Genomic DNA, 72,089 nt, shown 5'->3' with positions numbered 1-72,089 from the left:
TTAGTCTTGCAGTTAATTTAATTTTTTTCTTTTTCATTTTTTCTCTTCTTCTGCTATATTTTTTTAACTTTTATCCTTTTTTTAACTTTTTTAACTAGTTTATCTAATATATATATATATTTTCTATTTTCTATTTTTCTTTATTCGTTTTCTTTTTTTAAATTCTTTTCTTTCTTTTTTCTTTTTTTTCTTTCTTTCTTTTTGAAACTCTTTTTATCCCCTTTCTCCCCCCACACGATTTGGGATCTCTTCTGATTTGGTTAAAGAATAATTTCCTGGGGTTGTTGCCACGCTTTTAGTATTTTACTTGCTCCTTCATATACTCTTATCTGGACAAAATGACAAGGGGGAAAAATTCACCACAAAAAAAAAAAAAAAAGAACAAGAGGCAGTACTGAAGGCTAGGGACCTAATCAATACAGACATTGGTAATATGTCAGATCTAGAGTTCAGAATGACAATTCTCAAGGTTCTAGCCGGGCTCGAAAAAGGCATGGAAGATATTAGAGAAACCCAATCGGGAGATATAAAAGCCCTTTCTGGAGAAATAAAAGAACAAAAATCTAACAAAGTTGAAATTAAAAAAGCTATTAATAAGGTGCAATCAAAAATGGAGGCTCTCACTGCTAGGATAAATGAGACAGAAGAAAGAATTTGTGATATAGAAGACCAAATGACAGAGAATAAAGAAACTAAGCAAAAGAGGGACAAACAGCTACTGGACCACAAGGGGAGAATTTGAGAGATAAGTAACACCATAAGATGAAACAACATTAGAATAATTGGGATTCCAGAAGAAGAAGAAAGAGAGAGGGGAGCAGAAGGTATACTGGAGAGAATTATTGGGGAGAATTTCCCCAATATGGCAAAGGGAATGAGCATCAAAATTCAGGAGGTTCAGAGAACACCCCTCAAAATCAATAAGAATAGGACCACACCCCGTTACCTAATGGTAAAATTTACAAATCTTAGTGACAAAGAGAAAATCCTGAAAGAAGTCCGGGAAAAGAAGTCTGTAACATACAATGGTAAAATATTAGATTGGCAGCTGACTTATCCACAGAGACCTGGCAGGCCAGAAAGAGCTGGCATGGTATTTTCAGAGCACTAAACGAGAAAAACATGCAGCCAAGAATACTATATCCAGCTAGGCTATCATTGAAAATAGAAGGGGAGAGTAAAAGCTTCCAGGACAAACAAAAACTGAAAGAATTTGCAAACACCAAACCAGCTCTACAGGAAATATTGAAAGGGGTCCTCTAAGCAAAGAGAGAGCCTACAAGTGGTAGATCAGTAAGGAACAGAGACAATATACAGTAACAGTCACCTTACAGGCAATACAATGGCACTAAATTCATATCTCTCAATAGTTACCTTGAATGTTAATGGGCTAAATGCCCCAATCAAAAGACACAGGGTATCAGAATGGATGAAAAAACAAAACCCATCTATATGTTGCCTCCAAGAAACGCATTTTAAGCCCGAAGACACCTCCAGATTTAAAGTGAGGTGGTGGAAAAGAACTTACCATGCTAATGGACATCAGAAGAAAGCAGGAGTGGCAATCCTTATATCAGATCAATTAGATTTTAAGACAAAGACTATAATAAGAGATGAGGAAGGACACTATATCATACTCAAAGGGTATGTTCAACAAGAAGATCTAACAATTTTAAATATCTATGCCCCCAACGTGGGAGCAGCCAACTATATAAACCAATTAATAACAAAATCAAAGAAACACATCAACAATAATGCAATAATAGTAGGGGACTTTAACACTCTGCCCACTGAAACGGATAGAACATCCAAGCAAAAGATCAGCAAGGAAATAAAGGCCTTAAATGACACCCTGGACCAGATAGACATCACAGATATATTCAGAACATTTCATCCCAAAGCAACAGAATACACATTCTTCTCTAGTGCACATGGAACATTCTCCAGAATAGATCACATCCTCGGTCCATTCAAACGGTATCAAAAGATTGGGATCATTCCCTGCATATTTTCAGACCACAATGCTCTAAAGCTAGAACTCAACCACAAGAGGAAGTTTGGAAAGAACCCAAATACATGGAGACTACACAGCATCCTTCTAAAGAATGAATGGGTCAACCGGGAAATAAAAGAATTGGAAAAAAATAATGGAAACAAATGATAATGAAAATACAACGTTTAAAAATCTGTGGGACAAAACAAAGGCAGTCCTGAGAGGAAAATATATAGCAGTACAAGCCTTTCTCAAGAAACAAGAAAGGTATCAGGTACACAACCTAACCTTACACCTAAAGGAGCTGGAGAAAGAACAAGAAAGAAACCCTAAGCCCAGCAGGAGAAGAGAAATCATAAAGATCAGAGCAGAAATCAATGAAATAGAAACCAAAAAACCAATAGAGCAAATCAACGAAACTAGGAGCTGGCTCTTTGAAAGAATTAATAAAATTGATAAACCCCTGGCCAGACTTATCAAAAAGAAAAGAGAAAGGACCCAAATAAATAAAATCATGAATGAAACAGGAGAGATCACATCTAACACCAAAGAAATACAAACTATTATAAGAACATAATATGAACAACTCTACGCCAACAAATTTGACAATCTGGAAGAAATGGATGCATTCCTAGAAACATATAAACTACCACAACTGAACCAGGAAGAAATAGAAAGCCTGAACAGACCCATAACCAGTAAGGAGATTGAAACAGTCATTAAAAATCTCCAAACAAAAGACAAGGGCCAGGCGGCTTCCCAGGGGAATTCTACCAAACATTTAAAGAAGAACTAATTCCTATTCTCCTGAAACTGTTCCAAAAAATAGAAATGGAAGGAAAACTTCCAAACTCATTTTATGAGGCCAGCATCACCTTGATCCCAAAACCAGACAAGGATCCCATCAAAAAAGGGAGCTATAGACCAATATCCTTGATGAACACAGATGCGAAAATTCTCACAAAATACTAGCCAATAGGATTCAACATTAAAAGGATTATTCACCACGACCAAGTGGGATTTATTCCAGGGCTGTAAGGTTGGTTCAACATCTGCAAATCCGTCAATGTGATACAACACATCAATAAAAGAAAGAACAATAACCATATGATACTCTCAATAGATGCTGAAAAAGCATTTGACAAAGTACAGCATCCCTTCCTGATCAAAATTCTTCAAAGTGTAGGGATAGAGGGCACATACCTCAATATCATCAAAGTCATCTATGAAAAACCCACCGCAAATATCATTCTCAATGGAGAAAAACTGAAAGCTATTCCGCTAAGGTCAGGAACATGGCAGGGATGTCCATTATCACCACTGCTATTCAACATAGTACTAGAAGTCCTAGCCTCAGCAATTAGACTACAAAAGGAAATTAAAGGCATCCAATTCAGCAAAGAAGAAGTCAAATCATCACTCTTCGCAGATGATAAGATACTATATGTGGAAAACCCAAAAGACTCCACTCCAAAATGGCTGAAACTTGTACAGGAATTCAGTAAACTGTCAGGATATAAAATCAATGCACAGAAATCAGTTGCACTTCTCTACACCAACAACAAGAGAAATTAAGGAGTCATTCCCATTTACAATTGCACCCCAAACCATAAGATACCTAGGAATAAACCTAACCAAAGAGGTACAGAATCTATACTCAGAAAACTATAAAGTACTCATGAAAGAAATTGAGGAAGACACAAATAAATGGAAAAATGTTCCATGCTCCTGGATTGGAAGAATAAATATTGTGAAAATGTCTATGCTACCTAAAGCAATCTACACATTTAATGCAATTCCTATCAAAGTACCATCCATCTTTTTCAAAGAAATGGAACAAATAATCCTAAAATTTATATGGAACCAGAAAAGACCTCGAATAGCCAAAGGGATATTGAAAAAGAAAGCCAAAGTTGGTGGCATCACAATTTCGGACTTCAAGCTCTATTACAAAGCTGTCATCATCAAGACAGCATGGTACTGGCACAAAAACAGACACATAGATCAATGGAACAGAATAGAGAGCCCAGAAATAGACCCTCAACTCTACAGTCAACTAATCTTCGACAAAGCAGGAAAGAATGTCCACTGGAAAAAAGACAGCCTCTTCAATAAATGGTGCTGAGAAAATTGGAAAGCCACATGCAGAAAAATGAAATTGGACCATTTCCTTACACCACACATGAAAATAGACTCAAAATGGATGAAAGACCTCAATGTGTGAGGTCAAAATTCTTGAGGAGAACACAGGTAGCAACCTCTTTGACCTCAGCCGCAGCAACATCTTCCTAGGAACATCGCCAAAGGCAAGGGAAGCAAGAGCAAAAATGAACTATTGGGATTTCATCAATATCAAAATCTTTTGCACAGCAAAGGAAACAGTTAACAAAATCGAAAGACAACTGACAGAATGGGAGAAGATATTTGCAAACGACATATCAGATAAAGGACTAGTATCCAGAATCTATAAAGAACTTAGCAAACTCAACACCCAAAGAACAAATAATCCAATCAATAAATGGGCAGAGGACATGAACAGACATTTCTGCAAAGAAGACATCCAGATGGCCAACAGACACATGAAAAAGTGCTCATCACTCGGCATCAGGGAAATACAAATCAAAACCACAATGCGATATCACCTCACACCAGTCAGAATGGCTAAAATCAACAAGTCAGGAAATGACAGATGCTGGCGAGGATGTGGAGAAAGGGGAACCCTCCTACACTGTTGGTGGGAATGCAATCTGGTGCAACCAATCTGGAAAACAGCATGGAGGTTCCTAAAAATGTTGAAAATAGAACTGCCCTATGACCCAGCAATTGCATTACTGGGTATTTACCCTAAAGTTACAAACGTAGTGATCCAAAGGGGCACGTGCACCTGAATGTTTATAGCAGCAATGTCCACAATACCAAACTATGGAAAGAACCTAGATGTCCATCAACAGATGAATGGATCAAGAAGATGTGGTATATATACACAATGGAATACTATGCAGTCATCAAAAGAAACGAAATCTTGCCATTTGCGACAACATGGATGGAACTAGAGCGTATCATGCTTCGCGAAATAAGTCAAGCGGAGAAAGACAACTATCATATGATCTCCCTGATATGAGGAAGTGGTGATGCAACATGGGGGCTTAATTGGGTAGGAGAAGAATCAATGAAACAAGATGGGATTGGGAGGGAGACAAACCATGAGTGACTCTTAATCTCACAAAACAAACTGAGGGTTGCTGGGGGAAGGGGGGTTGGGAGAAGGGGGGTGGGGTTATGGACATTGGGGAGGGTATGTGCTTTGGTGAGTGCTGTGAAGTGTGTAAACCTGGCGATTCACAGACATGTACCCCTGGGGATAAAAATATATGTTTAGAAAAATAAAAAAATTTAAAAAAAAAGAAAAATAAAGTAATAGGATCCTTTGTTGTTCTGAAATGTCTTCTTTTTCTCTTCATTGATTGGGTGTCTTTCCATTGTCCCTTCTCAAGACCTGGGAAAAGCAGCCTTTGAGGATTCGTTTGGGTACGGTCTAGCCCTTTCCATCCTTTTTCTTTCCACAAAATCTATACTAGCCTCTGCCTCCTTCTATGTAGTGTTTATTTTTCACTGACCTATTGAGGTCTTTTCTTTCAATAGAATTTCAGTCGTCCACTCTGAAGGTCATTGTTGAAATGTTAAAGTTGACGTCTACTACCTCGCTAGGCGTATTTTCTTTTTCCCGTCTATTCCTTCTTCCCTTTCCCTTTTGATCTGCCTTCCTTTCGATGACCTGAGTCCTTTGGAGGCTACTCTCTGAATTCTTTTACTGGCGGTCACACAGGTAGTGAGAGATTAGGAGGTAATTCTGACCCTTATTACAATTGTTCTCCTCCTTGTTTAGGGAATCTATAGAGTCAGCTTTCTTGGAGGGATCATTTCATCCCGCTTCGAACGCATGCTCCTTACTGCGTCTCTACTGAATATTCTGACTTAGCCAGAAGAACTCTTCCATCAATTGACCCCTAGCCTTGTAGGAGTTTTGGCAACCATCTTGTTCCATGCTTTGACTCGTTGTTAGAACCTGGAGCATTTTCTTAGACAAACACTGCTTCCTATGGAGCAAGGACTCAAGAGGATTCCAGTATGTATTTCCAAGAGCTTGTTTTCTACTTGACTTGCTTCTCTCTGGAACCCATGGCCTTTTCATCACTCCAGCCTTCCTGAATTCCAATCTCTCTTTCCTCACAGCAAGGAGACTCCCATCATTTCCCCCACACCCCTCCCCGCGTCCATGGTCGTGGTCCTCACTCCAGTCCCCCTTTCCCTGCCTCTGGCCCCTGAGGCCCCTCCAACACTGCCCCACCCTGCCAGCAGCCCCCCAAGCCCGGCTGAGGCCCGGGTGGGCCTCGAGCTGTGGAGGCGGAAAGGCAGGGTTGTGGCCGGCCATCCCTGAAGCAGGCCGCCCTTTTGGAGCCAGGGGCCCTCGACTGGGTGGCCAGGGGTCAGGGGGTCAGGGGCGTGAGGGGACTGAGCTCAGGGGCTGAGGCATTCAGGGACTGTTGGGAGGCCGTCGCGTTGGCCAGGGCGCCGAGCAGGGTGGCCAAGGGAGAGGGAGGGAGGCCGAAGGGGAAGAGAAAAGAGGAAGGCCAAAGACAAGCGTTTGAGGGTGAAAAAAAAAGCCTACAGCACCCCGTATTTCCAGGTGGCCTCCCATGCAAGTACTAACCAGGCCCGACCCTGCTTAGCTTCCGAGATCACACGAGATCGGGCGTGTTCAGGGTGGTATGGCAATAAACACCTATGGCGGCATCTGGCCACCCCAAGAGCCTGCTGCGCGCTTCCCGGGCCCCCGGCGCGCGCCGCGGCTCCCCCCTCTGCCTGCCCTGGGCCTGTCGCCTGCCTCCCAGCCCACCCGCCCACGGGCCAGACGCCTGTGGCACCAGGGCCTTGCCAAAGTCCGTCTGGGCACTCTCCCATCCCGGGACTCCCCAGCCCCACCACAACGGGCCTCCCCATGTGGCAACCAGGTGCATCTACGGGGCGCACCCGGGGTGTGTTCAGCACCCCCCAGCGCCCACCCAGCACCCTAGGCCTGGCCCAGCCAGCCACCTGGTCTTCTCTCCTCTCCTCTCCTCTGCTCTCTTCTGCTCTCCTCTGCTCTCCTCCAGACAGCTCTGCTCAGCTCTGCTCAGCTCCGTTCGGCTCCGCTTGGCTCAGCTCTCCCAGTCCACCCGAGGCCAGGAGGACACGGGCGACTCCACACACCAGCCCAGAAGTGGCAGCCCCGCCCCGTGGCCCTTCCTCCACCATGCTTCCCCTCACCACCCACCCGCACCAGGCCCTGACCGAGAGACACGACAGGCCGGCTCACCTACACGGACACACGCATACCCAGTGATACACAGGGACAGACACAGACAGAGGGACCTCTGCACAGACGGCAAGAACGCAGAGCCCCAGAGACAGACTCTCCAACCCGCAAACGCCCCTCAGACCCTCCACCCTCCCCCCAGCCCCCAGGACAGACGCGGTGACCCTGACTGGCATGCGGACAGGGACCTGGTCGGATACACGGATGCACGCAACGCTCACACACCCACTCACACGCACAGACACACACACACACACACTCGGACAAGACACCGCACACCCAGGAGGCTACGATGGCCTGGCACCTGTCCCGGGAGGGAGGGCCGGCGTGCTTGGGCCGGGCTTTGGCCTAGGTGGCGGCGCCCAGGAGCTGCCGGAGGAGCCCGGGGAGCCCGAGGACCTGCAGGCGAGGTGTCAGCAGTCCCGTTCCGCTCCCATTTCTGCCCAGCACCCCATCTGGCCTGGGGACCTGCGAGGGTTTCTATCTCTGGTCTAGTCCTCTGGTGTGGGGTGTGGCGGGGGGCCAGGGGGGCGTCTCTCTTCGCCCGGTGTGGGCCGCCGCTGGTCTTGCAGAGCGAGACAGCCTCGCGGTTGCCTTCGCTGTTCCCGGGAGTCGCAGCGTGGATCCGGGTGCCCACAGCGAGGGAAATCCAGGGCGGTCGGCCATCTCGCGACCTGGACACCTGAGCCCGGCTGCAGGGCCACAGGGGCGAAGGGGAGGTGGTCGGTGGGAGGGAAGGGAATGCCCTTCCAGCCTGAGTGGAGCCCAGGCCCGGTAGAGAGAAGGGGCAGGAGGGGCCCAGGTCACGGGGGCGCCGGGAGGGGTGGGGGGGTGGGCTTGGGAGGTGGGGGCAGCCTGAGGGCCTCGCTAGGGGATCCAGGGCCCAGGGCCTCAGGAGCACAGGCCCACGGAGAGGTTGCCCAAGCCCGGGGTCGACGCCCACTCCTGCCTCCTGCCCCCCACACCCCCGGCCCCGGCCCCCCCTCCCCGTCCTCCTCCCACATTCTGGCGGCCCCAACGCCCCTCCCCGCGTCCATGGCCGTGGTCCTCACCCCGGTCCCCTTTTCCCTGCCTCTGGCCCCAAAGCCCCCTCCAACACTGCCCCGCCCTGCCAGCAGCCCCCCAAGGCCGGGGGAGGCACTGGTGGGCCTCATGCCGTGGAGGCGGAAAGGCAGGGTTGTGGCCGACCACCCGTGCAGCGGGCCACCCTTTTGGAGCCAGGGGCCTGCGATGCTGGGGCTGGGGTGGCCAGGGGTCATAGGGTCAGGGGCATGAGGGGACCAGGCTCAGGGGCTGAGGCGTTCAGTGACTGTTGGGAGGCCGCCGCATTGGCCAGGGCGCTGAGCGGTGGTGGCCAAGGGAGAGGGAGGGAGGCCGAAGGGGGAGAGAAAAGAGGAAGGCCAAAGACAAGCATTTGGGGGCGAAAAAAAAGCTTACAGCACCTGGTATTCCCAGGCGGTCTCCCATCCAAGTACTAACCAGGCCCAACCCTGCTTAGCTTCCGAGATCAGAGGAGATCGGGCACGTTCAGGGTGGTATGGCAGTAGACGCCTGCCGCTTCAGCTGGCCGCCCCGCCCCAAGAGCCTGCTGCGTGCTTCCCAGCCCTGGCAAGTGGCTCGGCTCCCCCCTCCGCCTGCCCTGAGCCTGGAGCCTGCCTCCCAGCCCAGGGGCCCAGACGCCTGGGGCACTAGGGCCTCGCCAAAGTCCGTCAGGGCACTCTCCCATCCCGGGACTCCCCAGCCCCGCTGCAGCGTGCCTCCCCAGGTGCAACCGGGTGTGTCGTCGAAGTGCGCGCACGGTGTGCTCTGTGCCCCCCAGCACCCACCCAGCGCCTTAGGCCTGGCCCAGCCGGCCACCTGGCCTTCCCTCCTCTCCTCTGCTCTCCTCTCCTCTGCTCTCCTCTGCTCCCCTCTCCTCTGCTCTCCTCTGTTCTCTTTTCCTCTCCTTGTTCTGCTCTGCTCTGCTTGGCTCTCTCCTCCTCTCTAACCCGTCTGGCTTCCAGCCCACCGAGGAAGGGGCGTTGTCACATCCCAGTCCAGAAGCTGCAGCCCCACCCTTTAACCCCAAGGCAGTCTCCCTGGCTCTGAGCTAGTTTGGGAGAGAGGTGGGCCCTAGTGTCAAAAGACGCTCCTGGAGAGGAGTGCTCTACAGAACTGCTTCTTCAGAGCCCAGGGTGTGTTCCTTTCTGCATCCTGCACCAGGCACTTTGCCTAGCCCTCCAGCCAGCCTGGGAGGCGGTTGCTCGTGGAGGGATGCGTCCTTGACTGGATTCCTCCTCAAGGGTTCACACAGCGCACCTCCCAGATGCTATCACGCAGGCATCGCACCGGCTGTCCCTCTTCATGAGCTACTTGCGTGGAAACGGCTTTGCTAACAGGAAGGCGTCTTAGCGTTTCTTGCATAGGGCTCTTGGCATCGGCTTCTTAACCTAAGCTTGGAAGCCAGGGAGGGGGCTTGGTCTTAAGGCCCAGGGAGACACTGGAGTGAAGATTGGGGACCTTGAAGCAGCCTCTGTCCGCAAGACGCAGGTGTTGCCAAAGTGTGTGGGACAGCTCGGGGAACGTGTTTGGTGCTTCCCGGTGAGCGCGAAACACGTCTGTGGCGAAGGGGCCTTTTGGCTCTGACAGCAGCCACGAGAGATGGTGCAGCCGCACACATGGGCTTGCGCGGGAATACCCGTGTATCGCACAGTGCGTATGGGGCAAGAGGAAATTGGAAAGCACCTCACCTAGGACGCTGAGGTGTGTGCAGAAGGTTCCGTTCAATGAACGCCTGGTTGCCCCAGGATGGGCAGCACGCTGCCATGCACTCCACTCTTAGAAAGAACAGGGCGGGGAAAGCCACCATTCGTCTAGCATCGTTCTGGAAGCCAGAGCCCATGCCCGGTGCCGAAGAGGCCGGGGGCCCAAACCGTTGTGAGGGCTGGTCACCCTGAAAGAGCATCCTCCCAGGCAGAAGACAGCAGTGCTCTCCACAGGGTGTGTGGAGGCTTGAGGAATGTGCCAGGCCCTTCGCTGGGAGCGAGAAACAGGTCTGCTGAGAGGGCAGCCTTCCCCTCCAACAGCACTGTCGAGGAAAGGTGCGTCTGCAAACACATTCTTGCCAGAGAACACAGGTGCCTTTGGAAGCGTGTGTGAGACGACTGGGCACAGTGCAGCCATCTCACCTAGGAGGCTGGTGCTTGCGGCCTGCGTGCACCGCGAGAACCATGTTCCAGGAAGACAGACGTGATTTTCAAACGTACTTGAAGAAGCCTCAGCCAAAAGGCCCTATGGACGAGCGCTCAGAGGCCTTCCTGTCAGGAAAGCTGTTGGCGCCCCTATGGCTCGTCAAGAGGGAACCCCTCGCAAGTGTGGTGGGACAGCATTGGCAAGGTGCCGCACCCAGACCTGGTTAATTATATAATAAGGAGTCTGAAGAGTTCCCAAAATGACATGGAATTTGGGAATAGAAAGATGACCTATGAAGAATAAGAGGACACATGTTCCAAGCAGAGTAAAAATTCTAAAAAATCTCTACAAAACCAAAAAACCACTTAAACCTCCCTCAAATATACAGCTTTCAACATAGCCACTATGAAATTCTGTTCTGCTGTGATTCCCTTAGGTGATGCCTGCTTTGAAGGTCTTACTGGCTTGTTAAATTGCAATGAAGGCAAATGGTTTCCCCTTTTCACATTGACAGATGACCAATAGCCCCATAACACTATGTTAACAAGCACTACCAACCTCTACTGCTGCTCTACTGCTCCAAACCCCTCTGGGTGCCACACTGTGTTTGGGGCAGAGATGAGTCCAGCGAGAAAGTCATCACACCCAAATCATGATGTTGCCAGGATCATCTGGCTGTACTCTGGCAAACACTACATTAAGCTACTGATAGCAATGTAAAGTTCAGCATGGTTGAAGGATCTATATTCTGATTGTCCTCTGGCTCTATGAAAATACCTCATATGATACTTTGTACATGAGTCTCTTTTTCATATGTAAATATCAGGAGAGAGAGAATCCAATAAATAAACCTTAAAATATTTGAATTACTTGGACTGTAAAGCTAGACAAGTTTACACTTTGAAGCAGCATGAATTTATATTCTGATACTATTTGTTTTAACAGATAACATTGATATTGGGTTTTCATATCAATATTATAGCACAGAGGAGTGCAGTGTCATATATGAGCACATAATTGTCTATTTAAAGAAGTATGCATTTGCATTTACTAATACTTTGTATGCTATATGCTTGATTTTTTTAAAAGAAAAACTCTAAATAGCGGAGGCTCTTATTTTTCTCAATAATTCTTGAAAATAATACTTCTAGGCTGATAAATTTGATGAACACAAAACAGTACAGCAGGAAACTTACAGTCTAACGCTTGTGTTTCTAAAAGACACTGTTCAATTTATGGCATGTTCCATATGAGAGCCAGGTTACACAGAGCCTCCTAAAACAGTCTCTGAGATTTAAAGCCCATACTATTTCTTATGGACTTGATTTGCCTGCCATTTATAATTTCCATTTATTGCTTCCTTAATAGACTGGGCATGACCATATATTTTGTAACCTTTTCCTTTTCCTCTTTAGGGCTTTAAATGATTTGCACATATCATCTTTAATTGACACCTCAGTGTGACATCAGCAAAATAGAGAGGATGGATAGCACAATTCACAAAACATTATCCTTGCAACTACATTTCTTTTTTTTAAATATTTTATTTATTTATTTGACAGAGAGAGATCACAAGTAGGCAGAGAGGCAGGCAGAGAGAGAGAGAGAGAGGAGGAAGCAGCAGGGAGCCTGATGCAGGACTCGATCCCAGGACCCTGAGATCATGACCTGAGCTGAAGGCAGCGGCTTAACCCACTGAGCCACCCAGGCGCCCCTGCAACTTTATTTCTAATATTTTGAAAAACAAATGAGCAGAACACACTTGATTTTAAGCATTTCTTGACAATCTTTTCTAGAAGGCTTATCCTAGTACTCAAATTCCAGTATTCAAATCTTGTGCACCAAAACAATAAACAAAGACTTTTCACTTCAACCCCGAATTCAGCAAATTTGGGGAATAGGAATACTTTTCTTCAAGTAAGTTGAGAGTACAGTTTTGAGACTAAGAGGTGAGAGTAGAGTTGAGGAAATATAACCCATCTTTACTTGGAATCAATGAGATGGAAGGCAGATACTATCATCATATACTTCTAGAGCTCCTAGGAAACTTAGAGATCACAAGACCAGTCCTCTCAATATAGAGGACACTGAAGCCTGATAGCTTTCTTGGTATCAGAGAGTTTCTAATAGTAGTTGGGACCACTCAGGCATTCCAACTGCAGGTCTTATGTGTTTTCTACTACATCAAGCTCTTTTCTTACAGAACCTGATCTAATATAATCAAAGCAGATGTAAAAAAAATGTATCAACAAATATAAAGATTAATGGGGGGAAATGACACAAAGTGAGAGAGGAGTACTGAATGATTAAGATGTTTTATTTTATGAAAATGAGGAAGAAGACGAGGCAATTTTAGTGATGAGCAGTAACAGATATTAAAGACAATTTATATCACTTAGGTCCCTCATCCTTTATTTTCTTTTCTTCTGATACTTAAATCCCCTTGATCAATCCTATCAATATCATTCCATTATATAATTACTATGTAGTCATCCAAATCATACTTGAATCCATTTGGTGATGGAGAATATACTGTTTCAGAGGCATGCATTTCATCTGACTTAACCCAAACCAATTTCCTTTCAAGTTCTTTCCTTGAAGAAAAAATATTTCTAGATTAGAGAGTGAAGTGATGATAACCATTTGATGTTTAGATTTATTTACTCTTTCTATAACAGAAAAAATGTATCTGAATTTAATATAAACACAAAAAATTTGCTATCCTTTAGGATGAAACATGCAAAGCCAAAAAGTGAATTAAAATGATATTTTTCAACTTTTCCACTGTTAAGTATGGCAATTGTATTAGGTACTTTATCAGTTTCCATGATAGCCTTGAAATATATGATTATATATATATATATATATATACATGAAATATATGATTATATATATATACATATATATTATATATGTATAATACTTATAATATATATAATACATATATATTATTACATATATATATATTACATATACATATATATGTATTATATATATTATAAGTATTATACATATATAATATATGTATATATGTATAACATATATATATGTATAACATGTATATATATTATATATATACATATATAATATACATATATAATATATATGTATTATATATATTATAAGTATTATACATATATAATATATATGTATATATATATAATCATATATTTCATGTATATATATATATATATATATAATCAAATGATTTAAGAAGTTAATAGCATCAATAGACATTTGGGGCTATAGCTAAGGTTCTTCCCTTGCATTACAATGTCACAAACCTTTAATATCTTTGATCCAAATAATAACTTCTTCAATCTAAAAAAAATTCAAGAGTCTTATTTACCTTCTAGTAAAGCAGTCATTTAGCATGAACTGTTCAATGGTAAAATAAGATATTCTATAGAAAGTACAGATGGATGAATGATAAGTACTAGCGTGAATGAAAAACATCTCAAGGCAAAAATGCAAAAGCCATACATAATAGAAAAAGATGTTTATGGAACACAATCAATGACCTTGTCTTGAATTCTGTGTCTGAAAGAGAAATGTTCTTAGTAGAGACTTCAACTAGAGATCATATTTTGTCTACCATCACTGCTAAACTTTCCATGGATGAGGAGTCAGATTTAAATTTGAGTAAATCAGATTTCACCCTTTAGTTAATTCTGATCAATACAGTATCATAAATGCAAAGCCTTCAAGTTCTAAGAATACTCTGACTATTATTTTTTAATTTTAACTTATCCCAAGTTTATTATTTTCTGTGTCTCAATATGACCACACACATGTAGATCAGAGATGTCCTTTCCATGTATATGTATGGACATATGTATATGCTATCATACATAACACGTATCATTAATTTACTATACTGTGTAATGTACTACAATGGTTCTTGCTTTAAGGAATAGCAAAGTAACCCAGCATACCTCAAAAGAAGAAATTGAAAGAAAGAAAGAAAGCTAAACAGCAATCCCCACCTTGAAAAATAAAAGGATTAAGCAATGGACTGAGTATTTGGAAAAACAAATGCAATTTAGGAGTATTTTTTACACCTCAAAATTACAGATAGAGCAAAAACACTCATGATTAACTCCTTTAGCTTACTGGAGCCAATTCAGCTTATGGGAGACAATCATTAAATTCTCAGAAATTTGGGGAGCAGGTTATTAAATATAGCCATTATTTAAAAAGTAAATTGAAGCTCACAGTTGAATAATGTATCAAAAACAAAAGTGATAGAAACTAAAAATTCATAATTTCCTAATTATTTTGCTACGTTTTACTACTATCAATGTACTTGGTGTGGTTTAATTTGATTATTATGCCAGCCCCAGGGAAACACTATACAATCATGTGACACTGAACATCTCTTTCTGACACCTCTTTCACTGCTTTTATTTGGTGCCTTAAAAGCGACCATGGTGGGGATTCTTACAGCACAGAAATCAATCTAAGCTGCAATGCAAGGTGTTTTATCCCCCTCCATCCCAAAGGCAGCTGCTGCTAAACATTTAAAAGCACACCACTGATATTCTGAACAGGGATGAATGTAGCTTAGTGGTTCACAACACAGCCTCTGCATCTGATCTTGTCCATTGATATCTCTATGCTCTTGCACAATTTTCTTAAATAAGTAGTGGCCTAGTCTCTTCATCTGTAAAATGGTTTATAAATCTTTTGAAGCACTTAACACTGTGTCTGGATTGGAACTTTAAGAGACCAGTAAATGCGAACTGTAATCACTATCAACCACAAGATGGAGCAATGATCTACAGAATGGGCCAGCGGGTTTAGTCTTATGTTCAAGAGAACTAGTAAAATAGACAAATTAGGTTTTTTCATAATTTACTTAGTTCTTTATATAGAATTGTATGCCTTAGGAGCCAGAGTGTAGGGAGAAATCAATTTCATTCTCTGAAAAACTACAAAGAAGAGGGTTTTTATACTTGTATAAAAACATATATGCTTTCCTAATATTTATTTATTTTTTATTTATAGGGATAATCAGGAAGTGATTAGTTCAAGCAGTGGAACATAAGATGGTAACGTTTAAGGCTTGAGAAAATAACATAAGTTAAAAAAACCCAATAAGGTGGAATAAGTTTTAAATTTGTAGATGGACATCTTCCAAGATGTAAATTTATTACAACTTGAGGCTAGAATGATCATATCATGAACTTTCTCTGATTATACCCTTCTCTTTTTTATCAAGAGATTCCATTTCTGTATTTTAATTTCAGAGTCCTTCTGACTGCCATATGTGGAATACACATTCTTGAGTGTTCTGAATTCCATTTGTTACAAAAAGGCAAAAAAAGAAAAATTGAGCAACAGGATATATATGCTGCAGGCCCTCCACTCTGGACATAAGATAGGACCCTTGAAATCCCTGTAACATGGATTTGTGATGATGCCAGTGAGGTCACCCAGTTCTCTTTGCCTGAAAACCTCCTACGCAGTCACCCCAGCTTCCCAGTTCTGTAGTTTTTGCTTGACAGTGTGAATCCTACTTCTGAATTCAAAGTGGGGAAGTAGGTTAGTAAGCGTAAAGTATAAATTCCTCAGTGTAAGGTTAGAGCTAGAGGGGTTTTCTGCAAGTGATTGTAGGAGGCACTGTCTGTAAGGAGATAAAATCAGTCCAGAAGTTCAAGTCATAAATGGGGAAGGCACCAATCACATCAAATTTGAAAAATGAAGCATGGCTTTAAAAGGAGAAAATAGTGGAAGAATTTGTGGATAAGACATGAGAGACTAGAAAACTTGCAGAGTATAAGAGTTTTGATGGTTGAGAAACTTGTCCATAAACTTAAAGTTTATCTGCTTCCCAACAGTGGTGGGAAGGTGGACAGTACTGCTTAAATGATCTGGACCAAATGTTCTTATTCTCTTTCCTCCTTTTAAGGTCTGTTTCTAAACAATAAAACTTAGAAGAATTTTTTGATGTATTTCCATGATACTGACTTTCCCACCTAGTGTCTGGAAAATAAGATTTATCCATTAGATGAGTACTAAGTGAATTTTCACTAAAGTGTAAATGATTCATAACCAAATTCCATAGGAATTTATAAAACCAAAAAGAGTGAGAGGTGTTGGAGAGGGTTTAAAGGTCTAAAACCTCATGAGGCTCCCTACTACTGTGGTGGAATCTCAGGTATTCAGAAGCAGGTAGCCAGCATACATTTTGAAATGAAAGATCATTAATTCACCTATTTAGCCAAGAGATGAATGATAAGTCGCTGCACCCTAACTTCATCAAGCCAATATCATTGCTATCCAGAAAATAACACAATAATGACTATGTCAAACATAGAGATTCTGAGGATACCTGTGTGGCCCCGGTGGTTAAGTGTCTGACTCTTGATTTCAGCTCAGGTCTTGATCTCAGGATGCTGAGTTCAAGCCCCTGCATTGGAGCATAAAGGAAGGGAGAAAGGGAGAATAGGAGACAAGAGGGAGTTAGGGAGGGAGGAGGGTGAAAGAGAAAGAAAGAGAGAAAGAAAGAGAAAGAGAGAAAGAAAAATGAAGGAAAGGAGGGAGGGAGAGAAACAGAAAGAAAGGACATAGGGATTCTGGACCTATTTGACTGCTTGTCATCTCTAGATTGATATTATAATCTCTGTTTAAAAAGATAAATAATGAAATTTTTAAAAAAGATAAGTGATGAAATAATGAGCAGCATTCAAATTTATAGGTATATGCCTTCATGCTCCTTCCACTACACCATGTTACTCATATACTATCAAGAAATAGAAAGGAAAAAGTATATGGAGTATTTTTGCCATAAGACACAGAGTTTGTTAACATTCCAAGAGTGATCTATATTGAATACCATTAATGTGTACCTGGATCCCAGTAATGTGATTTCAAAGACTTAACTCAGAAGAAAAAAAAAAGCACATTTAAAATTCATGCCAAAAAGTGACAGATCAGTGAATAAAGACTCAGCTAAATGGAAAGGACATGTGAGGACAATATATCTAAGGCTCTGTGATATGATGAGAGAAACTCACTTGAGTTTATTTTGGCCATGCATGATCAATGTAGTTGCATTTTTTTAAAAGATTTTATTTATTTATTTGACAGACAGAGATCACAAGTAGGCAGAGAGGCAGGCTCCCCGCTGAGCAGAGAGCCCGATACAGGGCTCAATTCCAGGACCCTGGGATCATGACCTGAGCTGAAGGCAGAGGCTTAACCTACTGAGCCAAGCAGGTGCCCTTCAATGTAGTTTTAACAATACATTTCAGCTGGGCCAATTTAAAACTATTTCTCAGACATCTAACTGTTCATGCATGTACATATTTGTCTATGGACACATATGTGCATAATTGGTACTTATTTATCTATCCACATGGTACGTAAAGATATATGTTTTTATGCCTGATGTGTTGTTAATGAATATTGCCTGAATTAACATTCTGACTCTTAGAACAGTAGTTCTTAAATATTTTTTGTGGATTTTAAGTTTTGAGATACATGTGATTTAACCAAAGTGCACTTTTAAAAGCCAATATTACTTAGTAAGTGGATTATAATTGATCAAGGAAAAACATATTTGCTTCCTTGTGACCCAAGGTTGATTAAGAGGCATTTCACAAATTATAAAAACAATTTGCTACTGGCTGACAAGACAGAAACTTCCCCACACCAATGAAATCCAAGAATAGACCCAGGTGAAACATGACATATGGTTATCAAATTGTTTTAACACACCAGTTAGAATGAAATGGAAGCATTTAGAGTATCCTACAAAATGGCCACTTCTAATTCTAGTCGCCCTGTAGAAACTCAGCACTGGAAGTTACCCATTGTGCTTAATCTCCAGTGAGTATTTCCATAACTTAGAAAACTAAGCACTTGGTTTAATTATGTAAGCTCTTGGGGTGCCTGGGTGGCAGAGTGGGTTAAAGCTCCAGCTTTAAGTCTCCAGCTCAGGTCTTGATCCCAGGGTCTTGAGATCGAGCCCTGCATTGCATGGCATCAGGCTCTCTGCTTGGCAGGGAGCCTGCCTCCCCACCTCTCTCTGCCTGCCTCTCTGCCTACTTGTGATTTCTGTCAAATAAATAAATAAAATCTTAAAAAAAAACCCTCTCAAGAGACAAATAGAGTACTCTTCAGTATGAAAGTTCTTAATTTCAGAACTCTTAGATTTTTCAAATTGTTTTCATACCCCTCTCAACTGAGTCTTAGAAAAGTTTCATGAGGATGGCAGGCAGAGATCATTATCAGTATTCTGAAGAGGAAAACAAAAATCAAAGCACACATCTGTGGAGATACTTGAAAACACAATGTTTAGAATTTGCTTTATGTGTTAGTGGATCTATTTTTTTTCCTAACAAATTGTGCAAAAGTGCTTTTCTCAAAATCTTTGGCACTTATATTTGTCAAAATAATAATTGAAGCAATAAAACCAACCATCAAGCACAGAAAATAAGTTTTCACTAAACTTCAAATTAATATAAAATGATATTAGTTCATAAATGTGTCTTTTAGGGACAAAAATTAAATGTATTGTCACACTTAGAAAAAAATAAACAAATGTTAAAGACACATGATTTCTCAGTTAATGTATTTAAGTTCTTTACAGAAAGCTTGATCTTAGGATATATTTTTTTAAGATTTTATTTATTTATTTGGCAGACAGAGATCACAAGCAGGCAGAGAGAGAGAGAGAGGAGGAAGCAGGCTCCCCGCTGAGCAGAGAGCCCCAAATGGGGCTCAATACCAGGACCCTGGAATCATGACCTGAGCTGAAGGCAGAGGCTTTAACCCACTGAACCACCCACGTGCCCCAGGATATTCTTTTACCCTAAACTGGTAAATACCCCAAAATATTAATTCATTCTAAAAGTAATGACAAGACATAGCTTGCTGCACATGCAGTAGACTCCATAACCATTGCTTTCTGCCCATCCAATAATTGGTTATTCTTTGTTTTTAACTGATTATCCAGAAGGAGACAATGGATTACTTCTTTTTTTTAAAAAAATGCATATTTAAATTCAGTATAGTTAACATGCACCATATTTTTATTTTCTGGGTAGAATTTAGCGATTCATCTGTCTTAAATAACATCCAGTGCTCATTCCATCAAGTGCCCTCCTTAATGCCAATCACCCAGTTACCCCATGCCCTCACATATTTCCCCTCCAGAAACTCTCAGTTTGTTCTCTACAGTTAAGAATCTCTTATGATTTGCCTCGTTCTCTGTTTTCATCTGATTTTATTGTTCCTTCCCTTTCCCTGAGTTCATATCCTTTTTTTACCCTTAAATTCCACATATGAGTGAACTCATATGGTATTTGCCTTTCTCTGTCTTACTTACTTCGCTTAGCATAATACCATCTAGTTCCATCCACATCATTGCAAATGACAGGATTTCATTCTTTTTGATGGCTGAGTAATATTCTGTGATGTGTGTGTACATGTATATACCACATCTTCTTTATTAATTCATCTGTTGATGTACATCTGGGCTCTTTCTGTAGTTCAGCTATTGTGGGTGTTGCTGCTATAAATTTTGGGATGCATGTGCCCCTTTGTATCCCTATGCTTGTTTCCTTTGGATAAATACTTAGTAGTGCAATTGCTGGGTTATAGGGTAGCTCTATTTTTAACCTTTTGAAGAACCTCTATCTTGTTTACCAGGGTGGCTGCACCAGTTTGCATTCCCACCAACTGTGTAAGAGGGTTCCTCTTACACTCTGCATCCTTGCCAACTCCTATTGTTTCTGGAGTTGTTAATTTTAGTCATTCTGAGTGGTATGAGATGGTATCTCATTGTGGTTTTGATTTGTATTTCCCTGATGCCAAGTGATATTGAGCAGGTTTTCATGTGTCTGTTGGCCATTTGGATGTCTTCTCTGCAGAAATGTCTGTTCATGTCTTCTGCCCATTTCTTGACTGGATTTTTGGTTCTGGGGTGTTGAGTTTGATAAGTTCTTTATAGACTTTGTGTTACTTCTCTATACATGTTTAGTTAATTTGAGCCTTTGTTTTTTGCTCCAACTTGGGATTCTGAAGAGGTGGGAGAATGTTATACTCCTGTCAGTTTCAATTTCAGATCTATCCCTGATAACATGCAATTACTAGAGGTCTTAACTAAATTAAATATATGGGTGAATTTGATTGAAATTGATGTTGATATCTTCCTTGTTTTTAAATCACAGATACAGAAGTCTTGGTATCATATACAATAAAAAGGGCTTTCACAATAGTAATAAACCAACTAACTAAAAAGTAACATTTGAGTGAGTGACAAGGTGCAATAAAACTTAGCTTAAGTAATACACTATGAAGCTGGAAGAACTGCTTTATCCCTTGTAAGGTTCTCTAAAAGAAATATATACCCTTACTACCAATGCCTCCTCATCTATACATGTATTTCAGTAACTAGTCAACAGAATAAGATCTTTTAAAAAAAAATTAACAAAATGGTGGGCCATGTGTATAGCAGAAAAGTATAGGAGACAAACACAAAAAGATTAGTTTAATTATAGTAGACAAAAAGAGGAAACTGCATGCTTAAACAGCAAATCCTACCTGGGGCACCCGGGTGGCTTAGTGGGTTAAAGCTTCTGATTCTGGCTCAGGTTATGATCCTGGGGTCCTGGGATCAAGCCCTGCATTAGGCTCTCTGCTCAGTAGGGAGCCTGCTTCCCCCACCCCCTGCCTGTTTCTCTGCCTACTTATAATCTCTCTCTCTCTGTGTCAAATATATAAATAAAATATTTTAAACAACAAACCCAGTTAATACAAATTGAGATATGTGCTTAAATATTCATGTATTTGTGACGGGTATTTATATCTTCTATGTGTTGTACATTCTGCCTAGTTGGTGCTGGAATATTAAAATATATTAGTTATGGTCCTGGAGTTGAGATCCTCAGATGCTGGCCAGGACCCAGGTAAAAACAATAACAACAACACCAAACCATAATAAAATGAGGAGACACATATGAGGTGGCCACAGGAAAATGGATGCAAGGAACAGTTGGGAGTAGTGACTTCTTATAATTAACCGCATCAGCGGTTGGCATTTAAAAAATTGAAACTTAAGTAGGACTTGATTAGATGAGCAATAGAAGATCATAGTCAATGATCTTGTCACTAGTATTTGCATGTTTGGAAAGAGATAATTATTAGGAAAGAAAGAATGATAGGGAAGTCCATAGCTATGGATTGAGAATTAGAAAAACTAGGTAAAGAAGAGACATCATGTCAAAGTCAGAAGTAACAGAGCTAGGATATTGCAACCCAATGTCATAGTTTACTGAAGTAATTCTTCAATCCTGCACTTCAGTTACGTCCATCAATTATACATACCCTCTTATCACAGAATTCCTCTTCTTTTTAATTTTTTTTTAATTTTAATTCCAGTACAGTTAACATATAGTGTTCTATTCCTTTCTGGTGTACGACATGGTGATTCAACATTCTATATGTTACTCAGTGTTCCATCGTGATGAGTATGATAAGTATGCTCTTTCATTCCCCATCACCTCTTTTAGCCATCTCCCCACCAACCTCCCCTCTGCTAACTACTCTCCTTTATATTCTCTGTTCTCTGTAGTTAAGAGAATTTCTCTTCTAAACACAAAACAAAAAGTGTCCATATGTCCATGTATATATTAGTGTTCTTATCAATACTCTGCAAAAGCTGGAACCAACTCTGCTCATGGAATAGATATGGAATAGATAAATATGTAGTGTTATAGTCACTCAACAGAATACAATGATTCTTTTTTAAAAATTTACATTATTGCTTTTGTAATGAGTTACACAGTGAGGATTCAAACCCAGACAGTCTTGCTCCCGTCCTGAGTTTTAGCCTTCACTACATTAAGTGTCTGAATGCATGCTGAATTCATATCCTGATTCTGAAGAACATTAAACAAAAATCTTTCCTATCTGTCTTCTTCCAACCTCTGTCCATCACTTTCACCAGGACAGCCAGATTGAACCAGTAATCTCAACTCTGGAAGACTACATCCCATACTATACTCTGTCTTTCACAGAATTATGATGTACTTAATTCTGGAGTTATATGCATGGATGAGTGTATTTATTAACTAACCTCCCCCACCAGAACCTAATAATCTCTCTCTTTTAAAGATTTTATTTATTTGACAGAGAGAGATCACAAGTAGGCAGAGAGGCAGGAAAGAGAGAAAGGAGGAAACAGGCTGTGTGACGAGCAGGGAACCCAATGCAGAACTTGATCCTAGGACCCTGAGATCATGACCCGAGCCAAAGGTACATGCTTAACCCACTGAGTCACCCAGGTACTCAGAACCTACTGCTCTTTAGAGAAGCAACAAATCTAACTATATTCTCATACAAACACAGTAGCTGGAATGTAAGAAAAGCTGCATATAATAGAATCTTATCCCATCTAAATGTCTGTTCTTTAATTTGTCTAAGTGGACCCCATCTACTTTAGCAATCAGTGAAGTAGAAAAAAGTGGATATTCCTGGTTGATTTTAGCCAATCCCTGGACTTGCCTCCGTTTCACTGTACCTGCTGTTTGTTCTCACTCCTGAACAACCTTGGCCCTGTTTCAAATCTTTTATCTGCTGTTCAACCTCAAGTAAACATCTGGTCCTCATGATTGCTACGGTCCTTTTACATCTCATAATCACTTCTGATATTATGTAGGAAACTGCAGAAATGGAAGAAAGTTTAGGCCATTAACCTCCATCACACTGTCTTCTGCACATTTATATTCTGACATTTCAAAGTAGTTCACAAATAACTTGAACTATTGGATAAAAATTTAACAAGAATATGAGCCATGAGGTCCTGCATGTCAAGTGTGCTATCTCAGACAAAAAACTTTCAGAGGGTGTGAGGGAGTTCTTTAACAGCCTCAAGACTCAAACTTCTCTGTGCCTTATTCAGTGGGTTCTGGTGATCTAGAATGGTTGGTGCAGTCTCTTAGGCATTTCTAGAATCTTCAGACTTGAAAGGTCATAACATTTAAAGAAAGTGATGAGTTAATATAATCAGGAGTCATAGATGCTTTTCCCAAGACTTTTACATACCAGAGTCTTCTGACTGGCATTACCTGCAAAAAAGATACACTTGGAGACCTAAGCCTGAATATTATTTAATAGCATCTTTCAGTGCTTCTCTTTCTTTTTTCTTTTCTTTCCTTTACTTTTCCTTCCTTCCTTTTTCCCTCCCTTCCTTCCTCCCTCCCTTCCTTCTTTGAAAGCATTTTTCAACTAACATCTTCCATGAATAGAAGTTTTCTCTTTTTCTTTTATTTAAATACAGTTTAGTTTACATATAGTGTATTATTAGTTTCAGGGGTAGCAGTGCTACTCTTCTTGATGATGGACTACGATGGAATGTTTTTCTTTACTTGTAGGCCTGGCCCTGGATGACCCTTACATTGGCAGTCCCAAGTCACATAAGCTCTAATATCAAGCCTCTCAATTCGCATTTTGATGTTCTTTGTAAGAGATTTAATTTTATCTTTGTGCTTCTCTACTGTTTTATTGAGGGGAAGATATCTAATCTTGCATATGCTTTTCATATGCTAACACAAAAGATGTATTTTATAATAAAAATTCACCCAGGGAGACAAGATGGATCAGTCTCTCTGCAACCACTTATAGTCAATAGAAATATTGACTTCGAATGGAATACACGGACACTTCGATCTAGGACACCTACAACTTGGCACAGACTGTTTTATTGAGAAGTATTTAGGTAATTAAGAATTCTATAGGCAAGGGCATCTGTGACAGGGAGCACCCACATGACAAAATTTCATAGATCCTACCACCGCACTGAAAGCCATCACATTGTCATATCAAGGGTCATGAGTGTAAGTTTTCCTGGTACCAAAAGGGTATAGGAAAGACTGGATGAATTCACTTTGGATTTCCTGTACTGTCTAATAATCTCATTTGGTATCAATACAATGGTGAATTCCTTGCTAGGGATGCCATAACAAAGTGCTACAAGTTACATGTCTTAGACAAAAGAAACATACTGTTTCAGAGTTTAAGCTGGTAGTCTAAAATGAAGTTGTTGGCAGGATTGATTCCTTCTGAGGGTTATGGAGTAAGAGGCTGTTCTAGGCCTCTCTTCTTGGCTTGTCAGTTGCTGTCTTCTCCCTTTGTCTCTTCATATCATCTTCCCTCTACGTGTCTCTGTCTCTCTGTCTAAATGTCCCATTTTTATCAGGATAACAGTTCTTTTGGATTAGGGGCCACCCAAATGGCCTCGGTTTAACTTAACTCTATAAAGATCTCATTTCCAAAACAGAATCACCTTCTGAGGTGCTGGAGATTATGACTCTAACATATTTTTTTGTAGAGTATAGGGGACAGAATTCAGTTAGCACAAAGAATATGAAGTAATTTAAATGGATAGCCTCCCCTATATTCACATAGTTTATAATTACTGTGATAGAAATGGATACTACTTTTGAGTCAGATGGGTCAGTCATTTATCTCATCCCCAAATTGGGGATTGAATATGTGTTAAAATGTACAGATAGACTGAGAAGTATTTTCCTGATTGGCAGTCATAAAAATAGAAATATATCTATCTATCTATCTATATATATATATAATCAGTAATGTTATTTGACCTTGTGTACCAGGTGTTTTACTGCATAATATTCTAGGGTAATAGCTGAGACCTTCTGCCAATAGAAGGGTAGAAGATAGTCTCAGTTAGGATTATTTCTCTACCCTTTTACTGAAAAGCTTTGCTACTGTATGATTCTGATATTACAACTACTATTTCTAGGGCTGGGTCTCTCTCTCTGTCTGTATACTGAAGGAATAGAGTCTAGAGCCTTTAAAAGCAGAAATATATATGTATAGAGAGGTTAAAATATAGCCAGGAACCTGTACTATTTTTACTTCTTGTGTTACCCTGATTGTTTGATATTTTAATAAAGATAGAGTTAGAAATTAAATTTGAACTAGAAATTATACTAAACTCAGGGTGCCTGGGTGGCACAGTGGGTTAAGCCTTTGCCTTCAGCTCAGGTCATGATCTCAGGGTCCTGGGATCGAGCCCCGCATCGGGCTCTCTGCTCAGTGGGGAGCCTGCTTCCCCCTCTCTCTCTGCCTGCCTCTCTGCCTACTTGTGATCTCTGTCAAATAAATAAATAAAACCTTTAAAAAAAAAGAATCACTGCTCAATATACTGATTGTAACATCTCATATGGGTACAAATATGTACATAATGACATAAGTATGTATATTTATGTATATATAGAAATATAACTATTTTCTCATTGATGGAAGCATGAGAGTCAAAGTTGTTCTGTTTACACTTCTTGTGCCATAAATGTGTGATTATTTTTACCCCACCTGATCCGAAAAATTATTTGAGATAACCTATACAATGAAATCAGTCCAACAGTGTAATGGTAATCCAAAAACTTGTAATAAATGAAAAGGTCAGTAAAATAATATAAATTCAATAGTATGTTTACTATGTAAAATATGGTAACACATTACATTACATTACATTAAAGAAAGAATCTAATCTAAATATTCAAGGATGATTTATCATTTGAGTATCAGGCAATGTGTCACTGTGCTTAAAAAGATGTATCTTGGTAGATGTCATAACATTTTTAAAAAAAGATTTTATTTGAGGGAGAGAAAGAAAGCACAAGTGAGGAGAGGGGCAGAGGAGAAGGAGAAGCAGACTCCTTGAGCAGGCAGCCCTACATGGGGCTCCATCCCAAGACTCCCAAATCATGACCTGAGCCAAATGCAGATAGATACTTAACCTACCAAGGCACCCATAGGCCCCATAACAACATTTTATAAAGTTCAGTATTTTCAGTGATTACAAAATTTTAAAACACTAGGCATAAAAGGGAACTTTTTTTAGCACAACAAAACCTGCATATTTAAAGACATCATATATGCAATGAACAAATTTTAAGACATCCCATCCCTTGCCAGTTGCTCTTTTGTTGAACTTATTTCTCTGACTTTTCAGGAATTCCACCTTTGGAGCTCTCTAGTTTACTTTCCAACCTTGGAACTCAGAACTTGTTAATACCATTCAACTAATAATATTTCCTGTTTTGGCCCTGTCTGTCACCTTTGGAGGCTAGAAGATATATACTTCCTAAGGAGATAATTGGCCATTCAAAAAAACCTCCAATTTGCTAATAGGCCAAGTAGAAATTTATGAAAACCTGTACAATTTTAATTGATATGAACCATTCCTTCTTTATAAACTATTTTCCTGGTTTATTTCTCAATTTGTGTATGCATTTTATATTCTTGTTTTTGTAAGAATATGAGTATATCGTATACATGTATGTGCACATATTATGTAAACAGAGAAATGTCATAAATTTATGATTCTCAAATGATGTTTATGAGTTCATTGGTTTTGTTTTTATTTTTAGAACATTATTAGAAATATTAAAAATACAGATTCTATTAGGCTATTTCTGACCTAGAGTGTTGATCTCTGATCAATAGATCAGACAGATCTCTATAAAATAATTTGGGGAAAGGAAGATACAAATGGAAGAAAAAAAACAGAATTTGGAGTCCTTGAGATTACAAATAATAATGGCAGCTCTTAATATATTTCTTATTTAGGGGATTTAACCACACCCTAGCCTTCTGGTCCTTTGACAGAGCCTAAGTGACCTAAGAGGAGCAAAATACTCAATTCCATTCCATTGGAGCCATATTGTCCCACCTAATAGTGTAAGTTTTTGACCCTCCATAAGATTGAACAAGTTAAGACAGACATTTACTGTGCTTTTGTTTATTTGCTCGTTCATCTAACAAATCTTTATTGTACATCTGATGTGTGCTAGGTACTGTATTCAATGAGGATATAGCAGCAAAGAAATACAGTTCCTGCCCTCCTAAACTTGATATTCTAGTGTAGAAGAGAGATGGAAAGTAAGTAAACAAACAAAGGCACTATGTAATTTTATGCATTAAAATTTTCCATGAGGAAAATCAATTAGGTTAAAAACAGTAATGCATGAAATGAATTATCATAAAGTTTTTGCATTTGTAAGTGAACTGTGTTCATAATGTTTGATATGCCTACTATGGAAATGGAGGTACATAAAAGCAGAATTCCATGTGGACAGTACAAATATATAAAGCAATTAAGAAAAAATAAAACCCTGAAATGAATAAATTATTGAGTTATATTGGGTTAACTATGTGATTTTGCTGTTTAGATATATTGTGATATGGTGTTGAAGTGAAATTACTGTGTTTGCATTGGAAGCAAGTTCTATAGTGCTTTCAAAGGCCAGGTCCTCAGACCCCATGATAGACAGCAACATTGAAATATAAGAAGAGATCATGCTTAAGTCGAGCACATTGGCAAAGTGACAAAAATCGAAGTTCTCCTATTCCTCAGCATACACAGAGGCAAAATTTTAATGAGTCACACATATGAAATTACCAGTAAGAACTTGCCAATGATGAGGTTCATTAAAAACTTTTGTTTTTGTTCTAGAGATTTAGAAAGGTCTGCAGATAATAAACAGGATGTCTGCTGTTTGACTGTATTGATTAAAATTTCTTAATTAGTATCTTTTCAAGGTGTAAAGGGAAAAATGAATGAAACAAAACAATTAAAAGACCACAATGAACACATTATTGGATAACTAATTTATTTCAGGTAACAGGTAAAGCACTTTTGTATAGATTATCTCAATGCAAAGAGGAGAAAAAAAGAAAATAATGACCTACATGGCAGTGGATTTTAGTGACTCTAAACCTTCCTTCCATTTATCATTAATAAGGGGTTAAGTGAAGGCAAACTCTGGATGTTTGTAAGCAATGTTGATTTCTGTAAGTGTGTCCTACTGGAAGAATGGAGCCATAGGGTCTAATTCTTAGTCCCAAGGATTGTGGTTGCTTTGAAGTTCTCACAAACTTTTTCTTTTGACTGAATCATCTATTTTACTGCATAAAAACTGATTTTTATCTTGAAAAACCTGAGGCTAAAAAAAAGGTTGACTGTCAGTATCAATTGAAAGGGTGGGGAACAGAAACATTCAGTGAATCTTTGCTGTTCATTGGGACATATCTTTATAAGCATATAACCCCCCTAAGACAGACCATGGAGATTAGATCAGATCTGGTGATGATGTGCTGAATTTTGGTGCAGAAATGAAAGTTAAAATATTTATCCCCATGGGGACAGATCCATGACTGCATTTTTCAAAATGTCAAGGTTACATTTGAAAAGTAGTTGCAATTTTCTCCCATTTCCTAAAGATAATTCTCCGCTTGTACTTCACACATAAAAATCCATGACTTAATGAAAAATTTCTTCACAGTATTAGGATAATAATTCCAACCTCACATGGCTTAGAGCAGAGTGTATTTTTTCCTTAATCTCCAGATTCCAGCGAATAAAAACATAGTATTGTTGGTGATTTAGTAATATTTTGTCTTTTCAACCACTTCAGTTTTGTAGGAAGTCATAGTTTGTTTCAGAAACTTTGTCAAATAAGCTATCTCTTTTTGGAAGTATTAATCTATAAAAGAAGAAAACATATTCCTATTTGATTAAGATATTTCTATATAAAACAATCTACCTCAGATAAATTGAATTGTACTGGATAAAAAATGTACATTTGTGTATATTTGGTATGCTTTACCAAGTCCTGATTTTATATGCAATAGCAGTATCGCAGTATACTTTGACAACTATTAAACCATCAAAGTTTATTGTGGTATAAATGTTAAAAATGCTAGTAGCTATTTGGAGGTAAATATTAGATAGTGATGTTTAATGAGATGGAATAAATGGCAAATGCAAAATAAAATTCTCAAATAATTTTAAGGAAAATTAATTTCAATTTATTAGAAATCTTAATATAAGAATTATTTTTAAAAGTCCATGTAAGAAAATTTTGGAGGATGGTCAGTTGTAGAAAATCAATAACTAGAAGCATTAATTAAAAATTCTGTCACCGTGCTGGGAAGTGAGAGGACATATGGACAAGATTTTAAAGATTTAAGTCATTTTGCAGATGTCAACAGGTAATTTGCTTTTATATTGGACAGTTATTTTAGTCCATAAACTACTGATACAGAAAAATGGTATGAAAATTATGGCCTTTCTGCAGAAATTAAACAGTGTATCTTTGTAAGAAATACTCAAACATGAAACATCATTTAGATTCAACTAAATATTATAAATATTATAATTTGTATATGTTAAAAACAGACATTTTCACATGGATCATCTTTTTTTTTTCAAGATTTCATTTGTTTATTTGAGAGGGAAAGAGAGGGAGAAGAGTGTGGGCACACAAGTGGGGTGGAGCAGGGGTAGGGGCAGAGGGAGAAGGACAAGTCAACTCCCCACTGAGCAGGGATCCAAATTCTGGGCTTGGTCCCAGGACCCTGAAATCCCACCTGAGCTGAATGCAGCCCCTTTAACAGAGTGAGCCACCCAGGCACCTCTTCATGTGGATTGTCTTAGGTCATCTTCACAAGGACCTTGTGGAGCAATTATTTCAATTTTAAAGATAAGCAGATTAGACTTAGAGAGTTAGAGAGTCTAAGGAACTTGTTCAGAATCTCAGCTATTTGATGGTCAATGTGAACCTTAACTGAGCTCTTCTACCCCCAAATATAGTGCTTTTCCCACTACCTACACCAACTGCAGTAATTAATAGCCTCATTTGGACATCTCAATAAATATCTTATCTCTTCAGTAAATATCTACAAGATTTCTACTATTTCTGACATCTCTGGGTTACATCGTGGAGATTGAAGAGTTACCTTGACTGATCTCAAGTAAATTTTGTTCTTCTGTATGTTGTTTAATATGTTGTTTTTCTCTGGCTGCTTTCAAAACTTTCAAATGAAGCATACATTTGACTGTATGTGTGTAGATGTTATTTTCCTTGCATTTACTATGCTTATGTTCTAAGGAGCTTGAATTTGTACATTTATGTTTTTCACCAAATTTGAGAAACAAGCCACATTTCTTCATCCATTTATTCTGTCCCTTTATTTTTTTTTTTTTTTTTTACTCTCCTGGTACAATCACTGCATATATGTTAGGCCATCTTCAATTGTTGCACTTTTTCTGAGTCTGTTCATTTTCTGCATTTAATTCTCTCTTATCTAATTTATTATTTATCTGTCTTAAAGTTCATTTACTTTATCTTCAATATGTTGTTAATCCTGTCAGGTGAAATTTTTATTTCAGATTGTATTTTCCACTTTTTAATTTCTTTTTTTATTCTTATAGCTTCTATTCCTTTGCTGAGATTTGTCTTTTTATTCATCATCAATGTATTTCCATATCCATGAAGATAATTATAGTGGCTTGTTTAAAATCTGTTCTGATGCCAACGTCTTGATCCATCTCTACTTTTGTCTTTGCTGATTGGTTTTTTTCTTTGAGTGTGGCATTTTTCCATTTCATTGGAATTTGTGTAATTTGTATTTGTGTTCTGGGTATGAATTATACATTGTAGAGATTTTGGATGAGGTTATATACTTTCAAAGAATGTTGTTGTTCTTGTTTTTAAGTGTGCAGTTTGACAGAACTCAAACTACATTTTTTTTCCATGTGGTGCATGGCAAGTTCGCCAAATATTTAGGCATAATGTGATGTTTCTACCTTATCTCTTTTTTTAGAAATCCTGCCCCTACTCTACTCTGCACCCTCTTAATTTTTCAGCTGTGTAGTTGTCCCATACTCTGCTCTTCTTGGTTCATCAGTCTATTAAAAAAGTTTTATCACATCCATATTGTAGTTGCACAATATTGCATTAATGTCGGTGCTGTTTGTCCTCAGGCTCTGAGTGGTAAAACTAGGAAGCTTACCTAGGATTTTTCTCTTCTAGCAAGTGTTGACTTACCTGTAACATATGTCTGCTTTGCTCAGTCTTCAGTGACCTTAGATAATTGCTTTTCTTTACACATTACACTGTAGTTTATGGAATCATATAACATCTGGTGTTTGTACCTGGCTTCTTTTACTTAGCATAATGCTTTAAAATTAATTTGCAATGTTGTATATATAAGAGATTATTCCCTTATGTTCATACTCTTTTACTATTGAGTAGTATTTTGTTATGTGAATATGCCACCATGTGTTAATCCATTAATTATTTAATGAACACTTGGGTTGTTTTTAGTTTGGGCTATTCTGAATAAAGTTCTTTAAAAATTCAAATAGAAGATGTTGGGTGGAAATATAGGTGTTTTTTTTTTTTTGGAAATACTTGGTCATGTGTAGGTATTACATGTAACTTAAAGTATAAATTTTTTTTCAAAAGCAATGACATTATTTTATATTCCCATCAATAATGTTTGAGATTTCCTGTAGATCCACATTTTCACTTGGTATTATCAGTCTTTAAAACAGTAATCATTCTAGGGGTGCCTGGGTGGCTATATCCTCAGAACCTATTCATCTTTTACCTGAAAGTTTGTACCCTTTGACCAACATCTCTCCATATTCCTCAGCACCTAACTCTTTGCAACCACCATTCTACTCTAAATAGAAAGCCTTTTTCAGATTCCAAATATAAGAGAGAACACGTGATATTTTTCTTTTCTGACTAATTTTACTTGGCATGATGCCCTCAGTTTCCACCCGTGTTGTTACAAAAGGAAGGACAGGAAAATACTAGGGACTGACACTGACAGAGTCACCATGATCTGGAGCAATGCTTATTAATGTTTCTGGGAGAAGACAATATAGCACTGCCTCTTGAAGCTTTCTGGCATCAAAGCAACACATGTTGCTTCTGCTCTTATTTTATTGGCCAAAACAAATCACATGGCCTGACCTATCTTCAAAGCACATTCTTACCATGAATCTGGAAGGTTATTGGTTATTAGTCTTCATGTCAACCATCACTCATTAAAAATAACATTAGATAATGATTCTAATTCAAAATGTGTAGCCTGCATAATTATTTTTGTCTTGTGGTTTTAAAGTCAAAGGTCAAAGATTATGCATAATATTGGAATATTTAAGAGAACTTGATATCCATCATGTCTATAAGTTTAATTTATTATGTATAGAAGAGTTAAATATATGAAAGATTTTAAATATGTTTGTAAATTGGACAATTAATCATCCAAATAGATATAGATGCAATTAAAAATATTTAAAGAAATCTAAACTAACTTTTAAAATTTTTTAAAAAGATTTTATATATTTATTTGAGAGGGAAAGAGACGGTGTGTGTAAGTGCATGTTCCTGAGAGCAAGGGGGAGGGGCAGAGGCAAAGGGAGAGGTACAGGCAGACATGCTGGGTGAAGTGCCCACCTTGGCCTTTCTCACAGCCCTGAGATCACCACCTGAGCCAAAACCAGAGTCAGATGCTTAACTGACTGAGCCACTCAGGTGCCCTAAGCTAACTTTTTAATGTGTTTATAAAGTAATCTCAGTCTCCTTAGAAGTGATTGTTAATATTTTTTGAGTTATAAATGGAGTAATAAATGTTGCCTGTTGAACTTAAAAATATAAGAATGAATTAGGTTTATGAATTTATTACTCAAATAAATAAATATTAATTTTTAAAACCAAAGTAAACTTGAACAAATGCTATCCTCTTTGGGTATCAAATTCTCACATTTAATACTAGTCAATGCTATTATAATCTCAAGGTCTCCTTTATTTTCCTTTCTGAGCACGAAAGCCTGTGAAATGAATACTATTAGAGATTTAGTATGAAGGACATACTAAAAATATATATTATAACAGAGGAAGACCTGAAGATGCAGTTGGCTAAGTTTCTAAGAGAATGGTTATCTTTTCTTTTTAGCTTACATTAAAAAAAAAAGACAAAATTTTAGAAGGAAAAAAACACCATGTTTTCGAGACTCTTTAACATTTCTTTTTTACAAGAATAACCAGTACAGGTTAAGTTGACGGGATTTAGTGTAAGTAAAGTACTTACTGGAATTGGATGAGGGTACAAAGAGAAGAAAAATATTATATTTGATGAAAACCACTGTGCACACTTCCTTTAAGTATGGGCCTATGCAGTGATTTATCTCTGATGAGTAAGAGCAAGTAAGATAGTCAAAAACATATGAGACAATTCATGTAATATGTGTATATTTATAAATATACTTATTTATAAGTATAAATAAAGTATAAAGTATATATATAAATATACTTATTTATAAATAAATATAAATATATTTATTTATGGCATCATCTGTACCACAAGAGAAATTGTAATGACTCTGCAAAGACCAAAAATCTTTTGCACATAAGCCAAAGTGTCTATTCCATATGGCTTAGGAATATGTGTAAAGCTTCCATATGGGAAAAAGATTTTCTGATACCCACATAAAGAATCAGGCATCAAAGAACCTACCGAAAAGGTTGGCAAATATTGACAATTGTCACAAAACTTTGAATTCCAATTTGAAAGTCTACATATTCTATTTTGCAATATTCTCTATCATTTTATATTAGAGCTGTTCAGAACTTTCTTTCAAAGCCATGGGATTTAATATATGATTATACCGTATAAACAATGCATACATGTATATGGATGTATATATTAGTATTCATTTCAGTTTGCTTCCAGTTTACATATCCTACTAGATACCCCAGTGACTGGTTATTGCTCTCACAGTGAAACTAAAGATATGCCAACTCTCTTGAAGCAAAGTCCAAAACTTTAGAATAATGCTTATATATTTGATTTATATAATTTATTTCTCCCAGAGTGTTCATTTTAAATTAACTCCACATTGAAATAAGTGATCATGCTAATATCTGACAAGGCTAGGTTATTCTGACTTTGTCTTCATGTCATTGACAGTAACAAGAAAAAAAAAGAAAGAAAAGGAAATAAGAAAATGAAGGACAAAAAGAAAATTAACCTAACCAACTAAAGTTGCATTAAAATTGGGTTATCACACAAAGTTGAACGAGGTTATTCTTTCTTATGGGGGATGTGATGGGTACTCAAGGTCTGCATATTGCCACAGATTCTGTTTTATCTGTATGTGGCACTGTACAAATCCTAGACTGTGGCCCACAGGCCAGATTTAGCCTATGACAGTGTTTCATTTGGCTTGAACAATATTTTAAAAAAAAAAATTGAGGGGAGCCTGGGTGGCTCAGTGGGTTAAAGCCTCTGCCTTCAGCTCAGGTCAAGGTCTCAGGGTCCTAGTGATGAGGGAGCACGAGGCTGGCTGAAGACAAAGCAAAAGCTGGCGCCTTGTACCCCCCCCCATCCGCTCCCCCTCAGTCCTATGTGTAGCATCCCTCAGGCAGCCCTGACTGCCAGGAACAATAAGCAAATAGTTAATTTGCAGAGCTCACAATCCTGATAAACAGGAGTCTCCCTTGGTTTACAAATGTCCTAAATCTCACTAACAAAGACGATTGATAGCAGGATTGTGACATCCCACCAAAATTCTCCCAACTATCTTAATGTTAATGGCTGGTCTAAAGACAACACTGATCAGCAGCAAGGGCAAGGCCTTTGGTCCACAGGAGCCTGGGGCGGGGGTCTCAGGTTCCTGCTTGGGCCTTTGTTCTCCTGTCGGAGCTCAGGTGGTGTGGCGGGACATCCTGGCACCCTGTGGGCCCTCTTTAGCATATGAAAACGCCATTGAAACCTTCCTTCCCCTCACCTTTCCCCAACCACAGGGTACATAACCTGCCATCCCTCACAACCCGGGGCAGCAGCTCTTCCTGCCCATGGGTCCTGTCCCCGTGCTTTAATAAACCACCCCTTTGCACCACAGATGTCTCAAGAATTATTTCTTGGTCATCAGCTCCAGGCCTCAGCCCACCGAACTTCACCTAGGTTCTAGAACTTCATCACTAGGATCACACCCTGCTTTGAGCTCTCTGCTCGGTGGGGAGCCTGTTTCCCTTCCCCTCTCTCTGCCTTCCTCTCTGCCTACTTGTGATCTCTCTCTGTCAAATAAATAAATAGAATCTTTACAAACAAATTTGAGCTAACATTTTAAATTAGAAGCTTTCACATAAAAATCCAGATTTCTGGCATCTCGCAAAAAATTAGGAGATCTGGGAATACTGGACTCACATTAGCACACTGCAGTCTATGGCTGGCTGGCTGGCTATTGCCCTCTTTCGACACACATATGTTCTCCATGGTCCCCACCAATTCTTCCTGCTTCGCAACACTGAAGCTGGCCATTCCCACTACTCCTCTTGTTCTATTTCTCTTTTAGTAGAAAATATTTCTTTCTGCCAATGTCTTTATCAAAAGTAAGTAAAAATATGGCAGTATGGTAAAAAACATGGATTTATAGCTTTACATTGATTACTCTTTGTGGATTCTCTTCTCCCTTTCTCTCTCATACATTGGGGGCCAATTTTTCTTCCCTATCTTCCTCTGAAATTGAAACAAAGACCTGAGAAACTGTTGATCGGTGTAAATACTGGAAGGTTCTCAGTGTAAGGTTTTTCAGGCGAGATAAACACAACACCAGGCAAAGTGAGTGTAAGGCAAGGTTTATTAAAGGTTCTCTCCGGTGAAGTTTCAGGGCCCAGGTGAAGGGGAGCCGAGAAAGTTGCACCGGGAGGAGGTGGGCACCCTCGGGCGAGGTTCCGCAACTCTGGAAAGCAGAGTGGGGGAAGTCACGCCCAAGGCAGGGAGGAGGGGGCTTTTAAGGGGTCTTGGGGAAAGCTCAGGGGTCTTTTGGCAAGTTTCCCTTATTTGGATATCCCGCCGCTCATCGGGATCCCATTGGTCCACAGGAGCCCGGGGCGGGGGTCTCAGGTTCCTGCTTGGACCTTTGTTCTCCTGTCCGAGCTCAGGTGGTGTGGCGGGAACTTTCGCCATCTTGGTCCTTTGTTCTCCTGTCCGAGTTCAGGTCTTGTGGCGGGAATTTTCGCCATCTTTGGTAGCCCTTCCTGCCAGCCCAACATTCCGACCTTTTGCTTAATATAATGGTGTCAGGGGCGTCGACTCGGTTCTGGCTACTTCCTGCTGACAGGGGGCGTCGTCATAGGGGTAGTCGGAAGTGGGCAGGTGAGAGCAGGGCTGGAGGAGGAGTTGATTGACGGATACTCGGGCAAGTTCTTGTAGGCGACCCTGCAAGTACCGGAAAAGACAGGGAGCAACTGAGATTAGAAGGAGGATTATGCATACAGGTCCCGCCAGAGGGAGCAGCCAGGTTACCCAGTTGTAGGGGTCCAGGCCCCAAGAGGACGTGTCTCGCCGCCGTGCTTGGATCCGATCCCTGAGTTCTTTGATCTTGGAAGTAACTATACCTGATTGGTTAACAAAGTAACAACATTCTTCATTTAAGAATAGGCAGGTCCCCCCTTTTTCGGCGGTCAGAAGGTCTAAGGCCCGTCGGTTCTGTAGAGCTAAGGCTGCCAGGCTGGTGACCTGGGTCTATAGGGCTGTGAGGGAGTCAGCAACCCGTTCCATATCATCATTCAGAGCTTGGGAGAGTTTGTAATAAAAGTCTATGGAGGTTCCTATCCCTGCTGTCCCAGTTGCCACCCCTATGGCTACCCCTGCCCCTATTATGAATGGGAGGAAGACGGCCCTTTCTTCACGGTGTTGGGGGAATAGGATGGATAGCAGCTGGGATTCAGAGTAAATGGTGGTAGAAGGAGATAATAGGATGAATATACAGCCCAGGGAGTCGTTAGTGGTCAGACAGTGATAGATTCCCTGAGGGCACGAGAGAAATATTCCCGAGGGAGTACAATACGGGAGGGAGGAGTTAGTGATGTTGGCAGCTGCAGTGGTGAGGGGGGAGGACACATTAATAATAGGTATGTTTTCCCCAATGGGGCCAATATGAACCGTGCTATTTGTGGTCGTGGAGTTGGGGAGTGGCCAATCCATCGGGAGGGGTATCCCTACAATGTTAGAACGTGTTGAAAAAGGGAAACAGATCCAGCAGTCACTGTCACCGTTTTTCGATACATTTCGCCATAGGCTGTAACTAGAGTTCAGGAGGGCCACTGTCAGTTGTTCAGCGGTAGGGGATTTTTGGATGCTATGGAGATTAATGCCCTTATAGACCAGGTCGTTGGGGGGTTGGAGTCGTTTAGTCAGGTCCCTGACTGCTGTTTTAATGTGCTCACGGCTAGCCTGGTCCTGGACCCCGCCCCCATCGGAGAGGCCGACCTGACCCAGATAGGTACAGCAAACTTTTCCAGACCTGGGGTAGATGTTGCAGGGGGCAATACCTCGTTTGGCTGTCACAAGGTCGGAGACCCAATAGGTTTTCTGGTCATACGTACAGGTTGTCGGTTCCTTTCCCCGGAAGCAGGTTGCAGGCATATAAGTAAAGGCTGAAAAATGGCGAGAAGTACCTGAACCCCTCATGCAGCTAGACTCACATGATTCCGCCTGGCTTGTCTGGATTAGAAGGAATATGAGAAGGGGCCCTAACCAAGCGGAGTTTGGTGGGGCCTGCCATCTGGGAGGTCCAATTAGTCTCTGTGGGTGCCCACTTGAGATTGTTGATATGTACCCATGCAGAGTGCCCCAACAGTTTTGCAGCAGTTGGGGTGGTAAGGACAACTGTATAAGGCCCAGTCCACCGAGTTTGTAAGGAGTCTGGCCGCAAGCTTTTGAGGAGGACCTGGTCCCCAGGGGATAGATCTCGTATACCCCCTTCGGAAGCATGGTCGCTAGGGGCTGGAATGACAGTGTCAGCGTGAGCCCTTAAGAGAGCTCGGAGGAGGGACGCCTAGGTGGCTCAGTTGGTTGGACGACTGCTTTCGGCTCAGGTCATGATCCCGGAGTCCCGGGATCGAGTCCCACATCAGGCTCTCAGCTCCATGGGGAGTCTGCTTCGCTCTCTGACCTTCTCCTCGCTCATGCTCTCTCTCACTGTCTCTCTCTCAAATAAATAAATCTTAAAAAAAAAAAAAAAGAGAGAGCTCGGAGGAGAGTAAGATAAGGTAAATAGGATAAAAGAGGTGGGGAGATGGCCGGAAGGCTATGATTTATAAGAAAGGGCCGGCCGTATAGTAATTCGAATGGGCTTAAGCCCGAAGGCCCGCGGGGCGTAGCTCGGAGTCTGGTGAGAGCCAGGGGCAGAAGACCGGTCTCTAGGGTAAGTTTGGTGAGTTGGGCTTTCAGCAGCCCGTTGGCCTTTTCTACCTTACCCAATGACTGTGGGTGGTATGGGATGTGAAGTTTCCAGGTTATGTTGAGGCTCTCCGCTACCTGCTGGGTTACACTGGAGATGAAGGCAGGTCCGTTGTCTGACTGGAGGGTCCGGGGCAATCCAAACCTCAGGATGATGTGCTCGATGAGTATTGTAGCCACTACATCTGCTGTTTCTCGAGCCGTAGGGTATGCCTTGATCCAACCTGTGAACGTATCAACCAAGGTTAATAGGTAGCGAAAGGTTTTATGGTGAGGCATATGAGTGAAGTCCAGTTGCCAGTCTTCCCCGGGCTGATGCCCTCGGAGCTGATGGTTAGGCCCCGGTCTGCGGATTCCTCCTTGTGAATTCACAGCGGAACAGGTTTTGCAAGCCCTGTGGACAACTTCAATTACTTTAGATAAGGAAGGATGATAGAACAATGGCTGAAGAAATTGGTGGAGAGCCTTTGGGCCAATATGGAGGGATCGGTGGATGTCAGTAATTAGGGTGTGCGCCAGATTGCCTGGCAGGGCAATCCTGTCCTGAATGTAGATCCACCCTTTATCTCCAATTTTTCCTCCCCGTGCCTGGAGGGCTTGTGTTTCCTCTGTAGAGTAGGAAGGCTGGTGAGGGGTGTTAAGAAAGAGGATAGGAGACACAGGGGTACTTAGGGCCGTTTGTCTGGCCACTGAGTCTGCCCTGTTGTTGCCTAGGGAGACCAGATCCCTGGTTGTTTGGTGGCCTCGGCAGTGGACAATTGCTACCTCAGTGGGCAGACTAAGGGCCTCAAGCAACTTGGCAATGAGGGGTCCATTAGCTATAGGGGTGCCCTTGGTAGTTAGGAACCCCCGTTCTTGCCAAAGAGCAGAGTGTGTGTGAGTTATGAGGTAGGCATATTTAGAGTCAGTGTAAATGGTGACTCATTGTCCCTTCGACAGGTGTAATGCCCTGGTGAGAGCTACGAGTTCAGCCTTCTGGGAAGTGGTTCCAATTGGGAGGGGAGCTGTCTCTAATACCGCATCCATAGTGACTACAGCATAAGCAGCGTGCCTCTGGCCATCTGAGGCCAGGAGGGAGCTGCCATCTACGAAGAGCACGCGGTCAGGGTTGGATAGTGGTTGATCAGAGAGACCGGGATGGGGAGGAGTGAGGTCTTCTATAAGTTGTAGGCAGGAGTGAACAGGTTCTGGGGTGGGTGAGGGTATAGGTAGTAAAGTCGCGGGGTTTAAGCGGGGGGAGGTAGAGAGAGAGATATAAGAGTTTTCTAGAAATAGCAGATGGAATAGTTGAAGACGGGAAGGAGTCAGATGGGCCAGAGATCGGTGGCTAAGGAGGTCTGTGAGTCGGTGGGGAGAGTAGACCGTGATAGGCTGCCCTAAGGTAAGTTTAAGGGCCTCCTTTGTAAGAGAAGCGGCTGCCTCTAGGGCTCTGAGGCAAGGTTGCCATCCCCGGGCGGTGGCATCCAGTTGCTTGGATAGGTAGGCTATAGCCCTATGCGTAGGTCCCACCTGTTGTGTTAGGAGGCCGGTGGCAGAGCCGGAGCGCTCATCGGTGTAGAGATGGAACGGTTTAGAGAGATCAGGTAGGGCTAAAACTGGCCTGGTGGTAAGGCGGTCTCTCAGCTTAAGGAATGACTGGCGGATTGAAGTGGGATCAGTCAGGGGACCCTGGGGGGTCTCTTTAGCTGCCTGGTACAGAGGACGGGCCAGGATAGAGAAATTTGGAATCCAATGTCTAAAGAACCCGACCAACCCAAGAAAAGATAGTATCTCATCCGCCGTTTGGGGAGGTTGGAGTTCTTGGAGGAGTCTTATGCGGTCCCCAGTAAGGGACTTAGAAGTGGGAGTCAGGAGTATGCCCAGATAGGTAACCGAAGGGGCACACAATTGGGCTTTAGAGGGGGTGACTCGATATCCCTTGGCCCCCAGGAAATTAAGTAGGGTGGAAGTGTCGTCTTGGGAGACTGAGAGGGAGGGGCTACAGAGGAGGAGGTCATCCACATACTGTAGTAGAGTGCTGGCCTTAAGGGCGCACTGCTGTAAATCTGTAGTCAAGGCCTGGCCGAAAATGTGGGGGCTATCCCTGAACCCCTGGGGTAGGACAGTCCAAGTTAGTTGTCCAGAAACATGTGTGTCGGGATCCTCCCAGGTGAAGGCAAAGAGAAAGTAAGAATCAGGGTGCAGGGGGATAGTGAAAAAGGCATCTTTTAGGTCCAGTACAGTGAAGTGAGAGGTGTTTGGAGGAACGCGAGACAATAGGGTGTAGGGGTTAGGAACAACTGGGTGGAGGGGGACCACGGCCTCATTAATAAGCCTAAGGTCTTGCACCAGTCGATAAGCCCCTGAGGGCTTGCGTACTGGGAGGATAGGGGTGTTACAGGGAGAACTGATGGAGATCAGGAGTCCCTGACGTTTAAGCCGTTCTATGATAGGTTTCAGGCCCTGGCGGTGGGCTAAGGAAATAGGAAACTGAGCTCGAGAGGGAAACTTAGAGTTATCCTTAAGCTGTACTTTAACCGGGGTAAGGTGGGAAGCGATGATGGGCTCAGAGATGTCCCACACCTGAGGGTCTACAGTAGGTAGGTCATCTGGAGCGGGGGGGGGTCGAGGGAGTGGAGAGGTGTAAGATGAGACGGGTTGAGGTGGAGGGAGGAGAAGAAGGTGAGAGACAGATAGTTGCCCTCAGTTTCCGGAGAATGTCCCTACCCAGTAGAGGGACCGGGCAGGAAGGAATGACTAGGAACGAGTGGGAGAAAGGGAACCCATCCAGGCTACAGGTAAGGGGAAGGGTCACCCTAGGGTTGGAGGAGGTCCCATCGATCCCCATAACAGTAATTGGTGAGGTTCGAGTAAGTCCCGAGTAGTAGGAAGGCAGAACAGAGTAGGTAGCCCCCGTGTCCAGCAAAAAAGAGATGGACTTACCCGCTACCTGGAGCGTAACCCTGGGCTCGGCCTGGGTGAGAGGGGTGGCCGAGTCTGGGCTTCGTCAGTCGTCCTCCAATCCAAGCAGTTGAAAGGCCGGACTTACTGTCTCGGGGGGTCCCCCACGTTGAGGCGCCAAAGATACCCCGAGGTTAGGGCAGTCGGATTTCCAGTGGCCCATCAAATGGCATTGAGGGCAAGGCCGAGTTGGCGGCTTTGGATTGGGGCACTGGCGAGCCCAGTGTCCCTCGGCCCCGCATTTGAAACAGGCCCCCGGGGGGGGGGTGCGGTTGGTTGCCCCTCTCTGCTGGCTCCCAGAGCCGGCCGGCCGCAGGGCTGCTACCAAGGCTTGGGTCTGCAACTGAACCTTTTGCTGGAGTCTGGCTTGTCGTTTAAGCTCAGCCGCCTCCTCACGGGAATTAAAAACCTTAAATGCCATTTTCACCAAGTCAGAAATGGGGGTCTGAGGGCCCTCCTCAGCCTTCTTTAACTTTTTCCGTATATCCGGCGTCGATTGAGAAATAAAATGAGTAGCCAGTACCGTGGCCCCCGCAGGGGAGGCAGGATCCAAGCGAGTGTACTGGGTTAAGGCCTCGGTCAATGGGTTAAGAAACATAGCGGGGTTTTCGTCAGGGGCCTGGACAATCTCCCTGATCTTGTCATAATTAACGGCCTTATTAGAAGCTGCCCGCATGCCAGCTATGAGACATTGGACCATGCGGTCGCGGCGCCGGCGGCCATCTTGGCCATCCAGATAATCCCAACCTGGTTCTACGGCTGGGACTGCCTGGGCCCCAACTGGCATGGCAGCATCAGTGAGATGGACCTGGTCTGCGTGCTCCCGGGCAGCAGCCTGGATGCGTTCCCTCTCCTCTGTGGTGAGGGTGGTGGTCTGGACCACATGTAAATCATGCCAGGTGAGGTCATAGGCTTGGGCCAGATATTGGAATTCTTTAATATAGTTATCAGGACTGGCCGAAAAGGAGCCCAAACGCTTCTCAATTTGGGAAAGGTCCTGTAGAGAGAAGGGCGCATGGACTCGAACAACTCCCTCAGCTCCAGCAACCTCCCTTAGGGGGCAGACTAACTCAGGGGAGGGTTTTCGAGCCCTAGTGCGGGTGGAGATGGGAGGGGAGGCTGGAGGGGATGTAGGGGAAGGTTCCGGGGGTGCCGCATCAGGAGCAGACTCAGGTTTTGGGGGTTGAGGGGATGAGACGGGAATCGAGGTGGAAGGGGTGGAAAGGGTGGAGGGGGTGGAAGGGACAGAAAGGGGGGTGGTTGGAGCGGCGGGAGGATTAGGGGGCGTAGGGAGAGAGGGGCCTTGGGGTGGGGGATCGCGATAAGGAGGAGGAGGCAGAGGAGCCGGGGCCCCTCTCGTCGGCGGGTGGGTAAAGCTCTCCGGAGGTTCAGAGAGGGGAGAATCAGAGAGGAGAGACGGGGAGGAGAGGTCCGGGTCTTTGGGAGCAGTGGGTGGCAGGGTAGGGGGAGGGGAGCGGGCCAGGAGGACCTGAGAGGTGGAGCAGTGAGAGCAGAGGGAGGGGCGAGAGCGCAGGGTCCAGAAAGCCTGGACATAAGGGACCTCGACCCATTTGCCCTGGCGTTTGCAGAAATTGCCTCGGTCCATGAGAATCTGATAGTCAAATGTGCCTTCCGGAGGCCACTGGGACCGATTGTCTAATTGGTATTGCGGCCAAGCGACAGTACAATAATGTATGAGACGTCGCCTACGCAAGTCCTGGTCCAGTTCCAAGGTCTTAAGATTGGCCAGCAGGCACCCTAGGGGTGTTTTAGAATCGAATTTGGATTGGGAGGTCCCCATGATTCGTTGCCAGGCAACCCGAGGGCTGGAGGAAGGCGTCCCCTCGTCGACCACTGGGTTGAGGAAAAACTGTATCGACTGCCGTAGAGGTAGGGACGTCTCCCAGCCTCTCGGAGTCACGGAGGTCACCTGGTGACCGGCGGGGTCCGCCGTGACGCGGCCGCGATTAAGGCAGGGCTTTCCGGAAGGGGGCGCAGAATCGGGGAAACTCACCACGGCTTCAGAAGTGGCGTTCGGAAAGGCAGGTCCAGTCCGGCTAGGGAAAGGAGAGAGCCTCCCCACTGGGGTGGGGGCTCAATCTCCTCCCGGGTTTCGGCGCCAAATGTAAGGTTTTTCCGGCGAGATAAACACAACACCAGGCAAAGTGAGTGTAAGGCAAGGTTTATTCAAGGTTCTCTCCGGTGAAGTTTCAGGGCCCAGGTGAAGGGGAGCCGAGAAAGTTGCACCGGGAGGAGGTAGGCACCCTCGGGCGAGGTTCCGCAACTCTGGAAAGCAGAGTGGGGGAAGTCGCGCCCAAGGCAGGGAGGAGGGGGCTTTTAAGGGGTCTTGGGGAAAGCTCAGGGGTCTTTTGGCAAGTTTCCCTTATTTGGATATCCCGCCGCTCATCGGGATCCCATTGGTCCACAGGAGCCCGGGGCGGGGGTCTCAGATTCCTGCTTGGGCCTTTGTTCTCCTGTCCGAGCTCAGGTGGTGTGGCGGGAACTTTCGCCATCTTGGTCCTTTGTTCTCCTGTCCGAGTTCAGGTCTTGTGGCGGGAATTTTCGCCATCTTTGGTAGCCCTTCCTGCCAGCCCAACACTCAGAGGCATGTTTCCTGCTCTACTTTTTCTCCCAGAGACCTGATGAGATTGGGATTGGGGAAAGTAGGAAAGAAAGGGAGGATGGAGAAACAAATAAGAGGGTGTAATTTCAGCTCTAAGCTTTGAGCTTACCCTCTGAAGTGCTGGGACTTGGACTCTTTAGGCTGCCTTTGGTTTGTCCTCTTAGGCTCTGCCAGCAGAGGGCGCAAGAGGGAGATGCATGGCTGGAGGAGGCTGAAGGGGCTTATTGCTGCTTGGTTTCTGAGGACTTTCTGTTTCTTTGAAGTTCTTCAAGTGTTCATTACATCTATGCCTTCCTTAATGCCCATCACCCAGTTACGCCCTTTTCCCACCCGTTCAATATTTCAATTCTCCCTAAATTAATTTAGAGTCAGTGTTATCCCCCCAAAAAATTCCATCACTTTTTTATGTGCTTGCATTTATGTGTGTGTAACCTGATAGGATAATTCTAAAATGTGAAAATGGAAAACAAAAGAAAAAAAACAAAACAGAGATAATTAAGATAATATTGAATATAAATAAGGTTGGTGATGATGAAGATGAGTAAGATAATATTGAGGATGAATGAGGATTGACTTTAGCAGTTATTAAGATTAGATATCAAAGCTTGAGTAATTCAAAGAATGGATGGTGAAAAATGTTATCCTCTGAGCTGATCTTGAAATGTTCTATTGCCTACTATTCCTGCTTTGTTAGAAATATTCAAAACAATTTTCAAGTCCAATCTATTCAGTCTTCATTATAATGCAATGTTGAATCCAGGGGATATGAATATGGAAGAGAAGGCTGTGTTCACATAGCTCTCTTTGGTTTCTACATTTCCTCATGAACAGAGAATATGGTGGTGAGCTTCTAACTAGTTTTGACATTTTTGAAATATCTAGGACAATGATAGAGGTATTGAAAAACTGGATATGGATAAATACTACTAAAACAAATATTAAATTCTGAAATTAAAATATATTTTGAACACTATGGCTTGGTGAGCTCGATTATCACTTTAGAATGAAATGCCCCAATGGATTAATTAAAATATATATTTTGAGCTCTTTGAAAAAGCAAAGTGCTTGCTGTTAGTGATTCTGAGTTTACTTAGAATAAGGTCCTTCAAATTTCCCAAATTCCTTTGCTGAATAAATCTTGTAAATTGAATGATGAAAAAAGTGTTACAGATATTCTAGCCTATTCTGTTTCTGTGCAGTGGATATTTGAGGTTATGCCGGCTAAGCATTGTTGATGTGTTTAGGAAACATGGACTTTGAAAATTTAGCAAATGTATTCAATGACAGAATAGAGATTTAGAGTTAGCTTGAAATAAAAGACTAAGTTCAAGAAGCTGAAGTGTGATAGGGATTAATGGAAACTATTACAGTGAATTTACAAATCAACTAACCAAATATAGAATGGACGAGATGTGTCCTAACATTAATTCATAAAAAAAAAGGACCAGAGTTTGTTTTGTTTGTTTGTTTGTTTCTTTTTTTTTTTTTGTCAAATATGAGCTCATGACAAGTCAATGATGTAATATGTCTGCTTAGACCCTAATTCAATCTTGGGCTTCATAAATAGATAGGTAGGCCACAGTGACAAGAAGGTGATAGACAGTAATTCAGCCCATGGCAGATCTCACCTCGTTCATCTCACTTTACTGAGATGACACACTTGGCAGATGATTCTGATAAATGGAAAACATTTAAAGGAAAAGCACACAAAGCCAACTCCCCAGTGAGCAGGGATCCAAATGCAGGGCTTGGTCCCAGGACCCTGACATCCCACCTGAGCTGAAGGCAGCCACTTTAACAGACTGAGCCACCGAGGGACCTCTTCATGTGTATTATCTTAGGTCATCTTCACACTTGTAGAGCAAGTGTTCCAATTTTAAAGATAAGCAGATTAGACTTAGAGAGTTAGAGAGTCTAAGGAGCTACTTGATGGTCAATGTGAACATTAACTGAGCTCTTCAACCCCAAGTATAGTGTTTTTTTCCACTACCTACACCAACTGAAGTAATTAATAGCCTCATTTCGACATCTCAATAAATCTCTTATTTCTTCAGTAAATATCTACAAGATTTCTAGTATTTCTGAGATCTCTGTGTTATATCATTTGACTGATCTCAAATAAATTTTGTTCTTCTGTATGTTGTTTAATATGTTGTTTTCCTCTGGCTTCATTCTTCAGATTTGCTGGGGAATGACTAGTCCTTTTAATTTCCATGGAACTAGAAGAACTGGCTTATCCATGTACACAGGCACTTGCTAGATAGGAAACTGGGATTGAATTGAATCTCTCAATCAAGGTAGGGTCAGTTGAAACTTTACAATACTGATCATCCAATCGATGATCCTGTTCTTTTAACCTAGGTAACATGTTAACATATTGGACATCCCATTGATTTAGATCATAAATTCCCCCTGAGTAATCTTAGATGGTTTTCTGGGTGGAGACTTGCTGTATAGAGACTGTATAAAGTCTTTGGATAGAGGAAGTCCTCATTTTGGTGCTTTCATCAACAGGATGTACAACCTTTGTTTGTATGTCCCAGAATGCCAATGAATTTTTCTTCTTTTTTAACTTATATCTGATGACTTTGATTCATTCACTTCCTGATTCTAATACCTTGTACATTCTCTTAGAATATCTTTCTATACAAATTTCACTCATTTTATCCAGTTATTGTACCTTTCATGTTTCCTCCATCACTCTTAATACTCGCTAGGACGTCCCCTTCTAGGTTTATATAACAGTTGTTCAATTTTAGGTGTTCAATACTACCAAATTTTGTTTCTGCCTTGGTGGGCTGATTAGGTATCTTGTTGAAGCAGCACATCATTATATGTGTATGTGGGTATTGATGCAATCTAACAAATTTAATGTTTTTATTAGAGTATAGAAACCATTGATATTTCATGAAATGACTGAGCCCCTCAATGTTTGTCTGTTGTCTTGCAATTTGTTTGCTTCATCCCTTTTTAGACCCTTTTAAAAAATATATTTTTTTCATTATGTTTTTTAAATGCTGATAAATGCAGTCAGCCTCCAAATCTCTGGTCACTTAAAGTACATACCAAATGAGAAAAAGGAATGTAGACTTACAAAAAAGAACCATTTAGCTTTTATAGGTCCTTCTTTTAAACACTAGAGAATTTACTTTCCCAAAAAGAAACAAATTCAGGAGGAAAGAGTAGGATGAAAGTCACTTTTATCAGCCTATAAACAGATACTCAATAATAAAAATGTTTTACTAGCCAATTAATAAATAAATAAATAAATAAAAGTGTGTGTGTGTGTGTGTGTGTGTGTGTGTGTGTGTGTGTATGCATATAAACTATCCCAGTCCTAAACCCTAGCAGCTGGGAGTGTGACCTTATTTGGAAATAGTGTCCCTGGATATGGAACTAGCTAGGATAAGGTCATATCTGAATGGGCTGGACCCCTAATTCAGGAGGACTTGTGTCCTTCTAAGAAGGGAAACTTGGGATACACAGATATGCACTGAGGGAGGCGGCCATGTGAAGAAGTCCAAAGCCAGGGCAATCCTGCAAGCTGGGAGAACAGCCTGGAACAGATCCTTCCTTAATACTTAACAAAAGGGGCATGGCATACCAACATTGTAGCCTCTAGAACTGTGACACTGTCCAGTGTTGTTTCAGCCACTAGCCTTGTGGTATCTTGTTATAGCAGCCCTAGAAAACTAATACAAGCCTTGTTAGAGGAAAAGAAATGAACCATAAGCCAATGGGGAATTGGAAAAGAAAAAAATATCTATCTATCTATCTATCTATCTATCTCTAACTCTGGAAAACATTGAAAAGGAATGCACATTTGTGAACCATGTGAAAAAGAAAACAAGCAAACAAACAAACAAACAAAAAAACCTGAGCCCCAGGATTCACTCGGCTTTTCACCTGGAGGAGTTCTGGATGGTGGGGGTATGGAGGAGATTCCAAGGAAAAGATGGGAGTCTCCCTGGTGTGAGGAAAGAGAGATTGGAATTCAGGAAGGCTAAAGTGATGAAAAGGCCATGGGTTCCAGAAAGAAGGAAGTCAAGTAGAAAACAAGCTCTTGGAAATACATACTGGAGTCCTCTTGAGTCCTTGCTCCATTGGAAGCAGTGTGTGTTTAAGAAAATGACCCAGGTTCTAACAGTCAAGGCAACTGAACCAGATGGTTGCCAAGACTCATAAAAGGCTAGAGGTCATTGGAGTTCCAACAAGCCATAGGGAAGTGTTCTTTTGGATAAGTCAGAATATTCAGGAGAGACCTGGTAAGGAGCATGAGTTAGGAGCAGGACAAAATGATCCCTCAAAGAAAGCTTCCTCTACAGATTCCCTGAACAAGTGGGAGAACAATTTTAGAAAGGGTCAGAATTACCTACTAATCTCTCACTGCCCTTGTGACAGCCAATAATAGAAGACAGAGAGCAGCCTACAAAGGACTCAGTTCATTGAAAGGAAGGCAGTTCAAAAGGGAAGAAGGAACAGACAGAAAAAAGAAAACACGACTAGTGAGGTAGTAGACTTCCACTTCAACATTTCAACAATGACCTTCAGAATGAACTACTAATATTCTATTTCAAGAAAAGACCTAAATATTTCAGTGAAATATAAACTATACATAGAAGGATGCAGAGGATAGATTTTGTGAAAAGAAAATGGTGAAAAGGGCTAGACCATACCCAAACTAATCAATCCTAAAAGGCTGAGTTTCCTAGGTCTTGACAAAAGACAATAGAAAGACAACCAATCTAATGAACAGAGAAAGAAGACAATTCAGAACAACAAAGGGTCCATTTAGAAAGACATGGTCATCATCCAGGTGTCTGCATCCTATGAGAAAACTCGTTGAGATCAACCACATTCAAGCCCATAAAACAAGGCTCAAGACCTCCATGGCATCATGGGGCCACCCCTACATTAGGCGCCCTCATTGACAAAAACTCCAGCCTGAGTGAATGTCTGACACTCAACCTAACTTCAGATGCTGGAGATCTCAGTTCAGCCTCTGCAGAGTGGGCCTACCATGCCCTAGGCCCTAAACCTAACCTTAGCTTATATTTTCACACTTTTTGTCCTCACATTCCTGGCCCAAAAGCCAGGGAATTCTGGAGCCACAAAGTAGCACTATGCCTGCCCACCAGAAAGAATAAGTGCCCTATGGGGCTGCCTCAACCAGATGAGGATCCATCTCCATGGCCTTCGAAAGCAGCCCAATTTCATAGGCAGACTTGTGCACTAATGCTCTGTCTGACACAGCCTGAACCCAGACCTCCTGTCAGCCACCCAGATAGCTGGTTGAATATCCAGAAGATGGGACCTGCCATGGCCCTAGGCGGTCATCTCTACCCAACCTGGCTTTCAGGCATCTGTAATCTGACCTTATCTCAAATCCCTGCATATGGGGGAAACTGATGAACAAGACAGTACTCCTCCTTCCCCATGGCAGGAAAACTTGCTGTTGAGATGGGTGTATAACCCTTGGAGTAAGAGAAACCAGCATGGCCCATTAGGCCACACCAACTCATGAGGGCTGCCCTGGGCACATACATGCATTGTGACCCTCAGCCTGAGCCTATTTTCAGCATGGCCCCCTTAGGAGCTGGACTAAGAACCTGCATATTGGGCCTGCCTTGCCCCTAGGCCCGAATCCTAACACACAGTGTTGTTTTCCAGGCACCTGTACCCAGAGTCCGTCTCTGGAATCCCTCTATTTGGGGGACCCCTGAGACAGAAACAGGACTCTTCCCTTCCCCTAGGATGACACCAAACTGCTGAGAGCCTGGTAGAATCCCCAGAGACAGAGAATCTTTCAATGCCCCATGAGGCCACTCCTACACTGCTTCTAATCCTAGACACACAATTTAGAGACAAAGGCTTAAGCTACAACTTCACACTTGCCCTAATATCAGATCCCAGTAAGCTACCATCAGGGTCTCTAGATTGGACCTCCACAACCTTGGCCCTAACCATAACCTGAGTTTTTGTTTCCAGACATCTGTTCCCAAAAGCCCTGGGAAAACACACACAGCAGGCTGAGGTATCTGGAGCCACACCACGGGACTGTGCCTGCACTCCCAAAGGAAACTGTGCCATTTACAGTTGCCAATTCCCTCCAGATCAGGAGAAACCTGTAAGGCCCCTGGAGCCTCCCCCAATTTTGTACGCCACCCTTAACAAAATGCGCAGTCTGAAACACCCTGAGAACCTATCTCCAAGCAGACACCCAGGTAATTGGCCCTAGAGACAGAAGATTGAAACTGATATGCCCCTAGGCCCTAATCTGAACCCTAGCTTACATTTTCAGGCATCTGTACCCAGAGGCCTGGTCTCGAATACCAACATAGGGGGTCCCTGAGAATAAAACAGAACACCCTCTGTCCCCAGAAGGGAACCTATTATGTGGAGCTGTGTCAAAGCCTCTGCGCAGGAGAATCCTTCATGGCCCCTGACCACCGCCACATTCCAAGATCTCCGTGGACGCAAACCCGTAATGTGACCCAAAAGCACGAGACTCATCCTTCTCGGTTGCTCACTCCAGAGGCAGCAGATGGAACCTGCATTATTCCTAGGCACCAATGGGAACGCTAGGAGGAGTTTCAAACATCCAACATAGAGCCCTGCTCTTGAATCTTTCAGAATGGGGAAACATTGAGCCAACAAACAGAACTCCCCATGTCCTGCGGAAGGAAACCTTGCGCTTAGGAGCAGCTCACAAGCCCCAAAATGGGGAAAGCTCCATGGCCTCATGAGGCTAATCCTCCATTAGGCAGCCATCATGGACACAAATTCCAGCCTGAGGAAACTTCTGCCACTCACCATTGTTAGGATACGGAGTCGACCACCCCTCAATTAGGCAGAGCACACTCTCGATAATGCAAGTCACACAGCGAGGTTTATTTCCAGCTAGCTGGGGTCCAAGTATCCGTCCGGTGCAGCGGGTTTCAACAAGGACCCCGAGCACTCAACGCCAAGGGTTTATAGCATTTTCAAGGCACTTTTCCATAACTGCATACATATCATGCACCCCACTTTGACAGTTTAACTTTGTTTAACCTTTTGCAACACCGGAGTCACCCTGGCATCATCCTGGTGGTTAAGCGAGATTTAGGTTTAGAGGAAATTTAACTTTATTTACATTTCCATCTGCCTCAGCCTCCTTTCCTTTTATTGTGCGACCTTAGGCCTTGAGGAACTGAGCCCTTTGTCTCTGGAAATTGGGCCATTTGAAGAGATAGCCCTTTTTGTTGTAAATCACCAGGACATTTGCAAACCAAGGGAGATTCCTGTCTTGTAGGATTGTGATCTCTGCAAGTTAAACTACTTGTTTTTCTTTAACACCTGGTCCTGTGGCACCATTGCCTAACCACCCTGGTGGTATATGATTAAGTTGTTTTTTCAGGTTTTAGCTATTTTCTCTTATCTCTTATCCCTTTCTCTTATCTCAAGTGCGCCCTGTGGGCTGGTTAAGGATGCTCAGTAAAATGGCTTCCCCGCCTTCAGGATTGTCATTATTTTGCTAACCCACTCTTACAGTGCAAGGTGCCAGCTTTTGCTTTGCCAAGATGGCTGTACTTATGTCAGGGCTAGACTCGAGGTGGGTACAGCCTTGTTTTTCTTGGCCTTCACACCTGGAGCTGGTTTCTGGGACTTGTTTTTAAGTCCCTGGGGGAGGGGAGCAGGGACAGTAAAATAGGCCCTTACAACCATTACTTCAGATGTTGGAGATCCCGATTCAGCCTCTGCAGATTGGTCCTGCCATGCCCTAGGTCCTAAACCTAAAACTAGCTTGTGTTTTCAGACTTCCATCCTCACACTTCTGCCCCACAAGACCTCCAGATTGGAAATTCTGGAGGCACAATACAGCATTCTGCATGTCGACCAGAAGGAAAAAGTGGCCTAAGGTGCTGCACAAACACACAAATGAGGATCAACGTGCACAGACTTCGACGGAACTGCAATTTCATAGGCCGCCCTGTGCACTGATGCTCTCTCTGACACAGCCTGAGTCCAGACCACCTGTCAGCCACCCAGTTAGCTGAACGCATATCCAGCAGATCAGAACTGCCAGGGCCCTCGGCTGTCATCTCTATGGAACCTAGGTTTTCAGACATCTGTCCCCAGATCTTATCTCAAATCCCAGCACCTGGGGGAACCTGATGCTCAGAACAGAACTCCTCCTTTCCCATTTCAAGAAAGCTTGCTGTTGGGATGCTGATGGGGGTCAAAGTGAAATACTCAAGAGTAGAATAATCCTGAATGGCCCATGAGGCCACGCCCATGCTTGAGGGTCACCTTGGGCACAAACATGCATTGTGACCCTCAGCAAGAACCCATTTTCCAATAAGGCCTCTCAGAGGCTTGTCCAAGCGCTCGCATATCAGGCTGGCCATGACCCTAGGCCCCAATCTTAACCAAAGGTGGGGTTTTCTGGTTGTACGTACCTGGGGCTCTGCTCTGGAATCCCTCTTTTGGAGGTACCCCTGAGAGAAAACAGGACTCCTCCCTTCCCACAGAATGATCCCCAAATGATTGGGAGCTGGCGAAATCCGCAGAAAGGGAGAGTTGTTCATGGCCCATGAAGCCACCCCTACATTCCATGGCCATCCTTGACACAAAACCCAGAGACAAAAGCCTGAGCTACGGCCTCACACTTTCCCTTATTTCCTATCCAGAGGCGCTCCTCTCAGTCTGTAGATCCAGCCTGCCATGCCCTCAGCCCAATACCTAAGCTGAGTATGTGTTTTTACATTTCTGTCCCCACAGCCCTGATCCACACAGCCTTGAGGCTGGGGCCTCTGGAGCAACAACACAGGACTGTGCCTTCCCTCTCAAAGGAAACTTGGCCCATTCCAGTGGCCACAACCCTACAGATTAGGAGAAACCGGATGAGGGAGCAGGAGGCTGGCTGAGGACAAAGCAAAAGCTGGCGCCTTGCACCCCCTCTTCACCCTTTCCCCTCCATATGTGTAGCATCCCTCAGGCAGCCGTGACTGCCATGAACAATAAGCAAATAGTTAACTTGCAGAGCTCACAATCCTGCTAGACAGGAGTCTCCCTTGGCTAAACGTCCTAAATCTCACTAACAAAGATGATTGATAGCAGGATTGTGACACCCCACCAAAAACTCTCCCAACTATCTTAATGTTAATGGCTAGTCTAAAGACAACATTGATCCAGCCACAAGGGCAAGGCCTCCGGCAGGCCTGGAACATCCTGGCACCTTGTAGGCCCTCCTTAGCATATGAAAGCTCCACTGAAACCTCCCTTCCCCTCACCTTTCCCCCAACCGCAGGGTATATAACATGCCTACCCTCACAACCCGGTGCAGCCACATCTCCGCCTGCCCGCGGGCCCTGTCCCCGTGCTCTAATAACAATGATGTCTTAAGAATTCTTTCTTTAGTCGTCAGCTCCGAACCTCCTCACCCCACCGAACCTGACTTAGGTTCTGGGACTTCATCAAACCTACAGTTCCCCTGAGGCCATCCCAGTTGCTTAGTCCACCCTGGACAAAAAAGTGCTTTCTCACACAACCTGAGCAACTACCTCCACTCAAACATGCAGACAGATGTCCCACAAACAGAAGATTGAACCAGACATGCCCCTAGGCCCTAATCTGAATGCTAGCTTAGATTTGCAGGCATCTCTTCTCAGAGGACTGGTCTCCAATACTAGCATATGGGGTTTCCTGAGGCACAAAACAGAGCACCTCTTGTCTCCACATGGGAAGCTTGCTATGGGGAGCTGTGTAAAACCCTCTGTATAGGAGAATCCTGCAGGGCCCCTGAGCCACCGCCACATTCCAGGGTCGCCATGGACACAAACCCACATTATGACTCAACCTCATGAGAGTCCATTTCAACTCAGCCCCCTGGGTAGCTCTGCCCATAGTGAGCAGATCGAATCTCCCTTGTCCTTAGGAGCCAGTGGAAATGTGAGCCAATGAAAATACAGGTATCCATCCTTAGAGCCCTGTTTTCAAGTCTTTCTGTATAGTGCATCCTTGAGCCATGCAAGAGGACTCGCCTGTCCCACTGAAGGAAACGCAGTTTGGAGCAGCTCATATCCCCCAGAGTGGGCAAACCTCCATGGCCTCATGAGGCCCCCTCTTCATTAAGGTGCCATATTGGACACAAACTCCAGTCTGAGCCAACGTCTGATCCTCCCCCTTACTTCACAGGCCTGAGATCTCAATTCAGACTCTGCCGAGTGGGCCTGCCATGCCCTCGACCCGAAACATACCCCTAGTTTGTGTTTTCTGGAATTCCGTCCTCACACTCCTGGCCCAAAAGGCCTCCAGATTGGGAATTCTGGAGCCACAACTCAGCACTCTGCCTGCACACCAGAAAAAAAAAAAAAGTGCACTATGGGCCTGCCCAGAAATCCCAAAAGAGGATCAACCTGCTCGGCCCACGAATGCACCACAATTTTCTAGGCTGTCCTGTGCACTAAGGCTCTGTCTGACACAGGCTGAGCCCAGACCTCCCATCCCACGCCCAGATAGCTGGCCGCATATGCAGCAGATGGAACATGCCAGGCCCTCAGCCATCATCTCTTTCCAACTTAGGGTTTTAGCCATCTGTCCCTACACCTTCTCTCAAATCCCTGCATATGGGGGAACCTGATGCACAAAACAGAACTTTTCCTTCTCCATGGCAAGAAAGCTTGCTTTCCAGTCGCTGTACCTGGAACTCTGCTCTGGAATCCCTCTTTTGGAGGGACTCCTGAGGCAGAAAACAGGACTTTTGCCTTCCCACACAATGACCCCAAAAGTTTGGGAGCCGGGCCAAATCCCAAGTGAGGGAGAATTGTCCATTGCCCTTGAAGCTACTATCTCTACATTCCTCGGCCATCCTTGACACAAAATCCAGAAACAAAATCCTGAGCGACTGCCACACACTCGCCCTTATTTCATATCCAGTGGAGATCCCCTCATTCTGTAATTCGGGCCTGCCATAACCGCGGTCCAAAACCTAACTCGAGATTGTGTCTGAGCGCTTGTCCATAGGGCCCTTTGGCTGAGGCTTCTTCAAGTACGTTTAGAAATTACATCTGTCTACCTAGAACAGGGTTCTCATGGACGGCGCAGGCCGCGCACACCAGCCTCCCAGGTGAGATGGCTGCACTGCTCCCTTTCGCCTCACACATGCTTCCGAAGGCATCTGTGTTCTCTGGCAGGAGCAAGTTTGTGGAGGTACCTTTCCTCGACAGCGTTGTTGGAGGGGCTGCTCTCCCAGCAGACCTGTTTCTCGCTCCCAGGAAAGGGCCCGGCACGTTCCTCAAGCTTCCACACACCCTGTGGAGAGTGCTGTCGTCTTCTGCCTGAGTGGATGTGGTTTCAGGGTGACCGGCACTCACAGCAGTTTAGGCCCTGGGCCTCTTCGGCACCAGGCATGGGCTCTGGCTTCCAGAACAAGGGTAGATGAACGGCGGCTTTACCCGCCCTGTAAACTCCCCAAAGTGCACCAGGAATAAATTGACAACCTAAATAGACCGGTATCTAGTGAGGAGATTGAAGCAGTGATCAAAAACCTCCCAGAAAACTAGAGCCCAGGACCTGATGGATTCCCTTGGGAATTCTACCAAACTTTCAAAGAACAAAGAACACATTCTCCTGAAGCTGTTTAAAAAAATGGAAGCAGAAGGAAAACTTCCAGACTCTTTTTATGAAGCCAGCATTACCCTGATCCTCAAACCAGGCAAAGACCACACCAAATAGGATAATTTCAGACCAATATCACCAATGATATGGATGCTAAGATTCTTCACAAGATCCTAGCAAACAGGATCCAAAGCACATTAAAAAGATTATCCACCATGACCAGGTGGGATTCATCCCTGGGTTACAAGGATGGTTCAACATTCACAAATCAATCAAAGTGATAGAACAAATCAATAAGAGAAGAGATAAGAACCACATTGTCCTCTCCATTGACGCAGAAAAAGCATTTGACAAAATCCAGCATCCGTTCTTTATTAAAATGCATCAAAGTATAGGGATAGAGGGAACATTCCTGAACTTCATAAAATCTATCTATGAAAGACCCACAGCAAATATCATCCTCCATGGGAAAAAGCTCGCAGCCTTCTGGTTGAGATCAGGAACAAAGATGCCCACTCTCACCACTCTTGTTCAACATAGTATTAGAAGTCCTAGCAACTGCAATGAGACAACAAAGAGAAATGAATGGTATCCAAATTGGCAATGAAGAAGTCAATCACTCTTGGCAAATGACATGATTCCTTATATAGAAAACCCAAAAGACTCCACCCCCAAACTATTAGAACTCATACAGCAATTCAGTAATGTGGCAGGATACCAAGTCAATGTACAGGAAACAGTGGCTTTCTTATACACTAACAAGAAAATACAGAAAGGGAAATTAGAGAATTGATTCCATTTACTTTAGCACCAAGAAACATAAGATACCTGGGAATAAACCTAACCAAAGATGTAAAGGAATAGTACTCGAGGAACTACATAGCACTCATGAAAGAAACTGAAGAAGACACTAAAAGATGGAAGACCGCTCCATGTTCTTGGATTGGAAGAATAAACATTGGTAAAATGTCTATACTGCCTAGAGCAATCTATACTTTTAATGCCATTCCAATCAAAATTCCACCGGTATTTTTCAAAGAGCTGGAGCAAATAATTCAAAAATTTGTATGGAATCAGAAGAGACCCCGAATCACTAAGGAAATGTTGAAAAACAAAAATAAAACTGGTGGAATCATGTTACCTAATTTCAAGCTTTACTACAAAGCTGTGATCACCAAGACAGCATGTCACTGGCATAAAAACAGACACATAGACCAGTGGAACAGAGTGGAGAGTCCAGATATGGACACACAACTCCATGGTGAAATAATCTTTGACAAAGCAGAAAAAAATATACAGTGGAGAAAAGACCGTCTCTTCAATAAATGGTGCTGGGAAAACTGGATGGCTATACGTAGAAGAATGAAACTCGACCATTCTCTTACACTGTACACAAAGATAAACTTGAAATGGTTAAAAGACCTCAACATGAGACAGGAATCCATCAGAATGCTAGAGGAGAACATAGGCAGTAACCTCTTCGATATCAGCCACAGCAACTTCTTTCAAGCTCTGTCTCCAAAGGCAAAGGAAACAAAAACAAAAATAAACTTTTGGGACTTCATCAATATCAAAAGCTTCTGCACAGCAAAGGAAACAGTCAAGAAAACAAAGAGGCAACTCACGGAATGGGAGAAGATATTTGCAAATGACAGTACAGACAAAAGGTTGATATCCAGGATCTCTAAAGAACTCCTCAAACTCCTCAAACACAAAACAGATAATCATATCAAAAAATGGGCAGAAGATATGAACAGACACTTCTCCAATGAAGACATACAAATGGCTTTCAGACACATGAAGAAATGTTCATCATCACTAGCCCTCAGGGAGATTCAAATTAAAACCACATTGAGATATCACCTTACACCAGTTAGAATGGCCAAAATTAACAAGACAGGAAACAACTTGTATTGGAGAGAATGTGGAGAAAGGGGAACCCTCTTACACTGTTGGTGGGAATGCAAGTTGGTGCAGCCACTTTGGAAAACAGTGTGGAGATTTTTCAAGAAATTAAAAATAGAGCTTCCCTATGACCCTGCAATTGCACTACTTGGTATTTACCCCAAAGATACAGATGGAGTGAAAAGAAGGGCCATCTGTACCCCAATGTTTATAGCAGCAAAGGCCACAGTCGCCAAACTGTGGAAAGAACCAAGATGCCCTTCAACGGACGAATGGATAAGGAAGATGTGGTCCATATACACTATGGAGTATTATGCCTCCATCAGAAAGGACGAATACCCAACTTTTGTAGCAACATGGGGGGGACTGGAAAAGATTATTCTGAGTGAAATAGTCAAGCAGAGAGAGTCAATGATCATGTGGTTTCACTTATTTGTGGAGCATAACAAAGAGCATGGAGGACAAGGGGAGATGGAGAGGTGAAGTGAGTTGAGGGAATTGGAAGGGGAGGTGAACCATGAGAGACTATGGACTCTGAAAAACAACCTGCGAGTTTTGAAGGGGCGGGGGGGTGGGAGGTTGGGGGAGCCAGGTCAAGGGCACGTATTGCATGAAGCACTGGGTGTGGTGCAAAAATAAAGAATACTGTTACACTGAAAAGAAATTTAAAAAAATCTGTATTTTGGTTTGTCTCTTTTTTTCTCCTTTATGTATGTATGTTTGTTTCTTCAATTCTACACAAGAGTGACATCATATGGTATTATCTTTCTCTGACTGTTTTCACTTAGGATAATCTTCTCTAGTTCCATCCATGTGGCTGCAAATGGCAAGATTTCATCATTTTTTTTGCCTGAGTAATATTCCTCTGTGTGTGTGTACGCATCTCATTTCATTTATCACTTTATCAACAGACACTTTGGTTGCTTCTGTATTGTGATCTTTTAAATATTGCTGGAAGAAACAAAGTGGTGCATGTATCCTTTTGTGCTCTTGTTTTCATGTGCTTTAGGTAAATACCCAGTAGTGTTGTTGCTGGATCCAGGGCAACTCTATGTTTAACGCCTTGAGGACCCTCCATACTGCTTTCCAGAGTGGCTGCAGCAGGTTGTTGTTCTACCAACTGTGCACAAAGGTTCCCTTTTGCCACACCCTCCCAGCACCTGCTGTTCCTTGTGTTGTTGATGGGAGTCATTCTGACAGTATGTGGTAATATCTCATTTTACTTCTGGTTTGTTTTTTCCTGAGCTTGGGTGATGGTGAAGCAGCAGCTTTTCATGGGACCGTTGGCCATCTCTATTTCTTCTTCAGAAAAATGTCTGTCCGTGTCTTCAGGCTATTTTTTAACCAGATTACTTGTTTTTGTGGTGTTGAGTTGTATCCATTCTATATATTTTGGATACTATCCCTTTATTGCATAGGATATTTGTAAATACCTTCTCCCTTTCAGTAGGTTGTCTTATTATTATTACTTCTTCCTAGTTCTCCTGTGTGGAAACTTTTTTATATTTTTTTATATAATCTCAGTAGGTTATTTTTGCTTTTCTTTCCTTTGCCTCAGGAGACAGTCTAGAAAAATGCTGCTTGGTCCATGTCAAGAAGTTACTGTCTGAGCCCTCTTGTAGGGTTTTTATGGTTCCTGATCTTTCACTGAGGTCTTGAAACTGTTTTTGTGTTTGTTTGTCTCTATGGTGTAAGGAAGCAAAGTAATGGCATTCTTTTGTTCGTGGCTGTCCAGCTTTTCCCAAAACATTTGTGGTAAAGACTGTCTTTTCTTTTTTGATATTCTTGCCTGCTTTGTAGAAGATTAATTGGGCACACAACTGCGGGTTTATATCTGAGCTTCTGCCCTGTTCCCTTGGTTTCTGTGTGTATTTTTGTGCCAGGACCATCCTGTTAGGATGACTACAGCTTTGTAGTAGAACTTGAAATCTGGAATTGTGACTCCTCCAGCTTTTTTTTCCTTTCTCAGCATTGTGTTGACTGTTCAGTATCTTTGCTGGTTCCATACAGATTTTTAGGAGTGTTTGCTTGAGTTCTTTTTGTTTAACTTAAATTCAATGAGCCAACTTAGACTACATCATTAGTTTCAGATGTAGCGTTCAATAATAGATCAGGTGTGTACAACACCCAGTACTCATTGCATCCCATGCCCTCCTTAATGTCCATCACCCAGTTACCACATCCCCTAGCCACCTCCCCTCCAGCAACCCTCAGTTTGTTTCTGTAACAAACCCAACAGTTTGTTTCTGTACTGAAGAATCTCTCATGGTTTTTCTCCCTTTCTGATGACTTCCCATTCAGCTTTCCCTCCCTTCCCCTCTGATCGTCTGTGGTGTTTATTCTATTTCACATAGGAGTGAACCCATGTACAACTGTCTTTCTTTGATAGACTTATTTTGCTCAGCATAACACCCTCCAATTCCATCCAGGTGGATGTGATGCTAAGTCTTCATCCTCTATGATGGCTGAATAATATTCTGTTGTAGATATGAACCACATCTTCTTTATCCATTCATCTGTCCATGAACATCTGAGCTCTTTCCGTACTTTGGCTAGAGAGAATAATGTTGCAATGAACATTGGAGAGCAGGTGCCACTAGATTTTATTCAATCTGTGTCTTTGGGGTAAATACCTAGTAGTGCAATTGTTGGGTCATATGGTAGCTCTATCTTTAAGTTCTTGAAGAAACTTGATAACATTTGGCAGAGTGGCTGTACGAGCTTGCTTTTCCACCAGCAGTGTAAGAGGATTCCCCTTTCACCATGTCCTCACCAACATTTGTTTTTCCCTGCCTTGATAATTTTAGCCATGCCAGCTGTTGTAAGGTGGTATCTCATTGTGGTTTTGATTTGTATTTTCCTGATGCTAAGTGATGTGGAGCACTTTTTCATGGGTCTTTTGATCTCTTGTTTGTCCTTTTGGTAGAAAGTTGTGTTCATGTTTATACCTACGTCTTAATCTAGGATAGGGGTGGTCCAAGGAGCATGGAAGGTGTGATCTGCTTAGGTTTGGAGACCTTCACAGACGTCTGAATTGAGGGCTAGAGTTAAGGAGAGTATCAGGCTCAGGCTTTGCACTCAGTATGGTTTGGAACTATAAATAAACAGGGATTGGTTCAAGATTTCATTCAGATTTCTTCTCTAAATCCTTTCTGCAGTTCCAAAAGGCATGATTTCTGACTTTGTTGTAGAATGAGCCCTCTGCTTTGCTTAGGTGTCCCCATTCCCTGGGTATCTGGAGCCAGGCCTCTGGGCATGGTCCTTTAAAAAGCCAATCTAGGGTGAAGGTTGGGGCCTAGGATCATGGCAGGTTCAATCTGCCAGCTGTGTGGCAAGACTACCGAAGGGCTGAGTTCAGGGCATGGTCAGGGTGAGTGTCAGGCTCCAGGTTTGAGTCCAGCCAGCACTGAATGTGGGGGTTGCTTTAGGTGGGCATGCAGATTTCTCCTGCTCTGAACCATTTCTGGAGTTCCAAATGGCATGGTTTCCTTCTGGGTGGCAGGTGGAATCCTCTGGATTTGCTCAGGTGTCCTTAGTCCCTGGGGCTTTGGCATCAGGTCTCTGGGAACAGACCCCTCTGAGCCCAACCTAGGGTCAGGGTTGGGGTCAAGTTTACAGTCAGGGTTTAGGGTTAAAGGTTAGGGTCAGGGGTTAAGGGTTTGGGGTAGGGTTAGGGTCAGGGGTTGAGGTAGGAGTAGGTTTAGGGTTGTGCTAGGGTTAATTTTTTTGCCATTCCTGTGGGACAGAAAGCAAGCTACTGTATTATATCCTCCTTGCACACTGTGGCTAACAAAGGGGAAGCACACACTCACCTCATAAGTTCACATTTACACCTTTGTTTCTGCGCATCACTATCATGTACAGTGAATTCCTGTTGGGCTGCAGACATGTAGATGTGCCATTTAAGGTTTAAATAAAGGAGGATGGAGATGGAGTTCTGGCTAAAAGGATGGAAGTCCTTGCCTCTGGGGGTGAAGAAATTACATTTTACCCAGAAGGCGCTATGTTCTGTTCAAAGAAGTGACATGATCCTAGGACCTTTGAGACCAGGGATCGACACAGACTTTTCCATAAGGTCTCTGTAAAAATTTTCTGTCAGGTTTGCTGTCCATGTGGTCTCTCTGACAATGACTCCACTCTTGCAGTGGCTTGAGACCAACCACAGACCATCCATAACTCATGTTCCAGCCACACTTTATTGACAGAATACAGGGAGAGGTCCCATTTGGCCCATGGGTGATAGTTTGTTTCCCACACTCCAGATCTGCAACATGATGGATGGTGGGGGAGAGGGCTCTTCTTTTCCAGTGGCAGAGTGGGAGTACACTGGGACATATCCTGCCTGACCCTGGCCCCTCCACTTGAAAGGAAAAAAAGATGATAGTGAGACTGGCCAACAATGAAGGCCTCAGGGATTCTCCTGCCTTTCTCTGTAGGGCTCAAGTTTGCCACAAGACGTTTGTCTGTGGTTGAATTCCATGTAGGTATTGTTTGGCTGAGACAGTCCCCATTGCCTGGTGGGTATATTTTGCAGGTTATATGCCACATAGATGGTCATCTTGTTCAGGCCAAGACCATGAGCACATTTAGGGTTCTCCTGAGTTAAGCAGAGGTTGTAGCATGTGTGGGCTTCAGGACAAGTCTGATTCAGCCCTCAGCAATGTAATGGAGCATCTGGCTTCCTGAGCTCTCTGTGGTACTGGCACAGGCCTGGCTGAGGCCACTTCTGCAGTCATGATGGAAAACCCTCCTGGCCTGGGCAGTTCACCCCATCCTTGGCCCTGCAGGCTAAGACACAAGGTTCCTCCCACCTCATTGGCTGGGACCAGGTCACATGCCCATGAATGAACCAGTCCCTGGAGCCAGGGACTGGAGCCATGGAGGTTGGCACATGTTGTTAGGACTTCTGTTGTAATGACTTTTCTAATGGCTGTGGTGGCAAGATCTTATGGGATGCATCTGTTAATAAAACGAATATTAATTTCTGATAGTAAGTGGGTCCAAGGTGCTGGCTTAGCACCTAGCACCTCAGTCCCAGCACCTCAGTACTGATGTACTTCTCTGCAAAGACAATGGCTGAGGAGCAAAGTGGGTGGAAACTGGCCCACAGTGCACAAGAGAAGTGTGTGTTTTTAGGGGATTGGGGATAATAGCTCTGGGCAAGCTATAGCTCCAACTTACCTAGGTTCAAGAAGGTGCAGGGAATCCGTGGTGTTTCACCATCCATCATTTTGCAGATGGAGAATATGCCTTTGCATAGAGTCTGGCAAGACTTGTTCAAAGTCTTCTCTAGTTCTCTAATTTGCTTCCACAAATTGTCCACTGGAAGACAGTACCCTCCATCTGCTGGGATAGGCATGAAAGGCTGAGTGCTCTCAAGAAAGTGTCTGGCTTTCTGTGAGCCTGCACACAGGCCTGATGAGGACAGTTCACGGTTTTGTTCTGAGGAGGGAGTGGTGCCATGTGTGATCCCAGAAAGAGGACAGACCTGGAGTCTGCTGTAGAGCTACTTCATGGGAGTGGGGGTGATCTGAAGCATCCGCCCCATGGGATGTCTGTCCTTTATTGAGTTCTGGGTATGGTTTCTGTGACTGTGTCCTAATGGCTGGGATTTCCAAGGAGCAGGATTTTTTGGCTTTACATTAAGAGTTGGCCCACCCGGACTGGGCAAGTCCCATTCTGCTGCTGAGAATTGTGTCTCCAGTGGTTGGAGTGAGTATTACAGGCCTAGAGGTCAATGGTGGGGTGGTTACAGTGGTCAGTAGACTACTGTTATTGATGATTTTTGTAAGTGAATTCTATAGGATGATATGTTAGATCTTATGGTTAGGGATCCACATTAGGTGCCCATAAATGGTGCTTTTCCTGAATTCCATATTTGTTATCTTTTTACTACTTCTAATAGCCCTCCTTGTACTTGGTATTCCAAGAAGCAATGCATTATAATGTTGCCTACATTGCGTTGATGGGAATTTGAGCATGAAAAGGTTGTCAGTGCTTCCACAAATTGTCCACTGGAACAGCCAAAAAATAAAATTTTATTTTTGACACTAAGTAGGAAATATCCAGCTGTGATTCTTAATTTAAACCAGGAGAGGGGTCCTATTTTGGTACTGGTAATGAGTACCATAGGCCCTTCTAGGGAACATTCTCAGATTCTATTGGAAACTTGGTCTTTGTTTTTGTGGAAGAATCAGGAGTCAACCAAGTATTTGTCTCCTGTCTCATTTTCCATGATAGTTCCACAATATCTGGTTTCACACCTCTACCATTGTGAAATCCCAACTTTGGCACCAACTTGCCCTTCTATGTCAAGGGCAGAGAGCCAAGTTTGAGCCAAGACAGGAGCCGCTTCTGGGTGACTGGGAGACTCTAGGATCAGGATGCTGTTGGTGGGGAGTTACTGGGATCCTAAACTCCAAACCAGCTCCTGACACCCAGATGAAATACATTTCCTTTTTTTTTCTCTTAAGATTCTATTTATTTGACAGACAGAGATCACAAGTAGGCAGAGAGGCAGACAGAGAGAAAGATGGGGAAGCAGGCTCCCCGCCAAGCAGGGAGCCTGATGAAGGGCTCGATCCCGGACCTGAGATCACGACCTGAGCCCAAGGCAGAGGCTTAACACAAGGAGCCACCCAGGCGACCCCAGATGAAATACATTTCTGACTTAGAAACTTCAGATAGAATTTTTTTGTCCATGATGATAACTGAAGAAAATGTGTCATCTCTAAACCTAACCTTAACCCCTAACAACGCTGAAACCTAAACTGACCTTAAAGACCAAACTAGAACCCTGAATCCCAAACCTGAAATGGAACTCAAAGCCTGTACCTGAGCCCTGAATCCAAGCCCTGAACCACGAACCCCAACCCTAAACCAGACCTCCAGGTCATGAACCCTGAACCCAAATCTCAGCATAAAGCCAAACCCCAAATTTGACCTTGAACTTTATCCCATAAGACCTGAGTCTTAAAGCCTAAATCATAAACTTAAAGCCCTAAACTATAACTCTGTTCCTTTGTCCTTCACTCTAAATCCTCACCCTAACACTAAACCCAAAGCCTGATCTAGAACTCTGACTAAAACCTGAACCTGAACCCAAATTCAAACCCTTTACCACACTTTGCTTATGCACTTGCCATTGATGGACATTTGTAGTTTCTACCTTTTGATTCTTGTGAACATTGTTTGGGTTGGGGGCTAGGGTTAGGGTCTTGGATTAGGGTAGGGTCCAGGCTTGAGACCAAGTTGAGGTCAGAGTGTGGGTCTGCATCAGGGCCATGTTCAGTGCCACTGTTTGGGTCAAGGGCTGTTGTAATTCCACATTGTTTCCAATTCATTGTTCATTAGCTATTTTGGGGGAAATTGGGGGATATTGGGCTCCATGCAGCTTGAATTTCTGGAATGAAATGGCGTCAGCTGGACCCCGGGAGGGAGCAGGACCTTCCACTGAAGGGTAAGCTCCCACAGTCCTGCGCAGCCACAGCTGGGACCGGAGGCCCGCCTCTTCAGGACCCACTGTGGAGACTTCTGGAGAATGTGAGGTGGCTCTCACCCTGACAGGACAAGCTGAGGAGGGTGTGGCTCTGCATCCACACTGACCGGACCATTGTGGAGGATGCGCCCACACTGACAGCAGTCCAACCTCCTAAGGACCAGACGCTGGAGGAGGTCAGGAGAAGCCGCCTGAGTGGACTGACAAGGGGTTCGCGGTCTCAGGACCCCACAGAGGAAGGGCGCCCTGTGTAGACACTGGGGCTTCCGTCGTTTTGTGTGAGGAGACGTGGCCTCCTGTTGTGCTGTGCGCGGGGCTGTGGGGTCCCCCCTTTCTGGGCTCGGGTGCCCCTCGGTCCTCGTCTGTGTTTGTGTGCTCGCGGATTCGGTTCCTGAGCTCCTCAGATGGTCTGCAGTCAGGGAGCGTCCGCCTGCCTCGGTGCTTGTGCTCCCCCCACCTCAGCCCTGCGGGGTCCTTCCCGTGTCCACACCCGCTCCGGGCTGGCACCAAGTCTGGAAGTTCGGGAGCCAGAGTGAGGACTCTGTAGACGGTTTTGGGGAGAGTAGGTATTTTCCCAGTGTGGGTTCTTCCCTAAGCACAGTGCCTCCCCATCTCCGTGTGTCCCCTCCCTGTATGTTGTCATTGTTGCAGGACTGTCAGAGGACAGGTCTGTCATCTTCTTGGTTCAGGGGCCTCCCAGGTATCTTGCTCTCTTGGATGCAGGTGTAAATTAGATTGTTCTCCGTAGTCTCTTTCTGATGGTTCCTTCTGAGCATGTAGGAGTGCCACTAATTTGTGCATATTGATTTTGTTCCTTGCAAGTTCTTGAATTTATTAGTTCGATTTGCCTTAAACTCAATCTGTCAGTTATTTGACCAGCAGCATGGGTTTATTTGGGAAGAGCAGAGAATGGCAGTCTGGGCTGAGCAAGTTACGGTCCCATCACAGGCAAGTGCGAGAGGAACATTATTTCATGGAGGAGGAAGAAGTTGGGAGGGGTGCTTGGAAGGAAAGTCCCCTGGAGAAAGGCAGGGTGATGGAGAATTCTCACCAGTTGAGCTGCAAAGCTCTTACAAAAAGTCAGGAGATGAACCTCCAGCTTCCCCTGTGGGACCTGGATTGGTGAGTCTCTCCTGTGGGGGATTGCAATGTGGGGTCTGTAATAGGCACTGAGCACCAGGCGCTCCCTTCCAGCCTCCCCTTCTGGCATCCCCAGTCCACTTTACTGGGGCTTCCTTTCCTGATTTTGCACAGTTCTAACCAGCTTGTGGTGGAACGCTGTGGAAAACTGGAATTCCAAATCCACTGCTTCTACTGCACCTGAGATACAGGGGCCCATGATTTAATCCTCCCACGAGTCTCTTGCTAACATGTGTCCTCTCCATGTTCGGTGACCTGGATCTGAGAGGGCTTGGCCTCCATCCCAAAGTCTGATGTTCTCTCTGCTTCCGTGTCGTCGTGCTAACATGGATGTTTGGAAGAGTCATTTCCTCTGCGGTGATTTCAAAGTGCAGTCAGCTTGTTATAGCAGCACAAATACATGCTGTCTCCACACTCAGATTCCCCAGCCATCATTTCTTTACCACATTTGCCGTTTCACACAGGATGCTTCAGTGTGTTTGACCCCACACCAGGACAATGTCAAGCAGTCCCACCACATAACCTGAAATGAGGATATCATTACAGAACCCACCCAAGGGTTAGTGTTAGGGACCAGGGACATGGCAGGGCCGACCTGAAGACCCCACAGAGAGCTGTCTGGGTGGCTGAGTTGACAGTGTAGGTGAGAGTGAGTGTCTGGCTCTGGCTTTGTGTCCAGGAGTCAGCTCTGTGTGGGGGTGTCAGCTGGGCATGCAGATTTCTGCTCCTCTGAATCCTTTCCGGAGTTCCAAATGGCGCAGTTTCCTTCTGGGCGGCAGGCTGAGTCCTCTGGGATTGCCCAGGTGTCCCCAAATTGTAGGGCATCTACTGCAAGGCCTTTGGGGTCAGAACCCTGAGAACCAAACCAAAGGTCATGGTTAGGGCCCACCACATGGCAGGCCCGATCTGCCAGCCCTCTGTCCATCTTTTGGGGGCGGGGGTGGCAGTCGAGGGATCGGTTCAGGGTGAGTGTCAAGCTCCAGGTTTGCATCCAGGGGCCTGCTGAATATGGGGGTGTCCAGAGGTGGGAATGCAGATTTCAGTTCCTCTGAATCCTTTCTGGAGTTCCAAATGGCATGGTTTCTTTCGGGGTGGCAGGGTGAGTCCTATGGTGTTCCTCACTGTCCCCAGTCTCTGGGGCTTTGGAGCCAGGCTGTTGGGGACAGACCTCTCAGGACAGAATCTAGGCTTAAGAGTTTGTGCCTATGGGCATGCCTGCACTGATCTGAAAGCACTGTGGTGAGGATCACAGGGGTCTGAGTTGAGAGCATGGTTCAGGATCAGTATCAAGGTCTGGGTTTGTGTCCAGGGAACCGCTGAATGTGGGGGTGGTCTCAGATGTCCAAGCTGATTTCCCCTACTCTGAATCCTTTCCAGCATTTCAAATAGCCTGGTTTCCTCCTGGGTGGCAAGCTGAGATCTCTGGGATTTCTCAGGTCTTGCCCTTGCAAGTGCAAGGGCAAGATACTTTTTACAGTAAAAGAATTCACCATATGAGCTGAACAGCAGAAAAGACACAGCTCAGGAGTAAATCAGTGAACAGGAATATCATGCCAAAAACTTCTTTGAGAACACACTACAGAGCAAGGGAAGATAGGAGAGAAAGCTGAGATATAAAGGACAAACCCTCAAACTTTTCAACATCATTCCCTACTTGTTTATTTCCATTGCTGTCAGCTCCTTCCCAGCCAAAAATAAGTCATCTGAGCCAGCCTTTTTTCTTCCTGAGTTTGGGGCACTGCAAAGCCCACCAGAGGGGCCAAGGGCACCCCTGTACCTGCTGAGCTGAGCCCATTTGTACCCCAACAGTGAGCAGGTACCAGCCTGACCCTCTGATGCTCCGTGGTCTATGGCAGTCCTTCTTTCTGGACCCTGCTTTGCTGCTCTTCCTTTCCTAACCCTGGTCTCAAACTAGGGATTGCTCCTGGAGGAGGAACCCGGGGAGATGAGGCTCAGGAGGGCCTCCCTGCCTGGAATCTCCGTGTGGGGAGTGCACAGCCAACGGATTTTGCCCAGGGACTTGCAAAATGCAGAGAGGCAGATTTCTTTTCTCTCTTTCTCTCTCTCTCTAGCCTCATACCAACCAGGAGTTCTTAGAACTTTCTTCAGTGACTTTTAGGTGTAGCTTGGCCACTGTTTCCACAGAAAGGCCACTTGAGCATGATCAAACACACGTATAAGCAATTACATTTTTTTTTAAAACAACAAGCCAATGCACACAGGCCTTTGACAGCAGCACAGGACGCTCAAGGGACCAGAGTCCCTAAATTGGGCAATAGTGGTAGAGGCCGGGTTCTGCCACGCAGGTCCCTAGACCTTTGGCAGTTTCCACGATTGCAAATCCAGACATGCAGAATCCTGAGGGACAACCTACTAACTGCAAAAGAGCAAAAATTCATCAGGATTCAGAGAGTGGAAATCCATTTGTACTGGAAAAGAAAGAAGCAGGCTTGCTGTGAATCCAGCAGGGAGGACAGGCATAGATAAAGGCTGCTGTATGAGTCATGGAAACTATTGTTTCTCAAGGGTCATGCTGTCTCTGTAAAATGTTATGAGGACTCTCTCTTGGGGAACTCCTGCTTTCCTACCAGTGATGCCCCCAGATTCTGCTTTGCTAGTCTCATGGTTTCCTGAGGATACCCAGTTGATAAGCTACGCTGTCCTCATGACAACACTTGCTAATGGACTGAATGTTTGTGTCTTGTCCCAATTCAGATGTTGAAGCCCTAATCCTCAAGGAGTGCCATCAGGAGGTATGGGCTTTGAGAGGTGATGAGGTCATGAGATTGGAACCCTTGTGAATGAGATAAAAGCACTTCTGAGAAAAGACCTGAGAGATTGTTCTGCCAGCTGTCAGCCATGCAAGGCTACAATAGGAATATGGGCATCTAGAGATAATGAAGCAGTCTCTTGCTAGATATCAGATCTCCCAGGATCTTGCTTTTGGACTTCTCAGCCTCTAGAACTGCAAGGAATAGTACATGTTTTACTGTTTCAGCCACCCAGTCTGTCATCATTTGTTGCAGCAGCCTGAACTGAATAAGGCAGAGCCCAAGTCCTGGTTAATCCCTGCTTCTACTCATTTCCCCTCAGAAAAAGCTTCTAATCCAGAACTGACCTCTGCTTTCCATACACGTGCTTCAGACTCCTTCTGTGAGAGCCCAGACTTTGTAAAAGACTCCTCCCTCATGGAAAACAGCATTCCGTGACTCCTGAGGAATGTCCTCCCTGACTGTATTGAGTCAATCAATCTGATTTTGATTCTGGAGTCCCAGGATCAAGTCCTGCATCAGGCTCCCAGCTTCATGGGGAGTCCACTTCTCCCTCTGACCTTCTCCCCTCTCATGTTCTCTCTCTCACTCTCTCTCTCTCAAATAAATAAATAAAAATCTTTTAAAAATCTGATTATAACAGATCGTAAGCTTGTTTTTGCTGGTCTTTGGAAGATTAGGCATTAGGCCTTCTGAGAAAGTTCTGAATGGCTGCTTCATGAAGGGGTGAACTGTGTCCCCAAAGTCTCTTTTTGATGCCTTCTAATCACAGATGCTGAGACAAATCCTCCCAGGTGCTGGTTTTTCAAAGCACTTAATGCTTTGGCTTTGAAGTTCCTCACTTGACAGTTCTGCTTTAATCAGTTTGTGACAAAACAGCCAATTGGTGGTGGATGCAAAGTGCACTGATAAAGTTAATATCAGGGAACAATTTTTTGAGTGTCAAGCATGTGCATGTGTGTGCACACACATATCCATGTACTAAGCATTATGGTAAATGTCTGACAAGAACTAAAACATCAAAAAGTCAGGATACCCCATTAGCTGATATTTTTATTATTCCTACATCCTAAACTATGAAAAACAGGGTCAGAGAATAAGAAGTGGCAAAAAGAATCAAGATTTGAGGCAGTTCGATTTCACAGCCAGCCTTGATCAATAAGCATGTACACCTGTGTCTAGTTTCAGCTCTGTGTAACCTTGCCATAACCTTGGATAAGCCATTCATCTCTCAAGTTCAGGTTCTTGGTCCAAAGAGGGAAGGGGCACAGGTTGAGTACCTCCAGTGGGACTTCCTGGCAGGCTTGTTCATCCAAGCATTCCTGTTTCAGTTTGAGTAATGAATCCAGTCTTTGTTTTACCGAAGGCCAAGCTTGTCCAGTGTGTCCATGCCACCAGCCAACAGCATTTGTCCATGCCATGTAACAACTGAGCAACATTCATAGGAATGGGAGAGGAAAAGATGTCCATAGGTGTTGACAGATGTTCTGAATGGAGGGACAGGAACTGGGGCCATCACCTGCTGTTTCTAGTGGCATTCTCTGTTGAGTTAAAATAAATGACAATTATTTGCAACGACAGGGATGAAAGTAGAGGGTATTATGCCAAGCGAAATAAGTCAGTCAGAGAAAGACAATTATCATATGATCTCACTCATATGTGGAGTTTAAGAAACAAAACAGAATCATAGGGGAAGAAAGGAAAAAAAATAAAACAAGATGAAGTCAAAGAGGGAGACAACCAGAAGAGACTTAAAAAAATAAAAGATTTTTATTTACTTATTTGACAAACAGAGATCACAAGTAGGCTGTGTTGCAGACTGAAGGAAGGAGGAATAAGGCTCCCTGCTGTGCAGAGAGCCAGGTGTTAAGCTAGATCCCAGTTCCCTGGGATCTTGACCTGGGCCTAGGCAAGAGGCCACATGAGATACAAAGGTGTTCCAGAAAGCAAACACTTTAAAAATGACCTTCAGCTTTATGGTCATGCGAAGCCCAAGATGGGTGCTCAGTCTTCTGTCCTCAGAGGCCTGGTTCCCAAACTCTCCCCATGGGGGAACCCTGAGCTGCACCGCCCAATTGAACTAGTTCCCAATAGGAAACCATGCCCGTTTTTCATATATTTAATTATTTATCTATTAATTAATTTATTTATGGCTTCAAGATTTTACTTAATCATTTTACAGGCAGAGAGAAAATGTAGGCAGTGTTGGAGGCCTAGAGAAGGGAAAGCAGGCTCCCTGCTGAGGAGACAGCCCTATGTGGGGCTCGATCCCAGGACCCTGGGATCATGTCCTGAGCTAAAGGAACTTGCCTAACCCACTGAGCCTCCCAGGTGTTCTGGAAAGCATTCCCTTTAGAAAATCCTAACGCGAAGCACCTGTCCCATGCTCAGGCTTCTGTCCTCAGTGGCCTGGTTCACGAACTCTCCAGATGGGGGAACCCTGAGGTGCACCGCACAATTGCACTTGATCCCAATGGAAAGATTGCCCTTTAGAAATGTGCTGAATCCGCAGAGCAGGTGCAACCTGCATGCACCCCTTGGGACACAGCCACAAGGAGCGCCCACTGGACCACGAACCAGGAGTCTGACGATCCGACAGACATAAGCCCTCCAGTCAGCCCTATGGAGAGGCGACCTCAGCACGGGCAGATCGCCCCCCCCCCCGTTCATCAGCCTAACCCTAACCCTAGGGTGCTTATTCAGACTTCTGTTTCCGGTTGCCTGCCCAGGTAGCCCTCCAGGTCGGGGACTCCTTCACATCGCAGGCCTCTGTGTACCTCTCACTAGGCAACTGGACATTTTAGCCCTCGGGGTGGGAATAATCTGCCTACCCGGTCATTCCACTCACACCTTCCTAGGACCCCCACACCACAATCCTGGAACCTGATGGACCGCCCGGGAGATTCCCTCAACTGAGCCCCGTGGACAGCCTAACTCTGCCCTTCCAAATCAGGTCTGCCGTTCTCCCAGAGCCAAACCCTAAGCCTGGGTTAGGTCCTCCTATGGATGGG

General features: G+C 43.6%; 1 protein-coding gene, 1 non-coding gene and 1 pseudogene across 2 annotated transcripts; all 3 read right to left on the bottom strand.

The window, feature by feature from the left end:
• Positions 1–6,655: 6,655 nt before the first annotated feature.
• On the bottom strand, positions 6,656–6,774 carry LOC123393868 (annotated as a pseudogene).
• A 2,005-nt stretch (positions 6,775–8,779) lies between these two features.
• LOC123393867 lies at positions 8,780–8,898 on the bottom strand. The gene has a single exon (XR_006608675.1). It is a non-coding gene; the product is annotated as a 5S ribosomal RNA (ribosomal RNA).
• Positions 8,899–36,848: 27,950 nt separating this feature from the next.
• On the bottom strand, positions 36,849–43,797 carry LOC123393841 (syncytin-1-like). The gene is made up of 2 exons (XM_045087083.1): positions 43,558–43,797; positions 36,849–38,827 (listed from the first exon to the last, which is right to left on the bottom strand). The coding sequence occupies exon 2, from the start codon at positions 38,133–38,135 to the stop codon at positions 36,885–36,887; it is 1,251 nt and encodes a 416-aa protein (XP_044943018.1). The 5' UTR covers positions 38,136–38,827; positions 43,558–43,797; the 3' UTR covers positions 36,849–36,884.
• Between the last annotated feature and the right edge of the window lie 28,292 nt (positions 43,798–72,089).

This window comes from Mustela putorius, unplaced genomic scaffold (assembly GCF_011764305.1).
Source record: "Mustela putorius furo isolate JIRA1106 unplaced genomic scaffold, ASM1176430v1.1 tig00001033_pilon_pilon_pilon, whole genome shotgun sequence".
Lineage (NCBI taxonomy): Eukaryota > Metazoa > Chordata > Mammalia > Carnivora > Mustelidae > Mustela > Mustela putorius.
This window is presented reverse-complemented; position numbering and strand designations above follow the sequence as displayed.

What these genes read in the sequence shown, in the direction of transcription:
- LOC123393841 (XM_045087083.1), bottom strand. Translation starts at nt 38,135, where the DNA reads ATGCTTCCGAAGGGGGTATACGAGATCTATCCCCTGGGGACCAGGTCC.